General features: G+C 32.9%; 2 protein-coding genes and 2 long non-coding RNA genes across 6 annotated transcripts; 2 read left to right on the forward strand and 2 right to left on the reverse strand.

Moving 5' to 3' along the window:
• The first annotated feature begins 12,743 nt into the window (after positions 1 to 12,743).
• LOC146999308 (uncharacterized) lies at positions 12,744 to 44,128 on the forward strand. The gene is made up of 2 exons (XM_085821744.1): positions 12,744 to 13,028; positions 42,663 to 44,128. Exon 2 carries the CDS (start codon positions 43,771 to 43,773, stop codon positions 44,107 to 44,109), a length of 339 nt encoding a protein of 112 aa, XP_085677870.1. The 5' UTR covers positions 12,744 to 13,028; positions 42,663 to 43,770; the 3' UTR covers positions 44,110 to 44,128.
• LOC146999309 (uncharacterized) lies at positions 13,739 to 17,174 on the reverse strand. 3 transcript variants are annotated; one of them, XM_085821754.1, is made up of 3 exons: positions 16,032 to 17,173; positions 14,684 to 14,775; positions 13,739 to 13,819 (listed from the first exon to the last, which is right to left on the reverse strand). In XM_085821754.1, exons 1-2 carry the CDS (start codon positions 16,345 to 16,347, stop codon positions 14,762 to 14,764), a joined length of 330 nt encoding a protein of 109 aa, XP_085677880.1. In that variant the 5' UTR covers positions 16,348 to 17,173; the 3' UTR covers positions 13,739 to 13,819; positions 14,684 to 14,761. The 3 variants fall into 3 exon arrangements, with proteins under 3 accessions (XP_085677880.1, XP_085677886.1, XP_085677885.1); XM_085821760.1 differs by lacking the exon at positions 16,032 to 17,173 and adding an exon at positions 15,476 to 15,734; XM_085821759.1 differs by lacking the exon at positions 13,739 to 13,819 and adding an exon at positions 14,125 to 14,200 and having other exon boundaries at positions 16,032 to 17,174.
• Positions 44,129 to 45,850: 1,722 nt separating the features above from the next.
• LOC146999310 (uncharacterized) lies at positions 45,851 to 47,883 on the reverse strand. Its single transcript, XR_015042549.1, has 2 exons — positions 47,631 to 47,883; positions 45,851 to 46,775 (listed from the first exon to the last, which is right to left on the reverse strand). It is a non-coding gene; the product is annotated as an uncharacterized LOC146999310 (long non-coding RNA).
• Positions 47,884 to 68,470: 20,587 nt separating this feature from the next.
• Positions 68,471 to 69,797, forward strand: LOC118201456 (uncharacterized). The gene is made up of 2 exons (XR_004760250.2): positions 68,471 to 68,845; positions 69,643 to 69,797. It is a non-coding gene; the product is annotated as an uncharacterized LOC118201456 (long non-coding RNA).
• Positions 69,798 to 72,089: the final 2,292 nt, after the last annotated feature.

Below are 72,089 nucleotides of genomic sequence, written 5' to 3' on the forward strand. Positions count from 1 at the left end.
TGAAACAGTAAAAATATAGAAAAATTCCCATAGAAACATAATTCGGCTGAGAAACAAAACAGGCAAAAAATTGGGTTGGCATCAGGAAACTGATTGGTCTAAAACAGAGCTAAACGTTTTTTCAGTCGTGAGCCTTTTTTATCATAGATTTTTTTCACAACCCCAAAATATTTATGAAAATTTTGTGGGACCCTATAAGCATTGCGAAAATCTGACACACGTGCGAGTGAAACTGTCAATTTTTTCACTTGTAAGATAGTATTGCAGTTTTAGGTCATATCTTTAATTTCTCATTTTAAGACAAAGAACAATGTGAAAATTTTAATTAATTAACAGACGAAATGACGGCGTCACATGCAAAGCAAGTAAAGTGAACATTTATATTATAAACAGAATGTGTTGAAACATTTTTGTTTTTTCTTTGTCTTCATGGTCTTATCTTTATCTATTTTCAGATACATTGTGTAAAAATATTGGGTAATTGTAAAATTATTATATTAAGTTTAAGAAATACCAAAACTACTGAAATTTTTTGCGACTCCCTGCTGTAGATGGGGGTTGTGATCTACAGTTTAAGAGAGTCTGGTCTAAAATAACGTTACAATATTTGATTTTGTTGGAACATTGGATAACTGAGGCAACTGTTGGAACATTGGATAACCCAGTGCAGTTATGGCAGGTGTGCAAATTTTGGAATTTACAGAGATATCAAGTTGCAAAATTTTTGGAATTTAGGAGTGGAAACGTTTTTAGAATTTAGGACCCACAGAGATTGCATAGCACAACAAAATGTATCTGCTGGAGCTAGGACTCCAGTACATGGTTATATTTTTATAAAGAGTGTATGCCTGAATGCAAAGATGCATTTTGAGTCATCATCGCTAGATCAGCAGCCTACACAGCATTGTGCTATACATCCTTCATGTAAATAAGAAATAAAATTGACAGCACTTTAGTTAAATAACGTAACTCATTCCTTGTCAGTATTATGGAAGAGTATTGTAATTGTTGAATACGAATACAACACTTGCTTTCTGTTCATCTGAAATGGGATAGATATTCTAGCAGTTATTCCAGCAGAAATTTGCAAGAACGGATCATTCTTTATTTAGTTAGATAATCAAAATACACAAGTTATGAACATAACATATTAAACCGTAATTCACTTTTCACATTAGACAGCCAATGTTTATCAATTTTCACATAAGTCGTACTTTCCCGTAAATTTGAAAATACTCTATTGTATGCTGTTCTGTTCAAGACAAGCCTGAAATCATTTTTTTTTTCAAAATGCAATTGATAACTTGTTTTTTTACAAAATTTTAACCTGGGAGTTATGAACAAATTTGTGGGGGGTCACCAAATTCAAAGAAATTTATTTGACAATAAAAGATATACGGAATTTGGAGAGAATTTTGGATGTTTTTTAACATTTGCCAGGAATTTTAAATTAAACATTTCCATATTTTAATTCTGATTTTATTGCTTTTCACTTGATTTATGTGTTATGTTTGATGATTTCCAAACAGCTCGAATCAAATTTCAAAGCAACTGCAGACGCGCAGCTAAGATTTAGTTTTTTCGGCTATCTTAGCAATGTCTTGCATGCAATTTGTAATTGTAATACGCATCATTTATAAACTATGTTTCTTATTTCTAATCAAATTTGTTGTCAAGTAAGCGCATAACATTTCCTAAGCATAGGAAAATTCAGTAGTGTCTCAAAGGATAATAAAAACAATTTTGTTTTCGTTGCAATTTTGTTCATGATGGTTAAATGGCCCAAAATCTCTTGTAAGAGAAATGGGGTGGATGCACCAACATCAAATAAACTTAGAGAAAAACTATTAATGAAAATGCAAACAAAAATGTAACCATTGGCTCTCTTTCTACTTCTAAAAAAAAATTGAGTAAATATCAAGAAGAGTTTATTTTATACTGTTTTACATGTTGCATTATCAATGGAAAAAGAATATCCATTGTGTGTTAAATGCAGTGAAAACTTGGCACATGAAAAGCATGAAACCTGCGAAATTAAAAATACATTTAGAAACGGTACATTTCCCGCCACAAACAGTAAAGTCGCCAACAACGGTACTACTGATGCCAAATGGAATATCTTTGCTGCCAACGTTTTACACCTCATTTTCGAAAAGTCGCAGCCATTTCTTATCAGATTGTTTCTTTCAATACTGGCATACAACTACATAGAATTTTTACAAGATAATTAAAATTTATGCCCTAAGACCATTCGCGGTAATTAAGACAATTACACTGGTGTGCAAAAATTAAGAACGAAGTTGAAAAATTAGCATATCAGCTGAACAAAGAGGCAGAACGGACAGAAAGACCCATCAGGAGATTAAGTAAGGTGATGTACGGTAGTACATGCGCAGATCTGCAGGTAGACATAATGGGGGAGTGTCTGAGTAGTATAAAGCATGTTGTCGGTGTAAGATCAGTATTTCTGGCAAAGAGAATGCATGCCGTATAGCAGTTAAAATCACACAGAGTTGCTGCCTCAGCGAGAAATGGCGAATAATCAATCTGTTAGACGACATCTGGATGCTTTTACCCGAGGTCAAATCATTGGGAAGTTGGAGAAAGGCCGCAATGTGACAAGTGTGGCTGCAGAGCTCAGAATTGCTCACAGCATCGTTTCACGACTTTGGAGACAATTTCAAACTACAGGAACAGCTATCCGGGGGGTTTAGTAGTGGTCGTCCACGAGGAACCACACCCGCAGATGACTGGTATATTGCCTTACAGGCCAGAAAAAACAGGCGGCAGACAGAAATCGCTAGACACATGACACAGGCGATTGGACGACCGATATCGCATTTTACCGTGGCCAGAAGACTGCACAGTGGTGGTCTGTTTGCACGACGCCCTGTACGGTGTGTACCTCTAACGCCTGCCCATCGGAGAAGGCGTCCTTTGTGGTGCCGGGAACACCGGAATTGGAGAGACAATGAATCGGGACGAGTACTATTTACAAATGAGAGCAGATTCAGTCCGAGTATCGATTCTCATCGCATACTCATCTGGAGAGAGTGGGGAAGCTGCAATCATCCCTCGAACATCATTGAAAGGGACAGGTATGGAGGTGGCGGTGTTCTCGTTTGGGGAGGCATCATGCTTGGTAGTCCTACAGACCTTCACATCTTCGACGCAGGTTCAGTCAACGGGACCCGTTATTGTAACGAGATTCTTCTTCCATATGTGCGTCTTTTTAGAGGTGCTATGGGTCTGCAGTTCCTTTTTATGGACGACAATGCACCATGTCATCACACAGTAGCTGCCGAACAGCTCTTAGAGAACGAGGATATTGAACGTATGGATTGGCCGGCACGATCTCCGGATTTCAATCCCATCGAGCATGTATGGGATTTTCTAGGCAGACGCTTGGCAGCTCGTACCTTACCACCAGTAACGATTCCGGAGCTTCGATTGGCGCTGCAAGACGAATGGGCAGCAATGCGTCAATAACTCATTGACACCCTCATTCTCAGCATGGGCAGACGCTGTGAAACTTCCCTAGCAGTCAGGGGAGATCATATTTCCTATTAAAGGCCAGATGTTTCTTGCTGGACACCCATCACAGGGATGTTTTGGCTTTCAGTAGCATTGCGCTTCATGCTACTTTTTCAATAACGCTTCTTTTTATTCCTCTGATTTCTCTTTTAGTAAGTGTTGCTTACATTACTCATGTCCTTACGTATTGGGGATCTTACGGTATTAAATGTGTTGATTTGGAAAGCTTTTGTACAAAGTCTCGTCCTTAATTTTTGCACACCAGTGTAGACTGCAATCACACCACTCACCTGAAAGCAAAAATAAAGAAAAGGCAAAATCAAGGGTTAAATTCAGCAATTATAATGAGAATGCAGTAGCGAAGTAAAGCACTGCGGTTTTTACATAATTTCTGAGTAAGCTATTTGTACGAGTTGAAATAATTCTTGCATTTAAACTTGTATTCCAAATTAAGATTTAACTTGAAATTAATGTGGATAATTACTGTGAGAATTAGATTTTTGTAGCGTAATTTACGTGCGATGAGATCACGTGATACGAACCGGCAAATCAGGATGTTGAACCATGAAAACATAGTAAATTCTTAATGTCTTTTTACAAATTTATTATCTTTATTTATTGGCTTTTTACAAAATTTTAAAAGATATTAAAATGTTTGTGCCTTCAAAATAAAAAATTCTTAGAACTAACAGTTGTTAAAATTTTTTATGTGTATATTGTATGTTGTCATCAACAAAGTCTGCTTGGCGAGATTTGCGCCAGTGAAACTGAAAAGTACTTCAGAAACTAAACATAAAGATTAAATAAATAAATTTGAAGAATTTTTTAAGGAATGAGCTGAGAGCATGAAAAATTAAAATGTGTTTTTGAAAAAATATACAACAGTTTCTGAGAAGGATTTACAGGCATCCTTAAAAGTTTCGTATTTAATTGCAAAAAATTTAAAACCTCATACAATTGGAGAATCACTCATTCTTCCTTCAGCAATTAAAATGACATCATTTATGCATGCAGAAAAATATAGTAACGATTTAAAAACAATAGCATTAAAAAGATACTGTTTCTCACCAAATTTTTTTCATATCAGACACTATAGAATACAAAATTCAGTCTACTATAAAACTTGAAACTAGCGACATTACTAAAATGTTTCAATTTATCGTTTATGTGAGATATGTTTTTGAAAACAACGCAGTAGAATATATTTTATGTTGTAATATTTGGGAAGGAAAAGCAACTGGAGAGAAAATATTTGAAATTATTAACAGACATTTTGAAACAATGTTACCTAGACACACTGTGTCACAGTTTGTACTAATGTAAGCTTTTAAAACTAAGACAATACTTTGGCAAGGAGAATTGAACAACAAAAAAACAAAACAAAAAAAACAGAAACATGCTTTTCACAATTTACTAAAGAAAATAATACAGATTTCTTGTTTGAAACGACATATGATAAAATTGACAGAAAGTTTTTTGAAAAATTTCCAAATAAGGAATTAGGTTGGATCTGTGACCCATTTTGCCTTTGGTGTTTTCAATTCCAATGTATCTCTAAATGAAAAAGAACAATTAATTGACATTTTAAGTGACGGAATACTGTATGTTAAGTCTCTAACTTACCAAAAATTTTAGTTGATTGGAAACTAATATGCCGATTTAAAAGGAATGAAAGTAAATTATTACGTTTCTTACGTAAAATTGTACAGTAAACCTTTAGCTTCTATTTAAAACTTCTAAAATGCTTATGTTACATTTTTCTGTTATATAAGCATTGAAAGTGGATTTCTCACTGAAATAGAAATAATTTTGCTATTGAATTAACATGGAGAACTTTTTTATTGAAATATTTTTTCTCTGTGACATTAGTTGCATCTACTACAAAATAAAGATGAACTGTTTTTAAAACATTTTGAATTCGTTGTCATATTGATCTATGAAGCACTAGATTAGTGAGTTTTTATTACATTATTGACAAATATAGTTTTTAAACAATCAAAAAATTTAAAGCGGAGATAATTATTTGTCAAATATGAATGTGTTTTCAAAGAGGAAATAAATAATAAGTGATAAAAAGAAAATTCAGTCAGAACATTCACATCTCTAACAAAGTAAGTTGCTTTGATTTAATCTTTATAATACAATTTATTTTAAAATGATAAGGCAAAATCCAATGTGAAAGGTTATGCGAAGATTACGATAGTACTTAGAGTATTCAGCATTTCGTATAATCCAATAACCAGATAATAATAATATTAAAATAAATTTTATCTGAATGAAGTGTTCTTATTACAGAAACAGTAAAATTATGCAATTACATAAACGAATACACTTTCGGACAATATACTTAATACTGTTTACAAGCGCAAGCCCAAGTTCTGTTTATGTTACATCTCGCCCTTCAGCGCATGCTCAAGAATTACCATCCAGGCGAAACTAGTCGATTTGACCATGACGTCAAAAATTCGAAAAGTGGGGTAGGGTTTGGAAATACGCGGGAGGGAGGGGGGAACCTGTTTACAGTTCGAAAAAGTAGTTCTGTCAGTGATCAGCTGGGAGGGAGAAGTTTCATTTTTGACCGCTATTCAGTGCGGTTTTTAAAAGCCAAAAGGACGCTGTTAAGCGCCTAAGAAAGTTCCTTTTTAAAGGAAGAGAGAAGTTAAAGTTTAAAGAATCTTTTTCAGTTTTATTGCAGTTGATAGATTAAAGTATGTTAAATCAGTCCTATTTGACTGTGATGTTTCTTATTAAAGAAACGTTAAGGAGGTTCCTCGAGTTAATGCCGTGTGCATTAAAGAACTTTAGAGGCGGGGGGGGGGTTAAGGAACGAGAGGTAGTTATTCACGTGGCTATCAGTGTGCTCATATCTAGCCCGTTTAAATGGCAGAGCTGAATATTCCCTGTTAAGAACCGCTCTGGGTCTTTTTCGGGAAGAAGCAACAGCAGGATCGTATACGGGTAGCATATGAAGCACAGGATTTGCAACACGTTGAATATTTTTGAAAAATTTTTCCGAAAGTCGCTGTATATAGCGATTAATGGGCATAATTTTGAGGTCGTTATGAATCTCTTCGTTCCGTACAAACCACGGAGCTTTTAGAATTTGCCGAAGCATTTTAGATTGAAAAATTTGGACATGTTTTCTGTTAGTCAGTGCACATGGGCCCCGTACGGGACACGCATACGTAAGAATCGGCCTAATCATTGATTTGTAGAGCAAGATTTTGTTATCAGTTGACAGGTCGCTATGACTAGCTAAGAGGGGGCGTAGGGCGGTTTTGACAACTGTCGCACCCGCTATGATTTTGCGGATGTGAGGCTGCCAAGTTAATTTTGAGTCTAGTAAAACACCTAGATATTTGTAAGAAGAGACCCAGGGAATGGGTTCACCGAAGAGCATTAAGTTAGGTAAATTTGGGATGTTTCTTCGGATGAACATAGTGGCAGCACATTTTGCGACATTAATTTTGATTTTATACAGACCGAGCCAGAGTTCTAAGGTCGAAAGGTAACTCTGCAATTGTGAGATTACCTGGAGGGTGTTGGAGTGTTGTGAAATGATGGCTGTATCGTCTGCGTATAATGCAAGATCGATATTTGGGGCCTTAGGAATATCATTTACATAAAGGTTAAAGATTGCGGGGGCGAGCAGACTTCCTTGAGCCACCCCAGCATAGATTGAGCGGGGAGAGGAGAATTCGTGGTTAACTCGCACGCGGAAACTGTGTCCGGTCAAGTACGAGTTAATAATTTTAATGAGATGAGCCGAAAAACCAAGCCGCATGAGCTTGTAAATAATCCCGTCATGCCAAGTCCTGTCAAAGGCTTTGGCAACGTCTAGATAGACAATTCCAGTTTTCTCTCGCTTACGAAAGCCTTCATGAATGAATTCCACTACACGGAATAACTGGTGTACCGTGGAGTGTTTAGGTCGGAAGCCGAATTGTTCCGGGATTAGTAAATTTTGATCCCGACAGAATTCATTCAGGCGATTAAGTAAGACAAATTCATAGATCTTAGAGAGAGAAGATTACAGACTGATGGGTCTGTAATTGACGGGCAGGTTTAAATTTTGTCCCGGTTTTGGAATGGGGACGACTGCTGCAATTTTCCAGCTGTCGGGGAAATAGCTTCTCCTGAGCATTAAATTTATGAGTACCGTGATCCATACGATAAACATAGGGGGGAAGTTTTTGATCATGCGATTCGAAATAGAATCTATGCCAGGTGCCTTGTCAGGTTTCAGTTTGTCTATGAAAACCATGACTTCAGAAGGGTCCGTCGGCCTGAGTTCAGATGTGGTAGGTTGTGTTAAAAAATCTTTAACCCGTGCTTGTATGCGCCCCTGTGTAACCGGGCGGTTACAGTAGGAGTCGTGGTTTGTTGTGAATTGAGTTGCAAGGCTGTCAGCTATGACATTCGCCTTTTCTGAGTCAGTGTAGGCCACCTGCGCGGCATCGGCCGATTGAAGGGGCGGAATGTGTGTTTTATGTTTGCGTAATCGGGCGGCTGCGCGCCAAATCGAGTTGTCTTCAGTCGTTAGGGACTCAATGAATGTTTTCCACTCCGCTTGTTTTAATAAGCGGGTTTCGGTCCTTATCTCGTTCTGTATCTTGCGAAATTGGGCACGGATATTGGGATCTCGTGACCTTTGCCAAATTCTTCGCAAGTAATTTCGCTGCTTAATTTTGAATTTAGTCTCAGGTGGGAGCATAGCACCTGGATGTTTGCGTGATTTTGAAGCCGCAGCTCTCGCTTCTTGCAGTAAAGACTCCAGACTTTTGATATGCCTGTCAAAGTCCGAATTGCTGGAAATTTTGATGGGAGGGAGTGAAGTTTTTTCCAAAATAAATCTAAAGTCGTCCCAATTTGTTGAGACTTGCTCCTCTAATTTTGAGTATCGATTTTGAATATCTAGGGATATCAAAACGGGGTAGTGATCAGAGTCCAATTCCTGAATCACTTTTATCTCATGCCGAAAAAATATATTATAAAAGGCAGCCAGATCAAGAACTGCAGGGGACCCTCTAACAGGGTAAAAAGTCGGGAGGGTAGGAGCTATGATCTGTACATGGTTACTCTGGCACCATGAATTTAGACTAATACCATACCTGTTCCTATTAGAACAAAACCATGCGGTATGGCGTGAATTTAGATCACCAGCAATTATTAGGTGATTTGAAATATTCAAAAGTTTATCAAAATCACTGACAGGAAAAGCTGGCCTTCCACGTGCTGTAGACAGTGGAGGTAGATAAGCTGCTGAGACTATTGTCAGCGGGGAGGAATTTTGAAGGAAAATTTTGATGATTGTCGCTTCCAAAAAATTTAAATCAGGGGACGGTATCATGTGGTGCTTTAGCGAACGCTTCACATAGATACAAGTGCCACCACAGGGATTTCTGCCCTGTGACACCCTGTCAGTACAATAAATGTCATAATTCCCAATTTTGGGAGTATTCCCTGGGGTAAGGTGAGTCTCTTGGACTAAAAACACGTCAATATCGTGCTCTACTACAAAATCACGAACTTCGTGAATTTTTGATGTTAATCCATTGGCATTCCACGTGCAAATGGTCAGTTCTCTGGTGGTATTTGAACTGTTATTCATAAAATTGAATTTTAAGCCGTTATTAAAGGTTCATCACTGAAAAACAGGGAAGACTCAGATAACCGGCACTTGGCGCAATTTTTTCCGCCATCTTGAATCGGCGAAAATCGCCAAATCCTCGGAAGGATTTTTTTGACGCCAAGAGGGAAATGACGTCAAAAGACGCTTTCCAAAATTTCCCTCCTGAGCCGGACATAGGGGAGAAACCGGTGCTAGGCGAAAATCGCGTGAGGCTAAATACTAAGGCTCCTGTAAACCAGGCTGAATCACCAACGTTTCTCTCTTGGCAAGGGAGTGAACGCGCTGCCAATTTTGGCGCGTTTATCGCACACGCTGGCTGAATGTCTGCTGTTTTTTTAAAGATTTATTTTATAGACGCGCGGTATTCAGCGCATATAAACTTTTCGGATAATTTATTAATTCTCGAATAGTATATAGACGTTTTCACTTAAATAAAAATTTCGCGTATATTTTGTAAACATATTCAAAATAACTTATTCTTTAGATGTTTCAGTTTCGTTAGCAGACTATAATAAATAAGATATGAATAAAAACTTTCAATAGTGTCAAATGGGGAAATAGTTAAAGCGTAGAGTGTGCAAATAAATTTATCTTAATGACATTTTAACAAAAATTTCCATAAAAACACTGTAAATTCATACTAAAAAAATAACTTAAGAATATGTTGTCATTTAAGTCTGAGGTACATGGAAATAATTGTGCAAGATTCTGAAGAAACACTTTCTTTTAAATGTGTGAAATATTTCATAACATAATATAGAAGAAGAAAGTACAGCATTCTGTGTTTTGGATGCTTTTCATCAAATGTAATATAAATACGAACTAGAAACCGTAATAAAAAGTCCTTCCTCTTCAATCAGATCACCTTTGTGTTGCATTGTATTTGTAATACTTCTAAAAATCCAGTTTTTACCTAAATTAAAAAAACAGTTATTCCATAAAAGATAATAACTTTGAACGTATATAGAATGAATTTTGTAATTTGAGTTATGTTACAAAATAATTCATAGTTTATATATTTTATACTAATAATTTAGATAAAACCTGTCCAATTTAAGAATGTGTGTTAACCACCTTCCTAAATTGTAAAAGGACGACTTAACCACATGTAATTCATTTCAAAGCATAAAAGAAAGCTTATTTTTTATTTTACACAGCAACAGCATTTTCATGCAGTCAAGTTTTTTTAACTGCTAGTTATTATACATAATACTTAATTTTAAACCCATTCTTATTAGAAAGCATAACTAAGAAACTTCTTTTTAAAGCACCACAGTGATTGCAAAGAATGTCGTTAAATTTACAAAAGTATTGAAGATATATTGAACAGCATTATAACAAGAAAGTACTGTACAAAATATGTAAATTTAGCATAACTTCTTTTTTAATATTTGCATAGTTTCCTCCAAATGAACCTTAATGGGAAGTTATCTTGCAAAAATTTAAAAGTATTAAAATGGCCTCTATTTAAGATGTAACTGCATTTATAATTATTTTGTAATTGCGAATAGATTATATTATTGCAATTAGATTATGCACTTACAACATAATTGCATAAAGTAATGAAATTAAGAGTTCACAGATACAATGTAATATAATTACAATGCAATTACCTAAATTGTAATTATAATCACTTATTTCATACCACAATATTATTACAATCACAATGTAATTTAAATTGGGTACTATATTTGCATACCCTCCACTCAAAAGGAGGTACTGATAAGCCTGGAAGTTATTATCAACAAAAAGCCTGTTCAGGACAGTTTGATGACAATTTCCACCGGGCGAAAAGTACATTCTTAAGCCCAGGCAAATCATGACAATAAAAATCATTTAGTTTTATGATTCACTATATTTTAAACCCTAAATTTGAATTCTGCACCAAATTATTTACCTATATTTTAACATACTTTATGAATTATTAGAAGCGATATGGCAAATATCTTCTAAAAATAACTGTAAAATATTTGTATCCATTAATTGATTCAGATACACACTTTTATTATTTAAGTATATCAAAATAACAGTTTCATGTTCCTGAAATACAAAAATTATGGAAAAAGTTAAAGTAATATTCTTAGAAGCATATGATATTAGTCACCAGATGCAAAATTATAGTTAATTTTTTGCCCTAAATACAATTTTATTACACAGTAGTCAAATGTGTAACTTAATAACATGTTATATAAAAAATTAATGATAATAAGTTTATCAGAAATGAATTAATTCTGCAAATAAACTTTCTGCACTTGAAAATTTTCTACACCTGAGGGGAGGGAGAGATCTAGTAAAATTAGATTTATTATAACTTCAGTTGGACCAAACACCTTCTCTCTATATATATGCATCACTAAAGAAATAAATAAAATTATCATGCTTAAAAAACAGATATACCATACCAGTTTTTTTTCCCCTTGTTACACTTTACATTGAAAAATAACAAACCGTACAACACTGAAAAATACTATCCTTGAAATTTTGTTTAAATGAAGAAACACACACCATCTTTTTATTTAAGCATTACACTTCAAAAACAGATACACATACCAATTTATTTTCACTAGCCTTTATACTGATAACATGCCATATAAAAATGAAAAGAATTATCCTTGAAATTTAGATAAAATGAAGTAACACAATGGGAAAATTTATGCACACGGACATCTTTTTTCTATTGCATGTTGTCTGACATGATCCACAAGTGCCTAAAAATGTACCCAAAGAAACACATTTCAATATTAACAAAAAATTGTTTACAGATTAAAATTCATTCATTTCATACCAGTATTATAAAGATCATGCATGAAACAAATCTGCTTTCCCATACTTTTAAGTAAAACTTTTATACTGGAAAATAGACTATATTTCTATAATTAGAAACAAGAAAATACTAATTTGAATTTTTGCATTCATTTCTAAATCTTTACTCCATTGCCAAATTGTATAATACTGTGATTATAAATAAACTTGCACAATCCTTGCAATTATTGAAGTCAGATTATATATATTTTGTCTCACACTATTCAATTTATTCTATTGACTTCAGATGTCAATGTCAAAATTCTGGAAGTTATTTTAACCAAGAAACAGTAGTGGGCACCGTGCATAAACAACTCATCTAACTTTTTAACAATAGTGACTATAAAATAAAAAAAAATTATATATCATTCCAACGATATTGCAACTATAGTATAATGTTACATATATCTTTAGCAAACATTCAGATTTTATCTTGACTTTCCAAATTATTATTTATTTTTTAATAAATTTCAATATGCTAATGATTTTCATGTTACATTAGTATAAATTCCACAATTAGCACAGGAAAACAAAATCCGCGCTTTATATTAGAAGAGAAATTTCTTTTCCATATTCAAAACACCTACATTGGCGATGTTTGGCGACGGGTACGTTAACCCTAGACTAATTTAATTATAGCTATTATTACAGAAATTAGCAGATACTCAGGTTATTGTACACAAGAATTTCACTTTACTTGCACATTATAAACATCAGAGAAGATATAAACTCTAAATGAAGGCGTAATTAACATTATACTTACTAAGCAAAGTTCAGCGCCTGGACCAGGTTTCCAATTGTCTCTTCGGCAATTATTTACCCATATTTTTCTTCTTTCTTCATTTTTAGGAAATTTTACCAATGTATGACCTTTCCGTGAATGATTTGAACAATTAATAGCTGTACATCCGCCTATTTTACACAAGAAAAACACAAAAAATTGTTGCACCTTAACCACTCAGCCGCCATTAAATCTCCCACTTGGGAGCGCGAATGCCTGATGATTCAGCCTGGTTTATAGGAGCCTTACTAAATACAATAACGCGTTTGCGTTAAAAAGGTAAACAATGTACATAAAATTAATTTAGTTGTTGATATGTTAAAGTTAATCTACATACATTTTTTCACCTTAGTATTTTAGATGAAGGTATATATAACTCCAACATTATTACCCTTAATACTTTTCTTTTTTAATTCTGACCATTAATTTCTACACTTATCTATAATAATAGTTAAATATGTTTGAAAACATGTTCTTCATATAAATGCAGTAAAGATTATGCAAATGGAATATTTATCCCGTAAGTAACGTTAAAAATTTTAAAAGATAAAATATACATGAGTATATTATTTGGAGATACTCAGATAACTCGGATGACATTTTATTTTGATGAACTAAACCGTTCATTATAGATTTACTTTTACTCTCTATATTAAAATAAACTTATGTTAGCATTTTATAAAGAATAAATATCTTATATAAAATTATCCATTCATATTATATTACCAACAAATTTATAATAAAATATATGAATGAATGAATGCAAAAATAGGTACAGGAATTTTAACTTAACCCCATTGCAGTTGTGCATAACGTATTTATATCCTTTTATTATATTCTTGTTGATATTTGCAGTTCTTCTAAAAAACAGTTTCTTGAAATATTAACATCTGAGGTTCGTGTTTCGAAATAATTAATCCAAATCACTTTGTTGTACACTTATGAAATGTTCACACTGCATGCAACACAAATCTAGTAGTTATAACCCCTGTCTTGCACTATCCTCCTCATATCAGGTCACACACTCAGAGTCATACTTAACATTCTTAAAAACTGACTGGCTTCAGCATCTGTTTAAAATATTCCATAATTAAAAAGGTGGGGATAAATAGATTCCATTTCCACATCACCTTAGAAGTAGGTTTGCACTTGCTTTAAAAAAACAGAAACTGTAAAATACTCTTAAAGAAGCATGCTAAATATTTCAATTGTTACTTTTAAGTATTAATTTCAGTTTTAAGGAAATGAAAGTTGAATTATAATCATGAAGAAATTGGTTATTGCGAAGCATGACATGCATAACAAATTAAGCAATATGATACGTTAAATATTTAAAAATTTTGAAAGTAATTATGTCTGTACATCAAGTGCAAACCTACATCAGGAGGTAGGAATCGTGATGCGTTTTTTTTTTTTACGGAGGTGTCGCCAAGAGCCATAATCCTCCGAACCTGAAAAATTCAAAAACCAAGGAAGGCAAAAAATGTTTTTTTAAGTATAACAGTCAAGATATTATAAAAATGAAATCACTGTTACAAGAAAAATAAGATACATAATAAAGAAATAATATACAAATAGGGTGTTTACATATTTTTAGAATAATTTTGATCAGAATTTTAAAAAAAATCACACGTGGACTGTTGTGCCTTTTATCTCATAAAGAGCTAAGCTTCCTAAGTGCAAAGCCATCACAACAGATGGAATCTGGAAAGTTATGGATGAGGAATAAAAATCAATACCCATGGAAATATTATGAAAAGCCCTTCTTTCGGAGAAATCATGGGCATTTTCTGGGCAGGCTTGCCGGAAAAAAAGCTATCATATTGAACATATAAAAAATACTCTTTACATTTTAAACATAATTAAATGGCCCCCAAATTGTTCTAAAAATGTGTAAATGCCTTCTTTTGTATATATTTACATTTAGTGCTTACCAAAAATACTTAGGAAATAAATTACATTTTCGAACCTGTAATTCTGCTGTATTTATTTATGAAAGGGCTGCAGGATTTTTAATTTCCATACTCTGAAATGCAATTGAAAAACATGCACTTATTACTTTTTTTGCAAAGCTCTTTCTATATATATATACAGGGCGTAACAGAATTTATATCACAAGTTTAAGGGATGACAGAACATGGCAAACTTAATAATTTTCAGTATACATTGTCAAATGTCATCACAGGAACACAATAGTATGGAGGATGAAAGATTTTCTTATTGATGGTTATTTACAAGAATTGTTAAAATTAAAAATGGTAAACTGCAATATATAAATCACAACACTGAAGAACCAAGGCATAGACTGGCATAGACTTTAAAAGATGCCCACATCAAGTACTCTTGAATTAACACCAATTGTGCTGATACATTTTTCAAGAGAATCAATATATGTCTCTTAAAAGAAATCCGTCATAGTTGTGGTGCATGTATCACCGTGCAGTTGCTACTTGTACTTTTGAACAGCTGTTGTTAATACCAAATGCTATTTTTAGTAATTATCTGCTTTTAAAAAGCTGTCTGACTTCTGCATTTACATTGCATTGTTTTATGCAAACTGTCTTTTTTGCCATGGTTTATCAGCCTTTAAAGCTGTCATATTTATTGCTAAATGTAAGCAGATAATAATAAAAATGCTATATCTTATTGTTTACTTTTTATGATGCATTTTAGAAAAAGAATCAAGTTCTTAAAATAAATTAAAATGAAAAATTGCTTATTCTTACCCCACATATCATCACCATCTTCAATAAACTGCATTTCATCATCTTGACGGGCAGCTTTTTTCGGTGGCATTAAATCTTCAATATCCTCACTTTGTACTGTTGGCTCATTTATAAATTTCAACTCTAAACCATTTTTTCCATAGCCAGGATATACAGTTTTAATATCTTGTAGGAACTGGTAAATTTTTTCGCCCGGATATTGAAATTGCTTCAAACGAAAACACTTGTAATAATGAAGGGCCATATACTGTATCAGACTTTGATCATTGCGTCTATTAACAATTGTTCTTTTAAAAATTTTGTTTTCATTTTCTAACTGATTTATCGTATTGAATTTATCCTTTTTAGCTACAAATTCACCTGTAATGGAAATATGTCAATAAGCTTTTGTGTAGATTCTTGAGGAAATTATTTAACATTAGAAAATTTCTTCATAAACATATTTTTTTAACAAGCTGACTGTAACCGATTAACCAATCATGACCTGTAAAATAATTATTCACAAATTGTTAATTTATTAATATATTCAGATATGAAAACAAAGTGATTTAATTACCTCTGCTGTGATTTGTTGTCTTGTGAACAGCTCCAGAGAACATGCTTTCTACATTTTTATACTGTTTAGCTGAATCGGTACAAATGACTGAAGTTTCTGGATGAACATGACGCTTTATATATGGCCATATATCTCGCTTGCTTTTCCCATTAACTCTAAAAAACAGCCCTTCTTTGTCTTCTCGACAATATATTCCTAAAACAGTTATTGTCATGTTTTTGGTAACCCGCCCTCTGTTATACTTACACTTGGTAAGAAATGTCTCATCAACTAAAATGGTTTTACCTGCAAGGCAAATAAAAGGTAAATGAAACATATTATCACAATTTTGCAATAAAATGGCGTCTACCAGGCGAGCAAACTATTTTCATAATCTTCACCATGTGTAAATTGATTATAAGCCAGTTTCCCTCAAAACGTCCTTCACAATGGCATTCCTCCTTTTACACAGATAGCCCTTTTGACTTTAATATGTTAAAATGTCCTAACTTAACCTGCAGCTTTCGTTCACACGAATTCTCCTGCATAACTAGGCAAGCAACTTTCCACCAACCAATTCCCAGCTCAATTACATCTTGAACAGTCGATAACATTTCCATTATATGATTTCTATCATCTGCAATTTGAAGCATTGCAACTGGAATATTTGCTGTTCTTCGGCAAACTGAAAATTAAATAAAAATGTTTATTATATTTTAACAATTGGCATCTTTCTGGAACTATTATTTCGGAACATCTGCAGTATTCTAAAGAAAGCATCACTGCAGTGTATTGTTAGCAGTGCATCTGTAAGTATTGGCTAATACATAAGTACCCTGAAATATAACTAATTATTATTTACATTATAGGAATGCAATAAAGGGCTATTTGCCTAAAAGGAGAGGTGCCTCCATGGAGTACTTTTTAGGGGAACTTACTTGTATTCATGTTTCCTGGAATTGGCATTCATCTTATGACCACATTTTGGGCAAGGTGGGGGCCTCCTCTTTTTTCGGAAGCAAGCCAGCTTCTGTTGCTAAAATAACTGCCTTTTCTTCATCATTAATCAATGACATTCCTGTCATCATGTTGAAGTATTTCAATTTCTGCATTAATGATGAAGTAGCCATAGCAAAGAAAAAATAGAACCTAACAAAATGAAATTAAATAAATCAAATCAAATATTAAATTAAATGTATTATTTTTAAATTAAAAAATATGTTAAATTTAAGCTAACAATATATCAAACTAAAACACTGATAACATACAGGAATAAAGGCTTAGTAGTACAGGGAAAATATGCAGAAATAAATATTAATAACTTCTGAAATATGAAGAAATTATAAATATTCCTAAGTTACAGAAATAAAAATTTTAATATAAATAAAAATTAGTAATTCAAATATGCAAATATCAATAGATGCAAATAGATAAAAATTTAATTGAAAAAATACTTGCTTTGGCAGGTGATTCCTTTTGAAGTGATACACACAGAGCACTCAACCAAAATGATGTAGGTTCAGAGTTGAGAGGTCAAAATTCGCGGGCTTTTGCGCCTACGTCATTTCGCGAAAAATCGATTCCATGTTAATAATCGATATTTCGTTGATCAAAATTACTTGCATAAACAGTAAAAATGTATATAAACGTATTTTATATTTTTATTACGTATATAAACGTATTTTATAATTTTGCATTGATAAGTAGCAGATATTTTTTTCAATAATAAAAGTTTTTGCAAAAATTAAATTTGATAGACGACTGTGTGAAAAAAAAGGCTTCCTTTTTTAATATGTGTCTTTAATGTTGTTTATAAATGAACTGAATGAAAAGGTTATCTGAATTTTGTAACTAAATCGGCAATAAATTGGATACCACTGTGGCGACATCATTCGTGTTAATGAAGCCTTAATGCAAATACTGTACCAACCCGATGACTGATTTTTTGTCTGTGTGATTCTATATCTAAAAAATGTAAACAAATATTAATCTTATTGGAGTAAGAGCAATGTTTAACATTTCCTATGTTCAAGACATGCACAACCACAAAGCGAATCCAGTGCAGCTTAACCGTAACCGTTCATTGAAATAATCTTGACTTAACCAACGTGCAATAAGACATCTGTCTCTCTCTCCCCCTCCTTTTTTTAATTTTCGCGTATTTTTTACAGGTTTTTCAAAAACCAGCATCTTTTGAATTTATTAGCACGGACGCAGAATTTTTTCCCCTTCATCTTGAAACAAGAAAATAGTTTTAATGTAGGTAAACAAAGAAATGTAATCCTGAATTGCATACTGCAGGGAAACAAGATTTCTAACAATATATTTCGGTTATGTATTTGTTGCAAATACGGTGATGCAAAAATTTCAATATATATATTCATTACCATTAAAAACTAACATGAGTAACAACACAGCAGAAAAAACTATGAAGATAAATCGTATTCAAAGGTTTGAAGATATAAATTTAATTAACTTTTATTTGTTTATCTAAGAAAGAATTTTGCTCATGTTTTGTTTAATAGTTTAAATTTTTTACTGATACACCGAATTTTAATCCGCAAAATCCTCTATGTAAAGAAATCAGTGAAATATCCTTGACATAGAAAAGTAGCAGAATATTGTTTCTTTAATATTTTACATTAACTTATTAGCATTTCAAAAGTTTTTTATTTTGATATAAACTTGATGAGAAGGGATTAAAAAATTGCTTGTATGATACAGAGTGTCTGTCAGCGAGATAGCGGTAAAACTGTTGCATCCTAGTAGTTCGTCTTGGAGTTAAGTTCCGACTAACGGATTTCCGCCATCTTGTGCAAATAACCCGCGAGTGCTTTTCTTATTCTAAATAATTCGTGTTAGGAGTACAATTAATTTATTTAGAAATTAATTCCAGTTTGTTATAGCTAGATAAATAACATATACTTAAATATTAAGTAAATAATTTTAAAAAATGTGTCAATGCGAACGATAAGTTAGGAAAAGACCATATGTTATCTACTTTGTTTTATTAGGATAATTAATTTATAAGGTCATTAAGTTGTTTAGAAAATAATTTATAAGGTAATTAAACGACAACTGGGAGCCCGTCTCCTCAACTTCTTAGTTTCTGGGATAAACCACAATTCATATTTAATTTAATAATAATTATTAATGAAATATAATAAATTAATCATGATTAATTACTTATATTTCATTAATAATTATTATTCCGCAAAATCCTCTATGTAAAGAAGTCAGTGAAATATACTTGACATAGAAAAGTAGCAGAATATTGTTTCTTTAATATTTTACATTAACTTATTAGCATTTCAAAGTCTTATAAGTTTTTTATTTTGATATAAACTTGATTAGAAGGGATTAAAAAATTGCTTGTATGATACAGAGTGTCTGTCAGCGAGATAGCGGTAAAACTGTTGCACCCTAGTAGTTCGTCTTGGAGATAAGTTCCGACTAACGGATTTCCGCCATCTTGTGCAAATAACCCGCGAGTGCTTTTCTTATTCTAAATAATTCGTGTTAGGAGTACAATTAATTTATTTAGAAATTAATTCCAGTTTGTTATAGCTAGATAAATAACATATACTTAAATATTAAGTAAATAATTTTAAAAAATGTGTCAATGCGAACGATAAGTTAGGAAAAGACCATGTGTTATCTACTTTGTTTTCTTAGGATAATTAATTTATAAGGTCATTAAGTTGTTTAGAAAATAATTTATAAGGTAATTAAACGACAACTGGGAGCCCGTCTCCTGAACTTCTAAGTTTCTGGGATAAACCACAATTCATATTTAATTTAATAATAATTATTAATGAAATATAATTAATTAATCATATTTAATTTCTTAATTATTAATGAAATATAATTAAATAATCATTTTAATTTGATAATTATTAACATTTTTAATTTGATTGATTATTTAATTTTTAAGTCATTAATAATTTTAATAGTAATCTAAAATTTTGCTAAGTTCTTTATTTTGTTCTAACAAAATAATTAAACAGCTAATGATCACATGTAACAACAAACAGCTTATGAGCGTATTCACCACGTCTACTGACAAAGTCACGTGATCAGCACGAAGATTCATCTGCAGAGTCGCATGACAGCCGAAGTAAGGCGTAAGAAAATATCCCTTCCCTTTTCCCTTTCTCCCTAGCTTAGTGAACGTTTAAACTTGCAACGTGAACTGTCCTCCCACTGTTTGGCGCCTATCGCTCAAGTAGGTGAACGCGATTTCTGGAAGTTCTCCAAGTGCCGGTTATCTGAGTATCCCCGAAAAACAGAAGACATGGGTCTAATAAAGCCAGATTAGGTTGAAAGCTCAACATAGCTTTCATAAATGTAAAATGCCCTCATTAAAGCATCTGCTTGCCTGAGTTTAGGCATTGCTTTTTTGAAGGCAAGGAGCAGAATATGCTTGTCTACCGCTGGATCGCGGGAGATTTCAATTAAGCATTTTAGTGTAGATGCAAAGACACCGTCTGAATCAATGCTACACTCTGCTGTGGCTGACACTGCTGGGGCTGCAGGGGCTTCTGCAACCGGCAGTCTTGGATTCGTGGATTTGAATCCGTGCTCGGTTGTGTTCTTCACCATCTGTGCATAAGATGGTGAACTGACGTTGCTTGGGGGAGCAGGCATGGGACGTCTTGTCTCAGCAGTTGCTGGGGGCTTAGAAGAACCCTGCGGGGGGGCTGTCTGAGCAGCTGCCCTAGTCCTAGGCGCGGAATTTTTACCGCGAGCCCGTTTATTACCTGGGTATCGGGGACAAGATTTATATGAAGCAGGATGATCTCCACCGCAGTTGCAGCAAGTGGCAGGTACGTCTAAGCCTTTGGTACACTCACGTGCCCAATGGGGTCCAGAGCATCTGACACAACGGATTGGAAGGGTGCAGAGTTCCGAAGAATGGAAAAAGCCCTGGCACCGAAAGCACTGAGTAGGGCCCTTGCGGCCGCGGTAACGCTCAATGCTGATCTCTGTGCCCCACATGTCAGTGACGGCAAACAGATGATCGAGGAAGGGGTGTGGGATAACTTGTAAATAAACAAGTGGCATTGGGTGTCTGGAGCCAGGCTGAGTAAGCCGAACGATGCGATGCACTTTAAATCCCATCGCCTCAACTTCCTCTTTGATATCCCCGATATCAGTTTCAACAGGGAGGCCTCTGATGACAATTTTGACTGGCCGGTCCTGCTTTAGATCGAAAGTTTTGAACTGGATGCCGGCTTGCTTCATCCAGCGGGTGACCTCCCTGAACTCCAGCTCTGTCTGAACAAAAATTTTGAGATAGGGTTCAGTCAGGATGCTCCGTAAATTAGGGGCAATTTCTCTCATGAAAGACACTTGTGTCTTCCAGTTTTTGCTGCTTTTGAGATGTATTGCCGGAATCTCAGACTGCGGTGTGGGGGGGTACGTTCCGTGCCTGCTCGGAATTAACTCCCTCACTAGTACTTGCAGTAGCAATTTCTGCGTCATTGGATTGATCGCTGATTAATGAATTTTTGATTTTTTCATACTTGTTAGTATTCCTCTCCTTTTTAGGAGTAGCATTTTTTGAAGTGGCTGTCAATTTAGAATTTGGAATAATAGTATTTGCATCTTTAGCATTTAGAGCCAAATCATCTATTGTGAGATCCACAATAGGCGCCTTCCCTTGCTTTCGAGCCGCAGGGGTGATAAACCCGTCAGAGTCGATAGTCTGCGTCTTTCGCTTCCGCGATGACGTCGACTGGACCAGTTTCCCACGCACGAGGTGCGGGGGAATAGATGCCTCGTGCTTTCTAGGATCTTCTGCGGATTGAGCGGCAGCCATCTTGGCTAAGCGCTCGCTCTCCAATATATTTAGAAATTCCTCTCTGGTTGAGGGAAGGTAAAAAATGGGTACATCTAGAGCATTAGCAATGTCATTAATCTTATGGAAAAGTGACTTACCCGCCCGGTCGAGCTGGTCGTATCCATTTTGATCCAGTGGCATTGGCGTCTTCTTCATGAAATTCTTCTGACGCTGTATGGCCTCAAACTGCTGTTTCATGTCATAAAACTTGATAACCAGGTCCATGCGTTCGTCATCTGGCGACGCTGATTGCACAGAGGGAGCTTGATCCCTGATTTCACTCATATCTTGGTCAATAATATCACTATTATCGCAAAAATTCGGAGAATTGCCCTGCGTTGGCGGGAGCTCGTTACACGAGCGACCGTCACCCTCGCCGTCCATCCTCGGAATCACGTGTGCTAGGGGGAGGGGCAAAGGCTCTTTCCAGTCCATACGAAATTTTGCAGGAAAGGCCAAAAAGTAATGGGGGAGGGGGTTAAAATTGAGGAAAGCCTGCTAGACTTAGAAAATAATTTGGGCTGAAAAAAAATTATTTCTAACGTTCATTTTGTCTGAGGAGGAATATTTCCTTTAAGCATTACTTTGAAATCACATAAGCGTTTGTAGTTGGTTGACAGTGCATTTAAGTTATAATTATTTAAAGATTTTAATTATTTTTATTTATTTATTTTATTTTTTATTATATATATATATATTTTTTTATAATTACTAATTAGTGATAGTTTCTTAATAAGGCACCTGGGCGTAATGGCAAACCGCACATTGAGTTGAACAGTGTTAAACTAATGTCGCATACTGCGCATGCCCAGAAACAAATTTGGCGTAATTATTATGTTGGCGCGATTTGAAAAGAGGATAAATACGGTATGTGGTAGATGTACCGCCATCTGATTGTAAACAAATCCGGCGTTTAAGTCTTCGTAGAGTATATGTGCACAGGGATAAATAGAAGGGCTAGCTCTTTTCTTTGTTCGACTCCTCGCCGACGCGAGCCTAATGGGGGGACGTAACAGGCAATAATCTGACGTCACTGTGATGCCACCTGTCCTGATTTCCCGCGTTTAAAACAGTAGTTTCATTGAGCTGCGAGACGATTTTCTAGAGGTTACATTATCAGGTTCAATGTTCCGTCTTACTTTCTTCGGGAACATGCAAGGACCTGACTCGGAACAGAGAGCTTACTAAAGCTATGTTCAATAATTGTGGGAAGTAGACAGGATACACAAGAAGGGTATACAAAACCCTTTATTTTTCTCTATTTACAATAATTTCCGTACTTCGGAATACAAAGACCCACTTCTTGGGGTCTAAACGTAAGAATATAAAAATATAACTAAATGCTAACTTAACTTTGAAATAATAAACGTGGAAGATTGGCCTTATATTAACAGGAAGCCGTATGTAGTACAGAGAACTGTGAACACTACAATACGTTTAAAATTATCAAGAGGATTAAACCTCTGGCCTGGAAGGCAACCAGCAACTGAGTAAAACTTCTAAGGTAAGCGGCCTGCTTCGACTACTCCTTCCTCTCTCTCGCTTGGCAAAAAGCCACAACTTAAATACTTGGCGTTCGCCAGACAAACTTTGCATAAATACGTTAACGCTTATAATTCTGGCCGGAAGTAGAAAATAAGAAGTGATAGTAAAGATTTAAAATAAAATAAACGTTAGTAAAACTTAAGATCCTTACAACATATTCCAAATTAATTTTAATAATATATATATTTGTTTTCTAATAATGTATATATTTAAAATAATTTAAATATATGTAATTTTAGTCAGTTTTTATTTTAAATTCTATATTGTAAAGTATCGTTTACGTAATATGGCTTTTTGCGCTGCAGTAACGTGTCGTAGCACTTACAGAAGTATGAAAGGATGAGATATTTTATTTCATGGGACCAAAGGATCCAAATGAGAGTTTGCTTTTGACGAAAGAATGGATACACAAATGTCAAAGAGAAGATTCTATTAATGTGAAGAGCTGAAAAATCTGCAGCGAACATTTTCTATGCAGTGTTTATGAAGATGATATAAAAAATCGCTTGTTTGGATAGCCACAGAAAGAAACTGTTGAAATGGAATGCTGTGCCGAAAGTAAATTATGATGACAATAATAAATTGAAATTGATGATGACAATAATAAATCGAAATTGATGATGACAATAATAAATCAAATTTTAATGATTTTGAAATAAAACTCACAAATGAAAATGTAGATCATCCTGAATGTTTAAGGATAAACAAGAATGCATTGATAATTTGAAGAACAAAATAATATCCTTAGAAAATTGTATTAAAGTACTGAAAAATAGAGAAAAGAAAAATTTTAGAATGTTTGTTCAGCGACAAAGAAGGTGGACGACATCTAGACAGAAATTAAAATCTCAAATAGCGAAATTTGGGGCGGGGGAACACAAATCGGAGAATTTGGAAAAATGTCTAAAGCCTATTATTATAAAGACGCAGATTAATGCATTACTGAAAAAGAAGAAAAAATCAGGTGGACTAGTGAAAATATTTCACGTTGCATCGTCATAAGAGCTCTGTCATCTTAAAGCTATGATTTTTGGAAAGAAAATAAATTAAGAAAAAATTGGAATATCTTTACCTAGTATTATCAAATTAAAGAAATGGTGTTTATTTTATTTTTTAGTGTTTTCTAAATTTTAGTATAGTCCAAGAATTCAAAGTCATGTTCTTACTCTAAAGAAGGAAAGAGGCGAATATTTGTATTCTGTAGAAAAAATATGCGTTCTCAGTTTCGACGAAATGCATATAGATTGAAAATTGTGCTATGACTCTAAACTGGACTAAGTTGGTTTTTTCAAAATGTGCAGTTTGTTTTAATCAGAGGTCTCATTTCGCGCTCTGCCTCAAATTACTGAGAAACCGCGTTTTAGATAGAGGATTTGTTTTAGAAGATGTAACTGTTTTAAATTTTGATATTATTAAAGAGGTTTTTAAATAGAGATTGAGTTACTAATTTTGTTAAGTACTTGTTAAAGTTATTCTTATTGTATCCTTTGTAACTAATTATTGATTAGATTTTGTGCTAGATTAGCATTCTAGATAAAATATAATAGTATAAAACATCAAAGTAATTGGCATAAAAAGACCTGCTTCCTTTACTCACACTTTTGAAAAATTAAATAACTGATTTAGGTACTCTGAATAAAGCTATTTTGTCAAAATTAAGGTAACAATCTTATATACATTTATTTAATTGTAATATAGATATAAGTATAAATTACAAAATTATTTAAAAAATATCTATTATATTGAATCGGAAGAGAATTATAACAATGTAAAATTTACAATTAGGCAAAAAATCAAACGTAGGTTAGCAGAAATGTTGCCATATATGTCATGTATGTTTAAACCTATGTCAATGTAAAGTTGTTTTTTGAGTAAATTTAAATAGCTGCTATTATAGTTATCTTAGAAGCAGTATAAAAATTCTCTCAGTTAGCATGCAAATAAAGAAATGATTAGAAATAAACGTGCATTAAATAAAAAAAATCTGCAAATAAAAATTTAAAAAAAAAAAAAACCACTGAACTTTATGTTAAAAAAGAGTAGCACATTTTATCTATTATTTTAAAATTGAGTAAGCATTATTAAATTTTTTAATGGTCCAGTCTAAAATGCATAAAGCAGTAACATTGCCTCTTCCAAGTTATAGCTATCTTTCACGCACAGCTCGTTTTAAACGCTGGTTCAAAAACGCTAATTGCCAAGCTGTGAATTATATTGGCGTGCTCAGTGTCATCATGGCTACGTCATCACTTCTCACTTTCTGCTTCAGGGGGAAAAGCTCTATGAGCTAGCCCTTCTCTTCTAAGTCCTGATATGTGCAATGTAAAGTAATTACTGTGTAAAATTTGATTTTTTTCCTGTACTGCTCCAACAACTGGAAAGTTAAACGATACGATCAAGTTTAAATTCGATTGAAGAGTGCACAAAATGGGTAAAGGAAGTAGCGTAAATGCAGATGCTCCAGTGGATAGCGCGAGCTTCAAACCAAATGCTATTGCGAGATTGCTTTCAGGTATGTATATATTTTCCCATTTCAGTAAATTTGATATGTTATATGTGCAATATGTGATATATTGTATTTTAACGCATATACAGTTCATTAACATTTTTTAACATTTCCTAAATTTCTATATAATGTAGCATTAAGAAAGATGTTTTAAGAAATTTGTTTCCTTACTGTTTTAATTTTTTCGAAAAGAAACATCATTTTCGAGAAACTTCAAGAAGAAAGTTATTAGCGTAATTTTATTACAGCTAAAACTGATGCAAGGTACTTGAGTCTTTTATCTCAAAATGTGCTGAAATGTTTTGGTTGAAGTTAATATAAAATAATGTAATGAATTGTGGTATAACTGTAAAGAATTGGTAAAAATAAAATATAATTAGCTCAAATTTACTTAACTCCTTATATTATCAAATATCTATTGAATAGAAAAACCTGTTGAAATATTAAATGTAACAAGTTCTATTTTTAAAAGGCAGATGATTGTACAGCATGTAGGAATTGATGATGATTTTTAATACTCCTAAAGTAATAGTAAAGTCAACAATAAAGTATATTTTGATGTATGTAATTTTCATCAATGATTACATAAAATTGCACTTTGATATAAAGTATGCTTGGATTGTTTTCATGTATGCTATATATTATTGCAAATTAGTTCTTCATAAAATTGTATATTTCTGCTGTGAAAAAGTATGTATGCAATCATGCAAGTTGTAGGAAAACATGTACGTGTACTGCACATGTACCAGGACGACAAGATAACAATTATGACTGTCAATCATTATTTGCTGACTGTATCTGTCAAGCTGACTACACAGACTATAGTAGCCAAAGATAAGTTGTAGAAAGTGTGTTTCAGAGTTGAATATATGAATTAAAGTTAGTAGGATAATTATTCTTAACTAAATAATAAAATTTAAATAAAACCCCTTATTTCATTTTTTAAAAATTCTCTTATTATTATGATGTGATTTCACAACCATTGACCCTCTCCTATTGTTAAATAATTCATTCAGCACTGAACAACATATTATTTTATTGGTATAAAAAATAATATATTTTGTGTGTATGACCAAGTTATGATCTAAGATTTCTCAATACTTGAATTATCCTTTTAAAGATTTTTATAAAATGATTTTTTTAATTTCAGGCATTGGCACAGTGAATGGCAGCTGAAAAATTTTGACCCTTGTTTCTGGAAGTGAAATGTTAGATGTAAGTAATGATGTTTGAGACCCTTATCACACGGCATTTGTTTCACATGAACAACTTGTTTCGGACAATTTTTCTGCCTGGTTTACTATTGAAAGAAAGACATGCAACGTTTTCCTTCCTTTCTAAAAAAATTGCAAATTGTTCGTTTTCAATCAATCAACTATCAGCTTGTTTGTAATGGGGAACCAGTTTCCCATGTTAACCCCAAAGTGATCTATGATAATTGGCTGTTGTGACAAAGCAGAAAAATTGTGCCAAACAGTTATTCTTCCGAAACAAACTGACGTGTGATAGCATCCTTACTGTTAATAATACTGTGAAGCACTTAATTGTATGCTTTGCTAATGAATATGTACTAGGCAATTGTGGTTATTATGAAAGACGTGAAATTTCAAATACAATTGTTTCAGTTACAATTATTACAGATATTATTTAATTTTGTAATAATGCTAATTAAAAATATGAATTAAGAAAATGCAAAAATTAGTGTATAAGCATACTAAATAGTTCAGAGTAAGACTTGTACTTAATTTATAGTACGCACTCATTCACACATATGATGACTCGTACACTGATATAAATTTGATATGCTTTTATACTGTTTACATGTCTTCTATATTCAGATTTGAATCATCATCTGCCAACAAATTCAGTTAATCAGGCATTGTTGACCTTATTAGTTTCTTGCAGATGTGTGAACTTTGGAAACATTTTTAGATTTAGTGTAGTTTTTGTTTGCTTTTCAGGTTTTCACATAATATCAACTAGAAACATTACCTCTTCATTTTAAAGGTCAAAAAGATAAAATAAAATAAAAAAAAAACAATTAATTAGTTAATATCAAACCTAAAATGTTCTTTTATTATACAATTATTATTTAAGCCATCCAAATGGGCGCAATATTTTTATAATACTTTTATTTAATTTTCCAGTATATGTTATTGAAGCCATTCAAATCCCACTTGGGCATTTTCAAGCATATTAGTTATTGAATATTATGTCTGACTGTAAACACACAGGCAAAGTATGTATAATTATTATGTAATTTAACCTATCTTTCCTTCAACTATTTCTTTAAAATTACACGAGACAGGCATACATTTGAGCTTTGATTAACAGACTTAGTGTAGTCGCCATGACGGATAAGAAAACAGATGAATAATAGACCACCCATAATCACCAACATATAATGCAAGGATTTGAGAATAAAGATTGCTTATTAGCATAATAGTGCACTGAATATTAGATATAAAAATTATAGAACTGAAAGATTTGTCACGTATCATCTTTGCTTATTATTATATATATTGAAAATAAACAGTTTGCTTCTGCAACAGAATAAATATCAAGTGTCTTGAAATGTACCTGGAGCTTTACAGTTCAGTACATTATACAAAGAGCAGTATATATAATGATTATCAGGTCTGTACAGAAATTTTTAATGGAAAATTGTGTATAGATTTAGTTGATATTTCTTATCTTGTGTACAGATTTAGTTGATATTTTGCAAGACATGGCAATATTTCAGACTTTTATTGTAATTACTGTGACAAAACAATCATTAGAAAATTATACACGTATGAAAATTATTAATATTACATTATGTAGCTTATATTAATAATTTTCATACGTGTATATGTAATATTTTGGCAGGCAGAGGAATGACCAAAGCTTGACAATATAACTACATCATAGGCCAGGCATTGTTATGGCTGGATAGAAGGTTGCAAAATGACGACAAAGAAGGATTTAGCTTTTTAGATCCCACATCTTTATTCAATTCTCTCAGCAGATCATTTTGCCTTTAGATGAAATTCTCAAAATTATATATTCAATATTGATTTAAACTAAGTAAGATTAAATTTAGACTTTACGTCATATCTGCTTTAACAAAGGAAAGAACAAGATGGGAGGAGCAGCTGCAAGGTCTTGTAGCAGCGGTAGAAGAAAGCAGTCTGACGAAAAATGGCACGTATTCAGTATGTGTACTAGCGGTTATATAACATGCCAGAATGTTCTCGAAAGTACTGGTCTAGGATAAGATCCTGAAACTGCAGTAAGTTAATTATAGGTTGCATGCTCGCGCAGAGCAAAGCCACTGTATTTTCTATATTTTACATGTATATAATATATATTCTTTGTGTCTTGGTGAATACATTCTACCTCGCTGGCAGGTAACAGAAACTGACGATCAAAAGATTGATGAATATTTAATAATTTTGATGAGATTATCTAGGAAAGTAAAATAGTTTAAAACGTATAAACGTATTAAATATGGTTTTCCAGAATGTTTCCTAGCATAGTTTTTAATCTCAGACTAAATGATACACATTATCTGGAAGTTCATATTCTTGTGTCATAAAGTATGCTTTATTGTAATTAGTCTTAGATTGTAAAGTTAAATTTATGAAAATATGATGAGTTAAAAATGTATTGCAGATATTAAACTAGATTTTTATATGCAATTTTGAAATTTTAGAGATCTTGCTTCATGTAATTATTTTTAATGTTTTTATTAAATTCTTAATTAATGCTATTATGCATGCATTAGAAAGTGAAATGAAATAATACTTAGAGATATCATTTGGCTGCATTCTGTTGTTTCTCAGTTAAACTATTCTGCATTCAAAAAATTACTCAAGGATTCTCACGAATACCAGCTCAAACAGTTCCAAAGTATTTCTGCAAAATATACATAATTACTTAAGAATTGTATCTTTTTGATAATATTATTTAGCCTTTACAAGTTACTGCCAAAATTATTTTGTAAATCAGAAATCTTCGAGGGGATTAGTGTGTCTCGCATAGTTACCCTGGTGCCACACTATAACACTGAAATTGATAAATGTATAATTGAATGTTTAATCAAAAATGTCTAATTCCTCTTTTATGATATTTCAATAATTGATACTACTGAAACAAGAAATATTGGTACATTAACATTTTCTTAATATTCATTGTGTATTTGTTATGATGCATGTATTAATGTCATTACAAGTTAGCATTTGATAATGTTTGTTTCAACAATTTAGGGTTTGATGAAGTGCCACAGAGATTATCGCTTAAAGAATGCATGCAGGCCAACCACCAACACAAGATATTAAAAGAGCAATGAAAATGAAGATTTAACTATAAAGAAAAATCTGACTAATATTATTACTCATAACACTTAATTGTTTCGTATTATTGTAAATTTATGCGAGTTTTCCTGTATTCTGTTTATTTTGCAACTTATGTTATTGTAAATTCATGTATGTTTTCATTCTTGCTCTGTCACGCATTTCATACTAATTGTTTGTTGTGCATATTAATTATATGTGTATATTACTTCATTGAATTACTGTATTTGAATTTTAATAAACCTTTTTACCATTCAGTAGTACTTTTCCATAAAACCCTGAACATTCTAAACATCCCATATCACTAATCCTCAATTCTAAATAATACTCGAGTTTACTTAATTCATGTATTAATAACGAATTTGAAAAATAATACAATAGTGACATATTTTGAGGTAAAATAAATACTGCTCAATTGGACAATTTAAAATGTTTTTCCTTGTAATAGAGGAACATTGTTTAAGGATTTAATTATTAGTATTTGAATATTGTATTAATATATGATTAATTAGTATATGAATATACTGTGTGTAATGAATAAGTAAGGCAGTGAATAAATTTTGAACAATAATTTCATATGAAGAAATATGATCTGCCTGGGTTAAAAAATTAATCTTTAAATCCTATTTATGAGATTATATGGCTGGAATCTGTAGCCCAAAAGCAGTTAAAGCAACCCACCTCCAAAAAAGAAGACATTTTAAATAGTTTCTTCCAAAACTTGAAATATTTAAACATTACACGACCCTAAATTTCTAGTGAATTTAAATACTCATTTCATTCAGTTCAGCTACTAGCCATTATATGAAATTTTCCTATATTATTAAAATGTTCCTCATGATTTTGCAAGGTGAAGACCACAGATCTTCTGCCCTCATAAGTAATGATGATATAATCAGCATGAAGTAGACTTCAGCATAAGGAATATGGAACTATATATTTTGCTCTTTGTTTATTAATTAGCTCACTTTTAAAAAATTCATATCATATAGTAAGTAGTATTCATAATTTTTCTCATTTTCTTAATATTTCATTGAAGTATTTAAATGTTAATTTAATTAGCAATACCTAATAATGTCAAATGCATATATTATTATACAGAATGGGATTCTGACCATAACACTCAGGCAAAGTGATATACATGTTAATTTGTCAACAAGTTTCTGCGTTATGCTTTTTACTCTCTACACAATGTTTAATTTTTAATTATTATTTTTTATTATTTGTAGGACCTAATAATAAAAAATAATAGTAATACCAGAAAGTGTGACTTTATCCAACAGGAGACCTATGTTCACATCTTATATTTTGAATTTACAGTTTTCTTTTGTAGATGACAGACACCATATATTCAAAAGAAATTAACATGCTGCTGAATATATGCATGTGTTTTTCATATTTACAGCTGTTGCATGTGATGTTATGTAATCGGGTAAAAAATGAAAGAATTAAGTTTATTGACACCAAAACAAATGCATACTTCGATATAAAGGCTGCATAAAAATGAAAATGGCTAAATTAAAATAGTGAATTGAGGTTGTAGAGTTCTCATTTATTTTTATTAACCAGCTATTTTATGATAATTAGCTTTTCTTTCTTCCTTTCCATTTTACTTCCAGGATGCTAATTTTGAGTGTATTCAAATGAGGTGAATTCATTTCCTTACTTTTGATTTACGCCATAAATGCTAGCTGATTCTGTATGAACAAGCTGTGCACTCTGTTAATTTGTCCGAGTCTATAAAAGGTTTTTTTTACACCTATTCCAAACCTCTATTGTAATTTCCAAAACATAACAAAAAGTCGCTTAAGTTTTCCAGAGTTCTCACACAGTATATATTACCAAAGTGGGTAAAACTCGTATAAGGTGTAAGAAAGACCAAAAGGAGATTTATTAAATCAAGAAAAGTAATCGGTGGAAAAGGCATTTAATCTTAATAATGAAAAATCGAATTTTACACCAAATATTCAGACTTTTGTAACTGTTTTATATTTAATTAGCGAGAGTTTAAAATAAAAATTACCTTTATATTCATAACATAGGTTACATTCTGTTAATTTCCCATAAATAAACATAAAGAATACATTGACAAAATCATTGTACTAAGCTATTTTCATTGTACTTCAAATTTAGGTTGTTTTCATGAAATTCTTTTATTAAACATTAACTTATACCTGATAATCAATCTTCAAGTTCGAAAATAAGTTAACTGTAATTGCATTTGTTTTATGATCAAATATTTTAATTTGGCATTTGAGCATTTCTAATGGCATTTCTTTTTCTGTTTGACATCTCTGCTCTGTTAAGGTTATAACCAGTTAAATTGTTGCTGTATCTCTGAAAAATCAACAGCATTCTTAAACACCATTTTAAAAATATTCTGTGCGTCTTATTTCTGTGTGTAGTATTTTATCAGTAGAATTTTTCCTAAATAAATACAGAAGTTGTTATGAAAACATTTGAGAGTACATGTCTTGAAAGAGAAACAGTATTCGTAGTGTTTAGTCAATTATGATATATTAACAGCTATCATAATTGCATGTATGTTGTATGCATTATACATATATATATGCATAAAGAGCCAATTTTGGCAATAAGTAGAGCTGTTACAAAATAATCATGAAGTCTAATGGAACGTACTCGTCACACATACTGGGGAGGAATCAAATTTATGTACGTATTTGCCACTCTTAAAGAATTTTTGGGGGGAATTACAAATGTACCAATTTCTTATTAATATATAATCATTTGTTAATATTAAAGAAAAATTTATTTCTTAACTTAACTAAGCCAGCTAAGTCATAGACCGAAATATGTGTTTCTGCAGATATTCAGAACTTCCGGAACTACGAATAAATTCACAGTTACAAAATATGTAAAATATATTTCTTTTAAATGCTTGGAATATTCGGAAAAATATCTAAATTCAAAGAAATGGTAAAATACGTTTCACTTGCAGATTCTTTGTTATTTATTTGATTATATCACCATTAATAACAATGTTCACCCCCCAGAATAAAAAATATATTGTTTATGTAATGAAGTCTTGGTTTGTTTCCCTTGACAAGTCAATTAATCTATCATCAATGACAATAGCTACTTTTTAAGTACTTTTAATTTTGGCACTTAAAATGTTTGCATTTCAAAATAATATTTCTATGCAGCTTTTAAATAATTTTTAATGCAACAGAAAAATCTAAATAACTTCAAATGCTGGCTAAAATTCATTCCAATAATCCATCGCTTTAAATTTCTGTTCCTTGCAGACGATACAGGAAAAACCTTTTCTAATAATATATTTCTAATTCTACCAGAAATTATTGATAAATAACCCGATGAAAAAATTGATACAGGCATAGATGGAGAAGATGTAAATAATTATTACGAAATAATGTGAAGCAGTGTTTGCATTCAAAATGTAAGATGTTACACTTATGAAATTCTGCACTTCACTTTGGAACTGTACGAATTTTCGCTCAGAAAAAGACTGAAATTCAGGATATATTAGTTACACTTTTAAGGAATAAAAACAATTCAGAATTTACCATACGTTACATTCGTACATACGCAAAGAAACACGGACATACGTAAAAAATATAGCAAGTGTTTGCAAATAACATTGAAGAAATTTTACAATTCCTTAATGCTGTTTATTTAATTCTTTTAAATAACAAATAAAAGCGCGAATATACGTTAACAAACTAAGCGGGAAAATTCAGTTTACATTACTGAGAATTACATGTAAACAAATTACATCTAAATAACGAATTATTAAGCACAATATATGGTAACAATTATTAAATGCACTGTTAGACAAATTAAAATTAAACATATACAGTCAAAAGTCGTTAATTCGGACACCCATAATTCGGAATGATCTATAATCCGGACCTCAAAACTAAAAACTTTCTGCGCATGCGCCGCGTTGACACATGCGCATAGGCGTTTACGCGTGCGCGTAAGACCTTTTACGACTTCGCATATGAGTGTGCGCAAGTGCAGAATACGTTTTCGCGTGCGCGTTTTATGTATAATGGACGTATAAGCTAAAATTATCTAATTATCTATTTCAGTTAATGTTGATGATTGCGTGGTTCCTTAATTTTCGAATTGGATCCGGCTTATTATTTTTTGCAGACTGTAAGAGCAATTTTATAAAAGTAAGCTTAAACTTTCGATTATATCAAATAGAATTTCCGATATATATTTGTTAATACGTAAAGGATCTAAAGCGAAAGTATGTTTTGAAATCCGAAATCTGTTTATCAATTTCAAGCTGCTCGGCGGGGGGATCGCCGCGGCGGGCGCGTAATGAATTGGAAGTTGATCTGTCAACACTATCCTTATCTTCAGCGCAGATGTTTTTATTTTATTTGGCTTATAATTCCTTACCAAATGTAGTATTTCATCTCGATATACTCCGTCTTTGATATGATTTAAAACAAGTTCCTCGTCATTATAATTCGCTTTCGATAGCGAAGACAGTGACAGAGGTTATTGAAAACGAAAAAATTTCGATTGACAAATTAATCGGTGTTCTAGACACAGCAATTATAGGACTTGAACAGCGGAACTTTGTAACTGAACAAGAAATTATGTCTGTTTAATAGAATTAAAGAGAAAGTATTATCACATGAAACGAAGCAAAACTTAAACAACTTACATTGAAAGAAATGTTTAATAAAGTAAACAAATAAATATTAAGCTTTTTCTTTTTGCAAATTTTGATACCCTTTAGATCATAATAGTTCTTTATTTCATAAATTACGGTTTCATATTTTTAATTTTAGAATTTCTGCATGCCATCTTACGAGATTTAAACTGATGATCCGGAAAAATCGATAATCCGGAATCGCCGAAGTCCCGACGAGTCCGGATTAACGACTTTTGACTGTATTAGAAAAATAAGCAAGTGCAATCGGTATGAACGTTAAAATAACTAATAAACAAAGTTCCACAACATTGCAGTTGTACACATCACTCGACAGTCATGGAGATCACGCATGAGCTAGCGTAGGGTTGCTTTTAGTCGCCAATATTTCTTCCCGCGCCAAAGGTACACCATCAAGCATGCGCAGTAAGCGAAATTCGCCTGTTCAACTCAATGTGCGGTCTGCCATTACGCGGCACCTGGCCTTCTTCTGTTGCGCTGGTCATTAACGTTATACTGTAATGAGGGAATGGTAGGATTGTTAACGTTAATGATGTTTGCAAGGAATCGCTTTGCGATTTTAATCATAATCTCAACTAGTTGCGGTGTGTTTGTTTCTCTGTGTAAGGCTTCATTTCTTATGTAATATGTGCTGTTGGTGATTTGTCTTAATGTGATGTTTTGAAGTCGTTGTAGTCTTATCAGTGTAGTATTACAGACATAGCCCCAAACTGGGCAGGCATAAGTAATTATTGGAACGAGCATGGCTTTATAAATGAGTAGTTTTTGGTCTAGTGCTAAAATGCTGTTTCGAGAGATTAGGGGGTGAAGTATTATTTTACTGACTCGAAACTTTGTAATTATGTGTTTAATGTGAGGCTTCCATGTGAGTCTCTGGTCAAGTACAACGCCTAGGTATTTGACTTCTTTGGCCCAAGGAATGGGAGTATTGTAGAACACTAAATTTCCTTCAATTTTCCTTTTCTTGGAAAACATGACAGCAACAGTTTTGTTGATGTTTACTTTAATTTTCCATTGAGAGAGCCAGAGTTCAAGTGCATGTATGTGTGTTTGTAGCTGTTGGATAGCTGAGCTAGGAGATGCATTTTGTGCGAGGATCGCTGTATCGTCCGCGTACATAGCGAGTGTTGTGTTATGCATGTGTGGAATATCGTTCATATATAAATTAAATATAAAGGGAGCGACGAGCGAGCCCTGAGGCGTGCCCGCGCGGATAATTCGTTTAGTGGAGAGTGTTTGATTGATACAAACGATAAAATATCTATCGGTTAGATAGGAGCGAAGTGTTGTTATGATGAATTCTGGGAATCCCAGAATGATTAATTTGTGGATAAGGCCATCGAGCCAAACACGGTCGAATGCCTTGGTTATGTCTAGGAAGATAGAAGCTGTGCAGAGTTTATTTTGAAATCCAGATGAAATTAATTCAGTCACTCTGAATAATTGATGAACTGTAGAATGTTTGCTGCGAAAACCATATTGCTGAGGGATGATGATTCTTCTGTTTTCGGCAAATTTCTTTATTTCCAGGAGGATGATATGTTCAGCAATTTTGCTACATGATGGCAGGAGGCTGATTGGCCGATATGATTCCGGTTCATGAGGAGATTTTCCAGGCTTTGTGATCGGTGAGATAATGGCAGTTTTCCAGCATGAAGGAAAGTAGCGTAAGCCGATGATGAGTTGAATGATTTTAATGAGGCGACAAATCATCAGGAGTCCCATTTTTTTAATCATAATGTTGGTAATGTTATCATATCCAGGGCTCTTTTTCGTCTTTAATTTTTCAATATAGCCAAGAACATCCGATGGGTTGACTGCGATGCTGTTGTTAGCGTGTGTTTTTGAGAAAAATTGGGTAATGGTACTTGTGACTAAGTTTTCAGTGTATGGGTCAGAAATGTTGTTTGTGACAAACTGAGTAGCATAGTAATCTGCTAGAGACTGAGCTTTCTCAGTTTCTGTGTATGCGATCCTGTTTTTGGCCTTTAAGGGGCGGAATAGTTTTGTAGCATCTTTTTAATTTAGCAGCGGCTTTCCAAATGGAGTAATCATCTGATGTAAGCCCTTCTAAATATTTAGCCCAGCGTTTTTGTGTGTGTAAGCGAGTTTGAACTCTGACTTCCTGATGTAATTTATTTAGAAGTTTTTTGTCATCTGAGTGTCTAGTTCTTTGCCAGGATTTTCTTGCATGATTTCTTCTTTTTATTAAGTCTTTTATGTCAGCATTCTAAGTGAGGTTTTTCACAGGAATTATTTTGGTATTATTCTGGTATGCTGTGGTGAGGTCATTAGTGAATTTTTTGACTAAGTCGTCTAACTCATCACTCGTATGTATTGTGGGGTAGAGTACTGGGTGTTGTTTAGGGCTTTGGTATAATTTGACCAATTCGTGATAACGGCTCTTCTGTCTGGTGTGCTATGGCAACTTATGTCTAATTCAATTTCGGCTGGGTTGTGGTCCGAGGAAAGCTCATCTAATGTTTGAATTTTAGATGGAGCTTGGATATTTTTTAAAATGAAGAAGTCGAGGGTAGAAGCATAAGTAGATCCATAGCGTGTTGGGGTGGGTGGGGCTGCAATATGAAGGTTGGCTGTATTAGCAAATTTTCGTAGTGTGGTGCCTAAGAAATTAGTAGAACTGCAGTTCCAGGCTCGGTGTTTGGCGTTAAAGTCTCCTCCAACAATGATTCGATTGTTGAGTTTGAATATCATGCTTAAATCTGCAATGATATCGGTAGTAGGTTAGGATGGTGGTACGTAGAGAGAGACTAAAGTGTATGGTTATGTGGGTGGTATGATGGTGATAGCTTCTGCCTCGGTGGCTAAAAGCTGTGGAATTGTGATTCGGTAATGAGTGATGGAGCGCTTAATCAAAATGATGACACCTCCAGCTGTACGATTCGTGCGTGGTCTGTCATAACTATGTAATCCATAGTTTGCAACGTGAAAAGTGAAGTTTGGACCAAGGATGTGTTCCTGTATGAGGAGTGCATCAGGGTTATACTCATTTATAAATTCTTTTAGTTCTGAAATTTTCGTGTTGAGGCCTTGAGCGTTCCAAGTAATTATTCTCGTATCTCTGGTGTGATTATTCATGATCGGGTTCGTTAAGCTCTTCTATTATCAGAAATAAAATGTACATTTTTTCCATTTGTGTTTGTGCTGATCTGAGGTTGTTGAGGTTTTTCTTGAGTAAGTTTGTTAGTTTAGTGATTTGCCTTTGGCCAAAGATGGATTCAATTTCTTTCATTATTTGAAAAAGTTCTAAAAATACAGACGTGTTTAAATTTTGATTTCCTTTGGAGTTAATTTGTCCTGTGGTTTTATTTGAGCGATTATGTTCAATTTTTGTTACTGTTGGGGGTGTGTGTATCCGGAGCTGTGTTCTGATTGGTTGATGTGTCAAACTGTATATTTTCTTGTGTTTTTTGAGTTTTTGGATTTAGAGTTTCGGAATAAAGTTTTCTGGGGCCTTGTGAATTAATGTTTCGGGGTTTGGGAAATTTTTCGCATCCTCTGTAGGAAGCAGGGTGTGAATTTTGGCAATTGGCACATACTGGATTTTCAATGAATCCTTTTATTGGACATGAAATAGATTTGTGATCCCCTGCGCATTTGACACAACGGGGTGTAAGGAAGCAATTTTCGGATGAGTGATGCCATTTCTGGCAGTTGTGACATTGTGGTATGAGGTTTTGTTAACATATTTTTCAATTTGTACTATGAATAGTGGATATGTGTGTAATGTTGTAAATTTCTTCAATGTTGGGTGTAGGTATGAGTTGTGTTTGAAATAGAGGCATGGGCTGTCGTGTACGATTTCGTGTCATCTGAGTAATTTTATGTACTTTGAATCCTTGTTCTGTGAGAATGTCATGAATTTCATCCGTGTCCATGTCTATGGGGAGTCCTCTGATTACAACCTTCACAGGTTTAAGATGTCGTGCGTTTATGATGTAGTGTTCTATGTTTTTGTCTTTAAGGAATTGTGTGAGTATTCGGTGATCTTCGGGTGAGTTTGGGTGTATTTTTAGAAATTCGCCTTTGATACGGCCAAAGAACTTTGCTTTGGATTGGTCCGCTAACTGTTTTAAATAGTTGTTGTATTTTGTGTTATTTGGTGGTTTCACCATGACTGAGGGTACCGATTTGTGTTGTGGAGGTGTAATTGTTTGTTGAGTGTCAGAATCATTTTGTGTTTCTGAATTGTTGTCATTTTGGGAAATAGTGCCGTCATTATTGTTATCCAGGGGGCTAAATCTATTTTTGGTGGCAATGTAGTTTGATGCGTCTTTTAAATTGGCAAATTTTTTGGTCTTTTTGCTAGTTCTGGTTGGTTTAACAAATCCTACATTCTGCTCATTGCAGTCATCTGAGTTTTCAGAAATGTCATGCTGTTTTCTTTTTTGATTCATGCTACAAGTATTAGCGTTAGAATTATCTAAGTTTTCCGCAGGTGAACAATGATTTGGGTTATTTACGGGGGTCCTAGAACACAATGACATAAAATGTTCGCACTTACCCCTAAGGTGCTCCATTTCCAATTTCATCTGTCGTATATTTGTTGCCATTAGAGGAGTATACTGGTCCGGATCCGAAACAGCACGAACGGCGTCCATTTGCTTCTTCAGGGATTTGGTCATTTCGATCTTGGCTTCGAGTGCGTGAATTTGGTTCTTTATATGCATAACGATGAGTTCGGGTTTTATATCCAGTTGTTCGGTTTCCGATGCGGTCGAGGTGTCCATGGAATCTTGATCAGCAGTATTAGCCATACTCCAGTCGCTACTAGGTTTGTCCGGCGGTATAGCGGCGCAAACCGGCGTCGGATCATGGGCTGATGCCATAAGCAAAAAGAGCGTCCTTCACCCACGAAGGTTGAAGGCAAACCCAAAAATCAGATGCCCTCCACGCAGTCCAAGTGAAGCCAAAAAAAGGGGGGAAGCATGCCCTTAGTAGTCGTGGTTTTGAAAGATTGACGTGCTCTAACCACACCCAATTTTGTTCCTGGTAGTCGTAAAGGATCGCAGATTCTTCACGTCCTCTTTCCCTTACTTTTCTCGCCATTTCATTTTATTTCTACATTATGTAATTGCAATAATTTCTACATTATGTAATTGCATCCTGTAATTAATGAATGCTAGCATTAAAAGTATTGTGAACACAGAACAGTAACTACGTACTCAACTATTATAATTTACTTATTCTAAGTATATATAATTCTCAACTTTTTCATGTTATAAATATTACTTATGTTTCGAAAAAACTTAATTTGAATAAACAATGATAGAAATATGTAAACTTTACGTTGTTATTTTAAAACTCACACAACAAATGTGACTAAAAATCAAATCCTGTTATTATATATCTACTTGAGCACAAAATAAAATGTAGTTAAACACATAAAAGGAAAGACCTGTAATGTAATTATGATCAGACATTAAAGTAGACAACTGTTTTCTTTTCCATGGAGAGCTAGCCACTCCCCCTCCCCTTGTTTACTTATCGTTTTGCTATCACATATAAGTTAATTACGAATATCGCTTTTATTATTATTATGAAAAGGTAAATCTGAGAACTATATATGTTTCTTCGTGTACTTTACACAAAGAAAATACTCAAACTCTTTCTTGAAGGCCATTGAAACACACGTTTCGATTATTCTACTTGTTTATGCACGTTCTAAAACATTCTTTTATATGGACATGAAGTCGGAAATGTAGACATTATTTCGCTGTAACAATTCAGTGCCTTTTAGGCCTTTCAGATCTACGCATACAAAATCAGAAAACACACTGAGAACTTGAAACCATTGGCCTTTTACCTCATTTCCCTTAGTAAGGTAATCGTTTCCTTGCCCTCACGTGGCGTGGCTTATTTCCTTCCCCCTGGCTTCACTTTCTTCGTACTGCAATAGCAGAGACGCCATATCCATATATTCTAACCTCCTTGAGTGGAATGCAGCAATATTTCTACAAGAAATAAATAAATAAACCTATAATGGAGAAGCATATCAAATAATTATTTCCTTATAGTATTACAATCAAACAGAGTCATTGCAGAAGTACTGGATGTCCCAGGCCAAAGCAGTTTAACTGTATTATATGATTATCAAGAGAGGTTTTATTGCATTTTTGTTTAAAAGGTATATATTATACTTATTGAACATTAAAAATATTTTTCTTAAACATAAGACTTTAAAATGTATTAGTGATCTATTATTTCTTTACTGAACTAGAACACACCATTTAATTAAAGATAATTTTAATGCTCATTCTAGAAAGTTATGAATTAATGCAACTTACCTTGGCACGGTTTGGTGATTTTTTTTACAAACGAAAATCTAAAAGTTATTTATCAGGCACAAGTTGGTGGTATTTGCGACTTCTTTTAAACAGATTCCCAAACTATAGATATTTATCTTGACTTGGCAAACATTGTCAACATATGAAAAATCTAGCAATTTCAATTACAAATTTTAATTATTAAGTAAGGATTTTGAGGTACATGAAAGAAATAATACACATTCTTTACCAATGTTTCTGTAATTTGTTTGTGCTATTCTTCTACCTAAGTACACTGTGATCTGTTTTTGTTAAAAAAAAAAAATATTGCAGAGATTCAGCATTGCACAAACTTCGACAGTACCAGCTTTGAACTAAAAGCATCTTATTGTTCCCTTAGAGATTTTATGGCAAAAGTAACTCACGTTAGAAAGAAATGTTTCAGACATTGCTCTCCATAATATTTCTTCTTAAAACCAATTATGTTTTTATGACTTCTTAAAAGAAAAAAAAAAGTGCATGTTAGTTCTTGAATGATTTAAATCAGTTCTTGCTTGAATTTGATTCTTGTCGACTGAATGAGCTGATTGCATTAAGTTTGCATCTTTTGAAAAATGATTAATCTCAGTTATTAAATAATAAAGAATTTGTGTATTTGTCCTTTACATTATGAGAAAAAAACGTTTTCTGAAAAAAATTTCTGTTTTCATATTTTTTACACATTATTTAGAAATCTCTTTACAGCAGCATGAGAAAGTAAATTGAATAATTACTCGTTTTTCTTTTTCTGTATTTATCTACAATTCATAGAAGGTTTTCCTCCCCCCTCCTATTCTTTGGTAAAATGAATATTCCGTTGGTGCTTGCGGACTCCGAATTCAGCTATCTAGGAGTCAAATTCCGATTTCACAGTTTTAAATAGAAATTGATTTTAAGAAATAGTTCCCCCCCATCTGAGATCATATTTTGTCATCCTAGCAACAATTCCAAATTCTCTCAGTGGTTTCCAGAAGGCAGAGATTTTCCTCTGTTGGAATATTGAAAATTTCTCTGCAGTTTCTTTATTTCAGCAAAAAATGCTGCTCAATATTTGTCTGCAGTACACTAAAGTGGCTGATAGCTTTCCTTTGGAACTTTAAAATAATACTTCAGTGCTATAAAAAATGTTTCTAACTCAGTAACAAAGTGTTTAAAAAAACCCCACAAACTTCAGGAATTTGCATGGATTTTATGTGAAGAGTGCTTGCCAAAGCTTTGTATGGTATGTAATTATGCCTTTGTTTATTCTATGAGAAAGAGATTGATCAAATTGAATTGTATAATAGTAACAAATTTGTTTTTGTTCATTGCATGAAAAATAATCAAATGTTTTACTATTTTTTGGAATATCATTGTTTTTCTGCATGCAAAGCAAATTTTGGATGCAGATGTAGTTCATTCTCCTTTAAATATATATCTCATTGTAGGTGTACAACTTCTACACAGCTGTTTGCCTGTCAACGCAGCTGTAACAATTTCTGGACCTAAAGTTTTTATGACGGATGGGGATTTGAAAGAAAAAAATGCATTGAGCAGCGTCTGGCGAAATGCAACGTACTTATTGTGTGAGTTCCATGTATTGAAGGCAATGGGGAGCTGGCTGTACAATGTTAAAAATGAAATACCTGCGTGTAACCTCCAGGAAATTTTCTTTCGTTTTAAAGATGCAATGTATGTCAAAACAGAAACTGAATTTGAACAAAAAATATCAATTGTAGAAAAAATAGATATATTTCAAAAATCAAAAAAATTACAAACATATTTTTCCACCTTACTGGGTAAAAAAACTTTTTAGGCAAGCTGCTTCAGAAATGGCTTGCCAATACGAGGTAATAACACTAATAATTACATAGAAGTTGTTTTCAGAGTGTTGAAGAACACTTTAAACCGAGTAAAAGCGTATGAACCGAGTAAAAGCGTATTCTGTAATTCAATTAGTCGACTTCATCGTAACAGGCTATGCAAATTATCTACATCGCGGGTATTTGGATTTCAGCTATGGCAGATATACTAAAAGCCTACTGAAGAAATTTATTGCCACTGATGATTCAAATGACAGTTATAATATATCATTTGATTCAAAAGAGCAGCATTTTTTGGTGGAAAGAAGTGGACAAACATATTTTGTTGATGCACAATCTTCATACTGTACATGCTATATTGGAGCTACTGGGCAGTATATAGCTGCAGTAGCAAAAGAAAGCAATATCAGCAATGCTTTCGTGTATTCAGAAATGAGCCGATCACTTATGTACGAAATTGCTACAGAAAATCCACTTCCATCTGAAAGCTTCTTGAAGCCGTTAACGTCTAATCCAAATTCTTTAGAGTCGATAAAATCTCACTCCTCTATTGATGCAGGTACGTCATCAATACCAGATATGCTTAACTTTAGTGCACCATTTACTTAAAATAACCAATCTGATGATGAATTAAATGATGAAGAAGAATTTTTAATAATTATAGATATATTTAATAAAAATTAAAGAAGACAGAGAAAAAAACCCAGAAATATTTATACGTGCAGTTAAAAAAATGGCCGCAAATTATAAAAAGTATGCAAAAACAGAAACAGGTTTAGTTGCTGCAATGCACAATTTTGCCAAATATTCAGGCCCGAAATCTGTTTTAAATCCTAAAAGGAAAGGTACTCAAATACCTGTTCAGCCAACTGCAATTGGACGCAGAGTAACTCTTTTTACTGGGAAGCGAAAGAAGGAAGCTGGGAAGCCTCCAGGAATGAAAAAAGTTGATGTTGCTCTGAGGGACTATATTTCTTGTGTAATGCCTGTTTCCAAGCGTAAGGCTCCACATAATCTGGTGTCTTGTGTAGACAAAAATGTCTCATTAGGAAGAGATTGTTCTGCTAAATAAAATATATTCAAAAAGTGTTTATGTGTTTTTAATATGTAATTTAAATGTTTCCAAAATGATCATATATGATTCAGATTATTCTGATTTTCTTTGAAGGTGGTACTGCAGTCTCAAATCCCAACCAGATCTTTTGATGCTTGCTGCCTGGTACAGTCGTCACCATCGAGATAGATAAGGCTAAGGCTCCTGTAAACCAGGCTGAATCACCAACGTTTCTCTCTTGGCGAGGGAGTGAACGCGCTGCCAATTTTGGCGCGTTTATCGCACACGCTGGCTGAATGTCTGCTGTTTTTTTAAAGATTTATTTTATAGACGCGCGGTATTCAGCGCATATAAATTTTTCGGATAATTTATTAATTCTCGAATAGTATATAGACGTTTTCACTTAAATAAAAATTTCGCGTATATTTTGTAAACATATTCAAAATAACTTATTCTTTAGATGTTTCAGTTTCGTTAGCAGACTATAATAAATAAGATATGAATAAAAACTTTCAATAGTGTCAAATGGGGAAATAGTTAAAGCGTAGAGTGTGCAAATAAATTTATCTTAATGACATTTTAACAAAAATTTCCATAAAAACACTGTAAATTCATACTAAAAATATAACTTAAGAATATGTTGTCATTTAAGTCTGAGGTACATGGAAATAATTGTGCAAGATTCTGAAGAAACACTTTCTTTTAAATGTGTGAAATATTTCATAACATAATATAGAAGAAGAAAGTACAGCATTCTGTGTTTTGGATGCTTTTCATCAAATGTAATATAAATACGAACTAGAAACCGTAATAAAAAGTCCTTCCTCTTCAATCAGATCACCTTTGTGTTGCATTGTATTTGTAATACTTCTAAAAATCCAGTTTTTACCTAAATTAAAAAAACAGTTATTCCATAAAAGATAATAACTTTGAACGTATATAGAATGAATTTTGTAATTTGAGTTATGTTACAAAATAATTCATAGTTTATATATTTTATACTAATAATTTAGATAAAACCTGTCCAATTTAAGAATGTGTGTTAACCACCTTCCTAAATTGTAAAAGGACGACTTAACCACATGTAATTCATTTCAAAGCATAAAAGAAAGCTTATTTTTTATTTTACACAGCAACAGCATTTTCATGCAGTCAAGTTTTTTTAACTGCTAGTTATTATACATAATACTTAATTTTAAACCCATTCTTATTAGAAAGCATAACTAAGAAACTTCTTTTTAAAGCACCACAGTGATTGCAAAGAATGTCGTTAAATTTACAAAAGTATTGAAGATATATTGAACAGCATTATAACAAGAAAGTACTGTACAAAATATGTAAATTTAGCATAACTTCTTTTTTAATATTTGCATAGTTTCCTCCAAATGAACCTTAATGGGAAGTTATCTTGCAAAAATTTAAAAGTATTAAAATGGCCTCTATTTAAGATGTAACTGCATTTATAATTATTTTGTAATTGCGAATAGATTATATTATTGCAATTAGATTATGCACTTACAACATAATTGCATAAAGTAATGAAATTAAGAGTTCACAGATACAATGTAATATAATTACAATGCAATTACCTAAATTGTAATTATAATCACTTATTTCATACCACAATATTATTACAATCACAATGTAATTTAAATTGGGTACTATATTTGCATACCCTCCACTCAAAAGGAGGTACTGATAAGCCTGGAAGTTATTATCAACAAAAAGCCTGTTCAGGACAGTTTGATGACAATTTCCACCGGGCGAAAAGTACATTCTTAAGCCCAGGCAAATCATGACAATAAAAATCATTTAGTTTTATGATTCACTATATTTTAAACCCTAAATTTGAATTCTGCACCAAATTATTTACCTATATTTTAACATACTTTATGAATTATTAGAAGCGATATGGCAAATATCTTCTAAAAATAACTGTAAAATATTTGTATCCATTAATTGATTCAGATACACACTTTTATTATTTAAGTATATCAAAATAACAGTTTCATGTTCCTGAAATACAAAAATTATGGAAAAAGTTAAAGTAATATTCTTAGAAGCATATGATATTAGTCACCAGATGCAAAATTATAGTTAATTTTTTGCCCTAAATACAATTTTATTACACAGTAGTCAAATGTGTAACTTAATAACATGTTATATAAAAAATTAATGATAATAAGTTTATCAGAAATGAATTAATTCTGCAAATAAACTTTCTGCACTTGAAAATTTTCTACACCTGAGGGGAGGGAGAGATCTAGTAAAATTAGATTTATTATAACTTCAGTTGGACCAAACACCTTCTCTCTATATATATGCATCACTAAAGAAATAAATAAAATTATCATGCTTAAAAAACAGATATACCATACCAGTTTTTTTTCCCCTTGTTACACTTTACATTGAAAAATAACAAACCGTACAACACTGAAAAATACTATCCTTGAAATTTTGTTTAAATGAAGAAACACACACCATCTTTTTATTTAAGCATTACACTTCAAAAACAGATACACATACCAATTTATTTTCACTAGCCTTTATACTGATAACATGCCATATAAAAATGAAAAGAATTATCCTTGAAATTTAGATAAAATGAAGTAACACAATGGGAAAATTTATGCACACGGACATCTTTTTTCTATTGCATGTTGTCTGACATGATCCACAAGTGCCTAAAAATGTACCCAAAGAAACGCATTTCAATATTAACAAAAAATTGTTTACAGATTAAAATTCATTCATTTCATACCAGTATTATAAAGATCATGCATGAAACAAATCTGCTTTCCCATACTTTTAAGTAAAACTTTTATACTGGAAAATAGACTATATTTCTATAATTAGAAACAAGAAAATACTAATTTGAATTTTTGCATTCATTTCTAAATCTTTACTCCATTGCCAAATTGTATAATACTGTGATTATAAATAAACTTGCACAATCCTTGCAATTATTGAAGTCAGATTATATATATTTTGTCTCACACTATTCAATTTATTCTATTGACTTCAGATGTCAATGTCAAAATTCTGGAAGTTATTTTAACCAAGAAACAGTAGTGGGCACCGTGCATAAACAACTCATCTAACTTTTTAACAATAGTGATTATAAAATAAAAAAAAAATTATATATCATTCCAACGATATTGCAACTATAGTATAATGTTACATATATCTTTAGCAAACATTCAGATTTTATCTTGACTTTCCAAATTATTATTTATTTTTTAATAAATTTCAATATGCTAATGATTTTCATGTTACATTAGTATAAATTCCACAATTAGCACAGGAAAACAAAATCCGCGCTTTATATTAGAAGAGAAATTTCTTTTCCATATTCAAAACACCTACATTGGCGATGTTTGGCGACGGGTACGTTAACCCTAGACTAATTTAATTATAGCTATTATTACAGAAATTAGCAGATACTCAGGTTATTGTACACAAGAATTTCACTTTACTTGCACATTATAAACAGAGAAGATATAAACTCTAAATGAAGGCGTAATTAACATTATACTTACTAAGCAAAGTTCAGCGCCTGGACCAGGTTTCCAATTGTCTCTTCGGCAATTATTTACCCATATTTTTCTTCTTTCTTCATTTTTAGGAAATTTTACCAATGTATGACCTTTCCGTGAATGATTTGAACAATTAATAGCTGTACATCCGCCCATTTTACACAAAAAAAAACACAAAAAATTGTTGCACCTTAACCACTCAGCCGCCATTAAATCTCCCACTTGGGAGCGCGAATGCCTGATGATTCAGCCTGGTTTATAGGAGCCTTAGATAAGGCCTGCGCGCTGAGTTACTACGTCACTGCTAGGGGACCGGTCTTCGCGCAGTTTAGCTTCCTCGCTAAACACCCGTTTTTCTAAACCTATTCTATGAAATTGGTATCTCATACTATAAAATCAGTCTAAAACAAAATTACAAGCGGCAATTTAATGTTTTACAAAGTATATACGAATATGAAATATTTTCACTTTCTTTTGTTGGTATTTATTTTCAAAACAAAATTATTTGAGAATGGTGTGGTGCTTTTAAAAGCAAATCATTTCTTTGAAGAAAAATTGGTTTTAAAATTCAAGTAGCTAAAATTTTTACTTTGATTTTTCTGCGCTGTCTTTGTGTCTCTCGTTGATTCTCATCACCGCATCAAATTTTTTTGTTTCACCCACTACTTTAACAAAATGTTTGCCAGTGGGAACACATGTTATCTCTCATTCTATAATTATTGCATATTTTTTATATCTATCATATTAATGTAGCAGGATTATAAAACATCAAACGAATGCAAGAGACTACTTAATATTTAGACTAACATTTAAATGCCTTATATCAGTCAGAAAATTTTTCTGAATGTAATAAATTACTAAATAGTCTAGTTTTAAAATTATTTATTACTTACATATTGTATGTTAATCTGTATTACAGTTAATGTTTTCCTCTTAATGCTACATAATTATTCGACAGAATATGTAGTTAAATTGAGATAATGTTTATTACATAGCTATACTATCAATATTAAAATTCGAAATAAGACAGGAAAAAAGTTTTTTAAATAAAGTTATACACAATTTTTTTGAAAATATTTTAAAAATATACGAAATAAATACTTAAAAAAACTTTTAGAAACTGAAATTTCTTGCAAATATTTACATCATACCTATTTAACTATAAGCGTTACCTCTGTTCTGAAAATATTTTTTCTATTAATATCCACATGAAAAGAAAATATAAATCCTAACATCATGTTCAAAACTTTTCTGTATAATGTAAGCAATTTTTTTTAACTTAACTTACATAGCTTTTGGTGGGGCCACGTACTCAAATTAAAAATTGTAATTTAAAAGATAATTAAAAAAAAATGTTTTTAAAATTGCATTGAGTTGAAATACAATGAAAACAAGTATGTCTACATATGAATTAAATTACTACTGCTTCGTCAATAACTGTACATTTTTAAAATTTCATTTTGCAGTCTCGCAATTTAATTACCTTAATATGAATCTTACATACATTACTTTAGAAACTTTTCTATCATTCTCAGAAAGGTTTATATTGCATAACAAATTTTAAACAAACTGATTGCATGATAATAACATATATAAAAGTGAACAGAAGCTATGTTAGCTAAACATATGCATTTAAGTTTCATCATGATAAAATGATATTTAATTATTTGCAAAAAACATTGATATTTAAATTTAAGAACACAGTACTCTGTCAAGAATCAAATTTACTCTGCATTTGATATTCTACATACTATGTAATGAAATAAGTGTTATGCTTTTAACCCCTTAGGACAGTTATTTCATATAAAATTAGGTTCCAATTAAAATAAATAATCATAAATTTTGCTGACAATTTTTATATTACTAGTATTAGTAATCATTGCAAGGGATGATGCTTCAGGTGTCAAAAGTAAATATAAATTCAATTCTTAAAACATAATGAATAAAAAATTACAACTTATAAAAGCCAACAAAAAGTTTGCTGAGGGTCCCTTAACCGTGACGTCACAAGCCAGTTTCGTGTCAGAGCGCAGGCCTTATCTATCTCGATGGTGACGGTACAGTCCACTGAAAAGAGCGGGTGTGGTAGAAAGATGGTGGAAGTGGGCTTAAGTGACAGGGATCGAGTTTGATATTCGAACAGGTTCATTCTTCCTCATGACATTGTAGAGTCTGGTTGGATTGGTGAACCTTAAGATTTTCTTTGCTTATTTTTTAACTGTTATTTAAGAATTTTATTGCAGTACAAATTCCGAGATCCAGATGTCCAATATCTGGAATGATTAAGACACAATAACACGCCGAATAAATACTAATTCAGAATTCAAACAACAAAAATCAGCGTTAATTTACAAAATTTTCACAGGACTAGTTTCGATGGTTTTACCGAACCATCATCTTCAGCTGCAAAACCGCAAAACCTTCAGCTGCAAACCATTTGCGGTTTTGCAGCTGAAGATGATGGTTCGGTAAAACCATCGAAACTAGTCCTGTGAAAATTTTGTAAATTAACGCTGATTTTTGTTGTTTGAATTCTGAATCTGGAATGATCTAAAATCTAGATCTTAAAGCCACCAACAAACTTTTTTTTTCATACTTTACGCATGCACATTTGATATTTTCCCCTGTAAGAAAACGTGGAGAATCCCGATTTTTAATTTCTTTTTGCACTAAATCAAATACCTCATTATTGAAGAAACAATTATTGTAACATTTAGCTCCGTAGCTGCATATCTGCTTAGCATACATCTCTAACCGAAACATTCTACATAGAAACATCGTTGATGACGGGAACTTGGCGAGTCATTATTTATTATATTTTGCTTTCACAGAATGTTTATCAACATATGACAACTTAATGCAATTTGTAGCTTAATTTGCATGTACCATATAAAATTTAAATTGATTTGGAGACCGTTATGTATGTAAGCAAAAAGGGAGGGCGCTTCCCTTTTCTCTTGCATGTGCTACTGGGGCCAAAACACCCAGTTCAGCTTGAGGGGCGAAATACAGTTTATGCTTGTGCATGATAATTTAATACTTGTATACAAATATTTTAATAAAAATGTGTACAAGTTAGCCATAGTTAAATACATTAGTATGATGGTTGAGACTGAATTTTATCAACAATTTTTATATGTTTGGTTGAAGGTTAGTTGTTGATATTCTTAAAACACATTGCAAGTGTTGATGTGTTAGTATATTTCTTAATTGTGATTTATTCATATAAGTACTACCAAACATGGTAGCACATCTGCTTGCATTATTTTTCAAGTGCAAAAATTTTGCAGGTAGAGTTCTATTAAAGTCTAGAATATCTAAATCACGAAATCTGGATTTGTATACGTCAGACAAAAAATGTGGAGCTGCGGTAATAAGTGAAGATAATGTAATAGAAGTTTTTCATTGCGATGACAATGCTCTATCTAATCATCAATCAGCCAGTTAACGGCCGACGAAATCTGTAGTACGGTTCTCAATCCAGAAAATACTGCTAATGATAGTGAAGAATGTGACAAGGAGGTTATTAAAAAAGAAAAAAATTCGATTGGGGAGTTAGTCGAAATTCTCGACACAGCAACTACTACAGAACTTGAACAGTAAAACTTTGTAACTGAACGAGAAATTAAGTCTGTCAATAGAATTGAAGAAAAAGTATTAGCACAAAAAAGGAAGCAACTTGAACAACTTACATTGAAAGAAATGTTTAATAAAGTCAGAAAATAAATATTCAGCTTTTTTATATAATTTTAATCATAAATGCTTCATTATTTCATAAATCACAATTTCATATTTTTAATGCAATCTTACTAGATTTAAACTGATGATCTAATATCCGGAAATCGCCGAAGTCCCAAGGAGCCCATATCTTGACTTAATATTTCAGAATCGATTGAATCAAATATTAATTGTGTTCCTGTAAGTCAAAACTGTTCTTCAGTATTGGTTTTGAGTACGAGTTTATTTTTATAGAGTAAACCAAAAAAATACAGTTTGCAATGTTTTTATTCGTTGTTAATGTTTTTGGTTACAAAAGCAATTCAAAAGTAATCAAATATTTTTTCTGTGCAGTAATTCTGCTATTATGGTGTTAAATGTCATTTATAAAGCTTATATAATGTGTATCGTTTTTATTCTTGGTTTTATTGTAATTACTTGGTATTATTGTAATTACTTGGTATTATTGTAATTACTTGGTATTATTGAAGTATTCCAGTTTATTTTGGTATTATTATTTTGGTTCTTGTGTTTCTACTAAGAATGCTATTTTTACTTTTCGCATAACTGAAGTCTTTCGAGAACAAATTGAATAGCACTGTTTTTTTATGTGTAAAAACTTTAGTTTGGGGATATCTACTTTCAGACCCAGATTTTATTTATCACAGAGATTGTATAGTATAAACTCAAAAAGCATTTTTTTTTTTTTTTCAGAACTGTTTTTTAAGCTTGGATAATTTTTTGTGTTACTGAAGCATTTAAAAACTAATACAGAGTACTGATATTTCTATATGAAAACTGCTGAAACATTGTAAATTAATGTTCATATATTGTCATTTTGTTCAAAACCATCAATTTTACCTGTGAAGAACTAAACTTTTCATTTACTTATTTTGTCATGCTCCAAAATGTCTTTGTTATATTTTGATTTTCAGTGTCCTACTTATATCATCTAGTATTGCAAAATATGTTTTTAATCTTGCTTATATTCAACTTTCCTTTTGCATTTTACTTCAATAATTTTTCTCTTTCAGGGATGTTCCTGTTGGTATGCATATAGTGATGGACTGTCGCCAATAGCGCGATAAACTGTGTGAACTGGAAACCCTGAAAAAGAATTTAATTGTGTAACACACTTATTCTTTACACCTACTTTTCTCACTCCTTCAGGATAGGACAGTGATATGACACTCTCTATAATATAACTCCCTTTTTCAATATGTATTTGGAATACTAACGAATTTTTATCTATTTTTATGTATTAATAAAGAATGTGTTTTGTGATCTTACAATTTCCGTCTACACCTATTTTTGGATTATAAGTTAATTAGGCATGATCTCGCTTGATGCTGCGCTGGATACAAGGTAAGAAGAATCATTTTGCACTCTATTTTTTTTTTTTTAATTTGTTGTGAAACTTCGAGGCTATAAAAATGTTTTACAACAAAAGATTATGAGACTGATGAAAAGATCATAGCTAATTTAATAACAATAAAGAAAAAAAAATTGTAAAAGCTAAACTGTAGTTTCATATTAAAACCAAAAATAAATTTTTCGACCATACAAAAATGTTGAATTCAAGTCAAATGCAAATTTCAAAACTGAATTCCAGCAATTACTCAACATGGAAATTCAAAATGCAAATGCTACTAATAAAGGAGGATCTTTACGATGTAATCGAAGATGTACCTCCAAGCCCCATTACAGAACAATGGAGTAAACGGGATCTGCAAAGTCGTGCTATGATAAATTTATTTATCGAAGAGAGCCAAATAATTCACATTAAACATGAAACTACTGCTAAAGCCACCTGGGAAAAACTCAGGCAGGTACATGAAAGGTCTAATCTTTCAAGTAAACTATTTCTTTTGCGAAAGCTTTACAGTTTGAAGCTTGAAGAAGACGGAAATATGCAAACACATATAAATACATTACTGGAGTTAGTCGATAAACTCAAATCAATAGGTGAGAACATAAAAGACGAACACGTTTCGGTACTTTTGCTTTGTTCAATGCCTAGTTCTTACGATACGCTCATTTCGGCTCTTGAAGCCAGAGCAGAATCGGAACTGAATCCAGAATTCTTAAAAGGGAAATTAAAAGGGAATCGACGAATTTAACAAGAGAGATGAAAATAATTCATCAGATTCAAAAAAAGGTTCAAAGGCATTTAAAGCCTCATTTCAAAACAAGACAAAGAGAGAAAAGTTTTGGTCATATTGTCATAAAAATAACCATTTTAGATCAGAGTGTTATCATCTGAAATCGAAACAAAGAAATGAACCGCGCCAAAACTCAAAGAAAACATACGCGGATTCTAAAACACGCCAAGCAAAGAATGTCGGTAACCTCGCGATGAATCAACAACAAACAAAAATTAAAACACCGGAAGTCGAATCCAGATGTGACAGCAGCGTCGCTCTGTCTATCAACTACACCGTACATCAGGGATGTCAAACTCATATGTACTTTTGGGCCAAACAAACAAAGTTTAACTTTAGGCGGGCCGCAAAAAAAAAAAAAAAAAAAAAAAAAAAAAAAAAAAAAAAATCAATATTCATAGAAACGTAGATTTATTTCGAATAATACAATAATAAACATATTTATATAGAAAAGAACAAGAAAAATTTAATGTTTACGTCCTGATACTTGACATCTCTTCTCTGCTATTATCTTTCCTATTTCGGAAGAAATTTTGTTTGCAGTGATAACTTTCAACGCTGACCCAAGGTGAGCATCATTAATACGGTTTCTAATAGGAGACTTATTACCTTTCATGACTGAAAATAACTGCTCGCACCGATAAGAGCTACCAAACATGGAAATAATTTCATATGCGAATTTTCGAGTATTTTCAAACCTGGCTGGTAAATATTTGTAAAATTCAGGCACGCCCACTTCAATCAATTTTGCTTTCAAATTTGAGTTGCATTGAATCTCGATCACCTCCATTTGCATATAGCTGGATACTGAGTCAATACTTATTGAGAAAATCGAAGAAAACAACAACAAAACAAAAAAAAATTGTCTTCGAGGGAACTAAAATCATTAAACCTCGTTTCAAATTCAGTTGTTAAATTTTCAATTTTTTCTGCGTATTTTTGATACGAAAAAGTATCATCTAAACTTGATTTGTTCATGCTGCACGTCGGGAAGTGCGTCAAATCTTCATTTTTAAGTTGTTTTTCCCAAAGAACTAGTTGACATTTGAATGCTTTAATTATTTCAAACATGTTCGTAATGATATGATCTTTTCCTTGTAACGATACATTTAAATCGGCTAAGTGTTTGGTTATATCAACCAAGAAAGATAAATCTTGTATCCATATTGGATCGTAAAACAAACTTACGTCTTGATTTTTCGTTTTTAAAAACTGACATATCTTCTTTCAAATCCCAGAATTGTTTGTGAATCTTGGAGCAAGATAACCAACGTACCTCGGTATAGTAGGACAAACCCGAATATTCACTATCTAACTCACTTAAGAAAGCAGTGAATTGACGCTGATTTAAACCTCGAGATCTTATAAAATTTATAACTTTTTTAATATATGACAAAACATTCTCCATATTTATTACTTTCGGGCCTAGAACTTCTTGATGTATAATACGATGCATATGATGAATGTTTGAACCGTGAATTTCACTAAGTTTTTTTCTTAGTAATGCTACGAAGCCCTTGTTTTTCCCGGTCATTGATGGAGCGCCATCTGTAGCTACAGAATTTAATTTTGCCAAAGGTAGATTGTATTTCTGCAGAAGTCCAAAAACACAACTAAATATATCTTCTCCTGTGGTAGTACCAGGCATCGGTATTAGTTCCAGAATTCTTCAAAAATGTTAAAATTCTTGTCACAAGAACGAAGAAACACTGCTAATTGAGCTTTGCCACTAATGTCCGTGCTCTCGTCACAGGCAATGGGGAAACTTTCGAAACTAGATGATTTTGCTTTGATCTGATCACTTAAATTCGCGGCTAAATCAGTAACTCTTTCCGCAACTGTATTTCGAGACAATGAAATTGATTGAAAAGCCTTCACATTTCCAGGACGAACAATTTCTCCAGCTTTCATTAGGCATTGATGAAATCACCGTCAGTAAAAGGCTTCGAATGTTTAGCTATCAACTTGGACAAGACGTAGCTTGCATGTACCGCCGTTTCACTTTCTTGCAATACTTTACTAAACATGGACTGTTGCTTTTTCACTCCTAACTTGAGCTCTTTCAACTTTTCTTCTCTCATTAATCCTTCGTAATTGTTATATTTCGATTTGTGTTGTTCGTAATAACGTTTAATATTATATAACTTTGGTACATTAATAGTATTATTACATATCAAGCAGATTATTTTATCTTTTATTTCACAGCAAAAATATTCTAATTCCCATTTTACTTGGAATATTCTATGTTCGTCAGCGATTTTTCGTTTAATTTTACTACCACTTGGTTTTGATATAGACATACTGAATACAAAGGGCTGGAATAAACACGGTTAACGTTAAAAAGTTAACAAAAATTTATTCTTTCCACAAGAGATAAATCAAAATGCTGAAATATTTCTTCAAAAATATTCTAACAATATCACAAAATGTCAAACGTTTAGCAAAAATCAATTCAAAACAGAGAAACTAATTCTATCTCACAGCGAAATCGCTACAAATCAATCACAGCATTAAGTAAACAAACAGTTCGCTAGAACTACAGCTACTACTGAGATGAGTTGTTTGTTCTCGGCTTTTATAAGCTTTATAATTAATTTTTCGAATATACTGGAAACATCTATAAATATCCGGATTTTTGTGGATGGCAACAGCAATTACGAGATATTTATTTATTAGGTATTAAATGCACGCGCTAATGTATTTTTAACCTTCCAACGCAGCTGTCTTTTCAAAAATCGTCTGCGTTGCTAAGGCAACATGAAGCAAATCTAATTACAATTCTAAATAAAAAAAACTAAATAAATAAATAACTATGAAATCCGTAACAATATGAATTAAGTAATAATTAATAATAAAGCAAAGTGCATGCACATGCATGCACCAATATATCGTACAAAACTATGATTGGAAAACTGAGACCATGAGTTCAAGTAGTGTGTGTGTCAGCTCGCTGTGAGTAATCTAACAACACTGAATAAATTATCGTTAATTACTTAGCAGTAAACATTTCATTTTTTTCTTCGTCGATATGTTATTTTATTATTATATATTATTATTTGCCGATATATTGGCCGGGCCGCTAAAATATTTGTTGTGGGCCGCATGCGGCCCGCGGGCCGCGAGTTTGACATCCTTGCCGTACATCAATCATCCGAGAGTTTTATTTTCGAAAGCGGAGCAAGTAATCACCTGGTAAATAATAAGAAATACTTCACGGAATGTAAACCCATAAATCCGTCAGATATTATAACTGCGAATGGGCAATGTATTAAATCAACGGCGATAGGAACTGTCCGTTTTAAAACATTAAATGCTAAACAAAAAATAACTGAAGTTCTCTTATCAGAAGTTTTATACGCTCCTGAATTAGAAACGAATTTAATCTCAATTAAGAAAATAATGGAAAAAGGACTTTCGGTTCTGTTTGAAGGAAATAAATGTATTATCGCGAAAGGAGATCAGATTATTCTAGAATGTCATGCAACTAATAATCTTTACCAAATTAAACCAATAGACAGGAATAATGAACCATCAGCTCATGTAGCATTTCAGTGCAAAAATGAGAACTGTGTTCAACTTTGGCATAGACGCCTTGGTCACAAAAACGATGACGCAATCAAGCAACTTGTAAACAAAGAACTCGCTGAACGAATTAAACTAGATAATTGTAAACATGATACCAAATGCATTCAGTGCATAAAATGTAAACTAACTGATTTTCCGTATCCTAAAGAATCGAAATTCAGAGCATCTAAACCGCTAGAACTCGTTCACACTGATGTTTTAGGACCAGTACAAACACCGTCTGTCAGTGAATACCTATACTTCGTAACTTTTATTGATGATTACAGCAGGTTCACAATGATTTACCTAATGAAAAAGAAAAATGAAGTAATTTCTAAACTAAAACAATTCATTGCTCTTACAAACAATAAATTCGGGTGAAAGGTAAAAACGCTAAGAAGTGATAACGGTAGTGAGTACACAAGTAAGGAACTTGAAGAATATCTTACAAAACATGGTATAAATCACCAGCTTACTTTACCGTATTGTCCAGCACAAAATGGAGTCAGTGAACGCAAAAATAGGTCTTTGATGGAGATGAAAAGATGTCTTTTAGCTGACTCAGGTCAACCTCACAGATACTGGGCCGAAGCAGTGCTGACTGAAAATTATTTACAGAATCGTATGCCTACAAAACCAAATGCAAAAACTCCATACGAATTATGGAATAACAAGAAACCCAATCTCTCTCATCTGAGGACTTTCGGATGCAAAGCTTTTGCTTACATCCATAAATCTAAAAGAGGTAAATTGGATGATACTGCTATAGAAGGAATACTCGTCGGCTACCACAGCAGAAGTAAAGGCTACAGAATTTTAATTCCTGGAGACAAAATTATAATAAGTCGATCTGTACGATTTACTGAAGACACTGAAACGAACGAGCCTGTAAGCATCTCTTTAAGCCAGGATGAAGAAAACTCTAAGGAAGAAAGCTCAGAACGGGAAGAAATAAAAATAGAAGAACCCGCAGAGGAAGAAATATCAGAACATGAAGAAGAACCTTTGGAACTCAGAAGATCGAACAGACTCACAAAAGGTAAACCTCCTGATCGCTACGGATTCCATGCCAAATATCCAATCTCCTCCAGACCCAAAACTTGGAAGGAAATTCAAAGTTTGGAAGAAAATGGCTAACAGCTGTTCGAGAAGAAATTAATTCACTGGAAGAAAACAACACTTGGGAATTAGTTGATTTACCAAAAGGAAGAAAACCAATAGGATGCAAATGGTCTTTCAAGACAAAGCTCAATGCAGAAGGAAAAATTGAAAGATACAAAGCCAGATTAGTCGCAAAATGATTTAGCCAGAAGTTTGGATCTGACTATGATGAAACCTTTGCTCTGTAGTAAAATACACAACGCTACGAGCCTTCCTATGTGCAGCTTCGTATAAAAACATGTCTGTCAGACATATCGATGTCAAAACAGTTTTCCTTCATGGAGAACTAGAAGAAGAAATTTACATGACTCAACCCGAAGGATACTCAAAAGCTGGAAATGAAAATAAAGTTTGCAAGCTGAAGAAATCTATATATGGTTTAAAACAAGCAGCTAGAGCATGGAATCTGAAAATTGGAAAAATACTTCTAAACATGTCATTTAAACAAAGTAAAGCGGGCCCATGCTTGTTTTTCAAAAACATCAATGGAACATTCACGTATATAATATTATATGTAGATGATATGCTTGTAGGAAGTGAAAGAGAAGAAGATGTAATGGAAACAATCCAACAATTGAACGCTAAATTCAAAAACCTAGGAGAAGTCACCTACTACCTCCATAAACATTGAAAGATTTAAAGATGGAACTTTTGCCATAAACCAAAAGAATAAAATCGAAGAAATACACTCATGTCAATAAATTAAGGATAATGCAAAATCAGGCAAAGGAAGAGTTAGAAGCAAAACAAATTTGAATTATTTGTAAAGCTTATTTATTAAACAAAAGGTAAAGAGCAAAAAAAGATGCTATATGTTTGATATTATTAAAAAAATTAGCGATTTTTCTCCCTGGAGCAAATTACAAAAAAAAAAAAAAAATAAAATAAAAATAAAAACCTGTTTACAAAACACCAACATTACATGGTTGGTATGATTGTTAATACATTGTATGTCTCCCAGACGATGCAATACAGTCCGTACAACGCTTAGGCATGCTGAGTATCAAATTATCGATCTGATCTTGGGGGATATTACGCCACTCAAAAAGCAATTATCTCCGAAGTTCCGGTAAACATGTAGGAGGAGGTTGACGGGCTGCAACTCGTCGGCCAAGCATGTCCCACACGTGCTCTACTGGAAGTAGGCTCTACAAGTCCGGTGAGAATGCTGGCCAGTCCATATGTGTGATATCTCCGATCGAAGGCATTCGCTTACGATGTTTGCACGGTGAGGACGGGCGTTGTCATCCATAAACACAAATTGTGCGCCCATGGCGCCCCCGAAACAAACGTACATGTTGTTCCAGAATGACGTCCCGATAGATTTGGCTTGTCATGGTTCCAATTTGAACATGCAGGTCAGTTCTGAAACCCAAAATAATTCCACCCCAAACGAGCACTCCTGCACCACCGTAACGGTGTCGTTCAATGATGTTTTCTTGGTGGTAACGGGTACCTGGAGCTCTCCATATGAAAGTATGGCGAGAATCAGACTGCAAGCTAAACCTGGACTCGTTGGGAAACATCACACAAGCCCACTGTTGCGGTGTCCACAATGCATGCACTCTACTCCAGACTAACCGCAAGCGACAGTGAGTTGCAGTAAGTGGAACGCATCTGACAGGTCTACGAGCATATAGACCAATCTGCCCTAAGCGTCTGTACACGGTCTGCCTTGAAATTGTCGTACCAGTGGCTGAATAGAGCTGACGAGACCGGTCTGAGGCTGTGCTCCGCCTGTTTCTTTCGGCAGTAACTGCCAAATACCGGTCCTCATTCGGCGTTGTAACTCTGGGGCGACCTGAGCTGTAACGTCTACTCACATTACCATCATCTTGGAATCGTTGCCAAAGCTTGGAGATGACACTCTGGGCTATTCCAAGTTCGTCTGATACTTCCAGTTGGGTACCCCCAAATTTCAGACGGCCGATATTTCTACCACGTAAAAAATCATCCAAATGCGTCCTTTGTGTCATAACTATTCGGTTATTGCACTGAAATGCTTATAAAGCGCCTGCGAACAATTTTGCTTCTTTGCCTGTATTCCTTATATATCACTCTCTTACATTCTCGTCTTTGTGACGTACCATCGGTGTCATCTGGTTACTTCCTGAAATTTGCATATGATTCTTGAAGATGTGTGTAGTGATTTTACAGGTGATATATTTATTTTAGAGTTCGATTTCCGCTTGACTCCGAATTATCCTTAATTTATGGACATAGTGTAGTTCAAAAGTTTGGACTTCAAAACGAAAAACCAACATATACGCCAATGGAAACAAACTACTGCAAACTAGAAGCTGAAGATGACCTTCTAGAGGATAATACAGAATATAGACAAGCAGTAGGGGCATTATTATATATTGCAACAATCAGCAGACCAGATATAGCATGTGCAGTCAATGTACTGAGTAGAAGAAACGAAAAACCTCGAAACACAGATTGGAATGCTGTCAAGAAAGTCATTCGATACTTGCATACAACTAAAGACTTTAAGTTGGTCTTTAACAAAATTCAAGAACCTATACTAACTGCATATTCGGATGCAGATTGGGCAAATGACAGAACAACGAGAAAATCCATTAGCGGATACATATTCAAACTAGGAAATAACTGCATTTCATGGAGCAGCAAACGTCAAAACTGCACTGCACTATCTTCAACTGAAGCAGAATATATTGCGGCAGCTAATACAGCACAAGAAGCACAGTGGCTGTTAAATTTGCTTAAAGATCTAGGACTAAAACAAAATCTGCCGATTACTCTCTATGAAGATAACAAATCATGCATCAAACTATCACAAACGGAGAAAAATAGCTCCAGAACAAAACATATAGACGTACGTGAACTTCAAGAAAACGGGATCCTGTGTCTAGACTACTGCAGAAGCTCCGACATGATTGCGGATCTACTCAAGGTTCTTTAATATACTAAGGTTAGGCCAGGAACGGAAAAAGCGTGCCATTGGTTGCTGGTAGTGACGTTACCCGGGAGACAAGACGCATCGGCCGACGCGTCTGCTACATGATTTTCGTAATGGAAGTAATGTAAACTAAAGCAAAATAATCATTTTAAATGTGGTAGATACACCGGAAATACCGGGTATATACTTTCCGATAAAGTATTTTGTTAAAGCAATGTTTATTTTATGCACAGAATTCGTTCGAATGCTGAAAATAATTGTAAACATTGAATTCTTATCATAAAGGAAAGCATTAGAAAATGAAAAACGATATTTAAGTTAATTAAGGGAAATAAATATTGTAAAACAAGCTATTTTTCAATATATTTCGTAGTATTGTTTGCACTAAAGAAATTTTGTTGAACAGAACACATGATGGCATAACTGCTAAGACCATGGTAAAAACATAATCAAAAAGTATTATTCTATTTAATTTCATTGCTCATGCATTTTTTTTTAATAGAAGTGAACTTTGACATTCCATGAGAAATATATGATCGTGATTTTCAGTTTAATTTACATATCTCAAGCAAAAATATATATAAAAAGATTTGACTTAACAAATTCATATTTAAATACCATAAAATTCTACAAATTTCTTAATATTCGTCATTTATACTTTTAAATAGTATACTTATCACATTATTTTTAAAGTCACTTCATACTGATTCACTTCAGATTTTAGCAGAAGTGCATATATTTTCAGTATAATCTAAAAGTACTCTTATAATCCCTTACACTCCCAAGATTTCTATATAACATTTATCCTGACGTGATTATTTGCTATAGTAAATAATCTTCGATATTGGCATCCTATTCTTCCTTCCATACAATAAAAATGGAACAATTAAAATACATTTTCTTACACACAATATACGCACAATAATACACTTGCCCTACACCTTAGTTTCGGCCCACCAGCAGCCGAGCAGTAAAGTCGCTGAACACTGGTAGTTCGGTCCGAATCCCGCGAACGGGCTGGCTGCATGGGCATTTTTGTGGTTTTCCTCATGTGGAATGTGTATACGAGCCAGTTTCCTTGAGAAAGTCCTCCGCGAAGGCATCACACCTATTACGCAGATAGCCCTAGTGTGCTTTGCCATAATTAAATACACCACCACATCTTAGTTTCAATTCAGCATGTACACAAATTAAATATTTTTAATGTATTTTCAACAGGTTGTTTCTTAAAATACTTTTGTTATACTCAAAATATGTGTTCAATATTGAATTATTTTTCTTTCTCTTATAATGAAAAAAAAGTTATATGGAATCAAAATTAAAACATATGCAGCAGTTAAATAACACTGAACAGAATATCTTACTTACTCTTTCGCTATTTGTATTCCAGCATTATACACAGATTTGTTTTCCTTCAGGGTCAGGTATGTGTAAGTTCACTTAGTTATATCAATTAAATTACATCAGACATATGCATCAGTTAAACAACATTGAAGGAAATATGTCGCTCGCTCATCGATGTTTGCATCATAGTGTGGTCGATAAATTGTTCTTTCTTCTGAAGCTTGTATCAGTTTACTATGTCTCAATGCTTAACCCAGACATTGCTTCAATACATAGAATTACTTTTGGGATGTAAAGAAAGTAACCAAAGCATGTGAATTAACTTAGATAAGCAAATTTATCAACTAATCATTCAGGTAGTCACTATTGGTAAACACGACACTGAGATTAAATATCTCGCTATAAGTCTACTTCATAAAAGGAAAATTATGATAAAAAATTAAAATAGAAGTAAAATGAAAAATAAATGTAAAATTACATAAAAGTTATGTATGAAAACTACATAAATTCATTTAAAAAATAGTCAGTTATTTTATCTGGTTGTAAAGAAAGTTTTCCACCAAAAACGTTCTTCATAAAGCTAGGAAAAAACAACAACATGAAGGTAGTATATATAGCACGGGTACAAATCACCAGACAAATCTATGATTTTCTGTCAACATTTTGGTAGTTTTTCAAAATCATCAACACATAAACTTGGTGGCCACGAGTTCAAAAGCAGTTCAACTACATTTTGGACATCCTGCGCAGAATGGAAGATAGCACCAGCAAGATGTGGCTGCAGGTGTGATTAAGTAATCTCATGCAGTACCCAGTAATTGAACTTGTGCGTCAAATCTACGAGATACTTAGCGCAACTAATGGACATGGCACTAATGTCTAACTCTTCAGCTTTCACTCTCTCGAGAGCATACGCAAGCCCTTGAGTGGTTACATATTGATATTCAACAAGTTCTCGTAGGTGGGCCTCATCAACATCAGTAGGTTGGCCAGAGTGATCTGCTTCTTCAGTATCATAAGCCTTGTTTTTGAACTTTAGGTACCAAACCTTCAGTGTCATTTGATATAACATTAGCACATAAAGTTGTACACATGATTTGGCGAAATTTTGTAGCTGACATTTTGCAAAAGAACTGGAAGAAAATTATAGTTCTAATCTGGTAGTGTGATAGTTCCATTTCACACACCTTGTACTTAATGGTATTTTTTTTATAAATTTAAGAGCACACCGTTCTAAAGCAAGTCTCTCTTTTTCAAATACATTTTGCAATACAGTGTTCTAAAGCACGTTTCTTTCTTTAAAATGCATAATCTTTAATCATATATACAAAATATGATTCGAATTTCAAATCTTTCTTTAATCCTATATACGGAATATGATTAAATATCCCAATGTGAAATTTCGCGAAGAGGATATTTGAAGTGGCAGGATACTTTCATTAAAACTCGAAAGCTTACTTTAATTGTTGGGAAAGACATTTCATGTCATAAGAAAACACACATCTTTTTAATGCATGAAAAATATTTTCTGGTTCTCTGCTCCTTGAATGTCATAATCCTTGTTTTTGCATTTTCGGTACTAAACCTTCACAGTTTCATATGACATTACATTAATACCTAAAGTTTTACACGCGATTTGGTGACATTCTGTAACTGACTTTTTGCAACACAAATGGAAGTAAATGATGATTCTATTCTGTAGTAGTTAAAATAGATGTAGTAGTTAAGTAAATGATTCTATTTTGGAGTAGTTAAGTAGATGATTCTAATCTGTAGTAGAAATAGTTTTATTTCAGAGACCTTGTATTCGATAACATATTTGTTTTATACATTTCACAATACAAAACTCTCACAGTTTCATATGACATAACAGTAGTACCTAAAGTTGTACACATGATTTGGTGACATACTGTAGCTGACTTTTTGTAACACAACTATAGTAGAAATGGTTTCATTTCAGACACCTTGTACTCAATGATAAATGATATTTCTTTTACACATTTCACAACACAGTGTTTTAAAGCAAGTTTCTTTCAAACACCAAAATTGTTTGATAAAATATGATTAAATATGTCAATGTGACATGTTTGCGAAGAGGATTTTTGCAGTGGTAGGATACTTTCATTAAAACACGAAAGCTTGTTTTGATTGTTGGGAAAGACATTTCATGTCGTAAGAAGTCTCACATCTTTGTAATGCATAGAAAATGTTTTTTGGTACACTATTTTCTAGTACTATGCTTCTTGAGTGTAATAGTCCTTATTTTTGAATTTTCGGTACCAAACCTTCACAGTGTCATATGATATAACATTAGTACCTAAAGCTGTACATATGATTTGTTGACATTTTGTAGCTTACTTTTTGCTACATATCTGGAAGTAAGTGGTGGTTCTAATCCGGTAGTGTGATAGTTCTATTTCTGATACCTTTTACACAATGATATTTTAATACAATTCACAACACACTGTTCTAAAGCAAATCTCTGTCTTTGCTAAAAATTGTTTGAGAAAATATTATTAATCCTTGTTTTGAGTCCTTGTTTGAGCCATAGTCCTTGTTTTTGAACTTTCAATATCAAACATTCACAGTCTCATATGATGCAACATTAGTACCTAAAGTTGTATGCATGTTTTGTTGACATTCTGTAGCTCCCTTTTTGTAACATATCTGGAAGTAAATGATGGTTCTAATCTGGTAGCATTACAGTTCCATTTCAGACATCTTGTACTTAATGTTAATGGTATTCACTTATAAATTTTACAACACAGTCTTCTAAAGCAAGTTTCTTTCTTTAAAATGCCGAAAATTGTTTGACAAAATATTATTAAATTTGCCAATGTGAAATGTTTGCGAAGAGGATATTTGCAGTGGCAGAATACTTTCCCTAAAACACGAAAGCTTGTTTTGATTGTTGGGATCATGTCATAAGAAGCCTCACATCTTTGTAAATGCATGGGAAATGTTTTCTGGTACACTATCTTCAAACTCGACACTGTGTAGTAAAGAATCATATGCATTTGACTTAACTGGCAATGATTTTTTACACTCATTTTCATTAACATTTTTAACTTCTTCATCATCATCAATCGCTGTCCTGGCTGCTGTTGAAAAGTATCTTCATATATGAGTAGGATGTAATATGAGGAGGAGTTATAAAGATGATGCAATCCACTTCTGTGCCTTTTTCATATCAGCCTTATTTCTTTTCTTCTTTTTCATTTCTGCATTCAAATACATCAAGCGTATAAATGTTCGTGTCTTAACATATATTTTAATGATTTCATTATGCACATCAGGAAACTTTTGTGCAATTTTTTTTACACATAGTTTGCATAATGTTATTTTTTCTTGAAAGACCATCTTTCCCATGTTCACTTACAAACTACTTCAAATTGACTTATTTTTTTTAACCATTCCTCAGATGGAACAAGTAAACCACCACGAGAAAGCGTTTCTATCCAACCAACGTGTTCATCTGAAGGCAGATGGAGCAATTGTTCTGTAGGTGTTCCCAAAGAATGGTCATATTTTCTTCCACGGTAGGCTATGTAGCCTGCAAGGTACGGAAAACCCTATACAGAGCAGTCAGCTGCAGGTTCACTTGCAAGGGTCAATCTAGAATTATCAAAAACAATATCCCTCATCTCAGTTTCACTTTCTAACATCTTCAGAGCTTCAGTCATGTCAGGTAAAATATTACCAAAAAAGTTGGAAGTAATGTATGCATCTTCCTCCTCATCAGGAGCAACAGAAGATGTGTTAGAAAGTGAAATCTGGTAGGAATTATTAGTTAACAATAAAAGACGCATTCGATACTTCACGTCTACGGGCAGTGGATGATCATAGAAATGGCCAAGACCGCGGATTCGGGAAAAAAAATTTTCCAGGCAATCTTGATTTAGTCTGGAAGTTAAAAGGTATTTAACTCCTAATTGTTTCAAATCAGAAAATAACCCAGCAGCGATGTAATCGACATCATAAATCCTTTCTGAAATGGTAATAGGTGCTTTGCCTTGCCCACTCTCATGTCTTCACAAAAAGCATAAAATTTCTTTAATGTTCTCTCCTGGATTTCTTCATGTATCCCATACGCACAAGATAACACTGTATCAGAGACAGGTTTCCTGGAGTTAAGAATATCAAATGAATTATTCACTAATTCAAAAAAAAATTGCAGTTTCCTCTTCTTGTGGTATAAGATAGCGGATACCTTGTGCAGTATGGTTTGAAAATAACTGCGCAGCTAAATGCACACGCTGGCGTTCATTACCTTTAACAGAAATGTGACTTACGGACAACTTTGGGCAAATTTTCACTTCTTTGCAATCCATCGATATCAATCTTTCGATAGGTTTTTTGTAATTAATTTATTTCCCGGAAGCGTTAATCCGTCATCCAAAAAGTGATTACGAAGAAGTTTCAAAAGGTGTGGCACATCAGCAAACACCCATACACGTTTACTAGAGTCCTGGGGATGTGAAAAGCTGCTGTTAAGATGAGTAATCTGAAGTTTTGTCCACACAGCACGATTTCTACCACCCAAGTCAGCTACAGCTGCAACTACATAATATCCAATTTCTGCTAATGTTATTATTATATCTTTCAATATTTCTGCCGTCATTTGCGTATCAAAGTCGAAATATATTGGCTGCTTCCAGCTTGCAAGAAGTCCTCGCACCATTACTACTTGAACATTTCTATGTGGGCCAACAATCTTATCTTCTGCTTGGTCATAACAGATTCTACTATCCACGTTCATTTCATCAAATGAAAGAACACACATACATTCTTGGTCTGTCATTTGTAATGCCCCAGCACGCATAACATGAATTACATCGTGTAACAAACCAGGAGAACAGCGAAATGAACAAGATACCCATCTCTTCAAAGTCGAAATGCTAGGAAATGGAAATCCCATTTTTTGTCTGAGATAGTTATAGCATCTTTTGGATACTGCCCTAAGTGTTGCAGATGTCATCTGCATTCCACTTAACATATTTTTTATTTGACATGAGAAAGCGAATTTGATTGTCCGTAAAAATTTTCCCTAAAAATTTTTTAACTGCACTATGTACTTGTTTGCTTGTTACTTTCCTGCTCATTTTCTGATAGCTTCGCAATTTTCTACGAGAAGCAGCAAGTTCAGTAAAAATAATTTTCTTTTGCATTTTCAATTGACTGCACAACACATTTAATCTCTATTTTCCTTTTCTAAGATTTGCACACGCTCAACTAAATGAGATGTGTCACTGGATGTAAACTGAGTTGCACAGTCTATCTTATCAGCTTGTAGTTTTTTCTTTTTGGGGGAAAGGGAAGCTAAATTTTCCAATGCTCGTTTCCTTGTTCCCCGAGCCTGACACCTGCTTGCTCTATCCCTTTTTAGCATAAATTTAGATGACTCATTCATGTTAGAAAACGTTCTCTCCAGATTAGGTTCAGTTTTTGAAGCACAACATATATACTTTATTGATGAGTTATTTTCACATGATGATGACGGAAGATGTAAAGTGGGAACAGCATTGGCTTTCAGCACCCTTTTAGGAGTTGAACCAAGCAATTCTGCCTTTAGATCTCGTACGTAGTCATCAGGTGTAAAATGAAGAGCACATATTCTGGGATTTTCGATGTTGAAATTATCTGCTCTTTTGCAGCGATTAGTCCATAACTTACGAAGTTCTGGATCACTTGGAAAACGATGGTATGTGATGCCTTGACTTTTAGTTTTCCTTCTATAATTCTGACACAACGCTATAGCACAACTTGCCATTTCCGACTACTTATAAAAGCAAATTAACAACATAAATCAAATGTATCACAGATCAAATGCAACGAATGTAAACAAACGCCGAGAACTAACGACTGTCACCCACATGATGCCATGCGCAGGTGGCATAATTTTCTCCCTGAACTACGCATCGCTCGTGGGCCCCCCTGGGATCTACTCACCAAACCACTAGGCAAACCTGTATTCGAGAAACTTCGAGAATCGCTGCAAATGGCGATCCTGCCCATCAAGTAGAGGTGTTGGTATGCATATAGTGATGGACTGTCGCCAATAGCGCGATAAACTGTGTGAACTGGAAACCCTGAAAAAGAATTTAATTGTGTAACACACTTATTCTTTACACCTACTTTTCTCACTCCTTCAGGATAGGACAGTGATATGACACTCTCTATAATATAACTCCCTTTTTCAATATGTATTTGGAATACTAACGAATTTTTATCTATTTTTATGTATTAATAAAGAATATGTTTTGTGATCTTACAATTTCCGTCTACACCTATTTTTGGATTACAAGTTAATTAGGCATGATCTCGCTTGATGCTGCGCTGGGTACAAGGTAAGAAGAATCATTTTGCTCTCTATTTTTATTAATTTGTTGTGAAACTTCGAGGTTGTAAAAATGTTTTACAACAGTTCCAATATGCTTCAATAATCAGTCTGTTTTTCTACCAATATAAATTTGTACCTTTGGAAGTAGTAAGTATCCTAACATAATGGAATTTCCTAGAATTTCAGTTTGATAATCTTTTTATTTACATTTACACTTCAAACATTTAAGACTTTTTATCAGCTTAACTTTAAGTGTTTATTTGAATCATTTACTGCATAAAAGTATTTGACAGTTGTTCTGAGAAAGTATCTGCCATATTGCTCCTAATAATCCATAAAATATCTTAAAATATCAATAAATAATTTAGTGCAGTATTCAGATTTAGGCTGTGTGATTTACATGGAAAAATGTATAGAAAATACAGTTAATCATGAGAATAAATTATTTTTATTGTCATGATATGCCCATCTTGAAGAATGTTACTTTCAGCTCCGTGGAAATTCTCATCAAATTGTCCTCAACAGGCTTTTTGTTGATAATGACTTTCAGTCTTATCAATGTTCAACTAAATAAAGTTAAATATTCCATTTTCTCTCAAATGAATATTCAATATAACTGTATGGCTCTGCAATGCAATTTTAATGTCTAATCTGTAGACTACATTGCTTTAATTATTATTATATATATGTGTTATTTTTCTATCTTTGAGAAGTCCTTAATTTTGTCTACATCTATTGAATAGTTGAATTATAAAGTAATAAATACACTATCTTGAAAACAGCTCACATATTTTCTCTTCTCAGGGGCCCATTCGTGCCTAAGTGGTAAAGTCACCGAACGCTGATACTTGAAATCCTGGCTGCATGGGTTTTTTTTTGTGGTTTCCTATTTACAACATGGATATGAGCCAATTTTCCCCAGAAAGTCTTCCAGGAAGGCATCCCTCCCCTTAGGCAGGTAGCCCTTGCATGCTTTTCCATAATCAAATAATACCAAAGAAAGGTTCTCTTTAAAGAATATAAATTTCTGTAACATTTTGAATATTTTATATATATGATATATTAAACCAGAGACTGCAAATTTCAGACAGACAACTTCAGCAGTAGCCATATATAGAGGAGAAATGTTTTAAAAAGACAAAGAATTGTCTTTATATAGTAAAACCAGAAATTACTTAAACTTACAATGTAACCGAATAGTAAATGGCAACACATTCAGTGAAATAAACTCTGTATTTTGTATGATTTATTCTGATAAGTTTTCGTGGATTTTTTTTTATTTTATATCTTTATTTTTTGTTCAGCATTACAAGCAGACTATCATTTTTCATCAACTGTAAAAAGCAAGAAAATTTGGTATTTTTCCCATTATGCATTTTAGTTGGGTTTTTTCATAAATAATATCTAGTAATAAATAAGAGTAGTTGATAGATAGCACATGCACACAATATTTTCTGTCATGCAGATACACACAGTATTTTTCCATTATTGCACATACATGCCAAAATGTGTGGCAGATGTTAACGGAAAAGTAACAAATGTTTAAACTCCCTTATGCACATATGAAATTTTTGAAGATAAAGGGTTTATTTTCCAGTAGTGCTCAGGATATTGTTTAGGTCCAAATGCCAACTATTTGGAAGCAAATAAGTTTCACGTAAATTCTACTGAAGGAAGTAATGGTAATTAAAAAAAATATTAATTATATAAAAATTTGTCAATTTCATTCTTAGCACTGTGTTATGAGTTTCGCATAAAGCTTTGCTACATTAATTTAAACCACAGCTTTCTAAAATTAGAGGTGCTGAAGCCCTATGGAAGACTATCAGGAAAGAGGAACAAAAATAAATAAAATAACCAATAGAGTAATTAATAAATTAATTATTAAAATAATTAAATAATTAATGGTTAAAGTAAATAAAGAATTAAAATTTAAAAAAATGTAAAAAGATAAATTAAAGTTTAATAAGCAATTTTGAATACAACTTTATTACAAAAAATAAAAATTTTCAAGGTCAATTTTCTACTGCAACTATTGTTCAGTTACAAAACAGAAGTGCCGAAGTCTTCTTATTTAAAGCTCCAGCACAATTTAAGCTCTGATTTAAACAGAAGAAATAAATGCAAAATGGGCAGAAAGGCCAACAAAATTCTGGAGCTGCTGGATGGCGAAACAAAACTAGCACTACCACTAAAAACAGGTACACCTTTGGGGGTCCCATCTATTATGTATTTACTGGTTTATTAAAAATTCAGTGTTTGAGGTAGGTGTGTCTTTGTCTGCTATTTTTTTTTTTTTTTTTTAACTTTTCTTATGAACAAGACTGAAATTAGATGTCAAACTGATACTTTAGTTCCTTTTTTTTATCACTAAACTGTTTTCTATACAGTTTCACTTACACGTGTAATAAATGTATTTTAGTTCAAAACAAATGTTTTTAAAACATATTTTTATTTTAAACAAATTTTCGTTTACATCAGTTCAACTTTGATTTTATGAACTCTTAAGATATATAATCTAAATGCAAAACTGCCCTATATTTAGTTAATCAGAGTAAGAATAATAAACTGCTTTTCATGAATACTTAATAAATACATAACAGTTAATACTTCTTTTGCCAACTCCGGTGCAGATTCCGAATTATAAGATTGAATATTTATATCAAACAAACTTGCACCTTGCATCATTACTGAATGCTGTAGTTAATGTATACATTTAATTTTCAAGAATGAACTTTGGAATACGTTAAGATATCAAGATTATTTTGCAAGAAGCAACAGGCACATTTTTTACACTTAACCACTAGGATTTTCATAACAAGAAAAGTGAAAACTCAATTCTACTTTTCCCAGATTACATACCACAAATTTTCCAGTTATGGAGAAATGTATTCAATTTGATGAATGATAGTATTTAATCTTTAACTTTCTTATGTATGCAATTAGAAATTATCTAGAACTGTATACAATATGCCTTATAAATGTATTATGTGCTCATCTCCATCATTAAGCATTGAACAGATCTGATATATATGCTATGTTAGTGGGACAGACTTCTCATAGTCACTATGAGATAATGTAAAATATAAAATATCATGATAAGGTTCACTTACTTTTCAAAAATAAAACATCATAACACATAATGAGCTGCTAGCAGACTTACCATTTTATTTACTTCTTACAGAGTCCAGAGATTTATAAATAACCTTAACTTTGTGAGAACACTTAATTTACAATAAATTTATTTAAAC

The sequence above is a fragment of the Stegodyphus dumicola genome, chromosome 1, assembly GCF_044657685.1.
Source record: "Stegodyphus dumicola isolate Sdum_Otavi_A_Nest chromosome 1, ASM4465768v1".
Classification (NCBI taxonomy): Eukaryota; Metazoa; Arthropoda; class Arachnida; order Araneae; family Eresidae; genus Stegodyphus; species Stegodyphus dumicola.

Bases quoted from the DNA above. Each gene is read 5' to 3' on its own strand.
- LOC146999309 (XM_085821754.1), bottom strand. From the start codon at position 16,347: ATGTTTCATTTACCTTTTATTTGCCTTGCAGGTAAAACCATTTTAGTT.
- LOC146999308 (XM_085821744.1), top strand. From the start codon at position 43,771: ATGGCCGCAAATTATAAAAAGTATGCAAAAACAGAAACAGGTTTAGTT.